The 70,179-nt window shown below is 50.1% G+C and overlaps 3 protein-coding genes across 5 annotated transcripts; 2 read left to right on the top strand and 1 right to left on the bottom strand.

Annotated features, from left to right (window-relative positions):
* Positions 1-27,573: 27,573 nt before the first annotated feature.
* Serpine1 (serpin family E member 1) lies at positions 27,574-37,092 on the top strand. The gene is made up of 9 exons (XM_085837337.1): positions 27,574-27,704; positions 28,694-28,965; positions 30,421-30,654; positions 30,923-31,117; positions 31,822-32,020; positions 33,878-33,978; positions 34,082-34,168; positions 35,059-35,142; positions 35,412-37,092. The coding sequence occupies exons 2-9, from the start codon at positions 28,695-28,697 to the stop codon at positions 35,447-35,449; spliced, it is 1,209 nt and encodes a 402-aa protein (XP_085693463.1). The 5' UTR covers positions 27,574-27,704; position 28,694; the 3' UTR covers positions 35,450-37,092.
* Positions 37,093-52,016: 14,924 nt separating this feature from the next.
* On the top strand, positions 52,017-63,232 carry Ap1s1 (adaptor related protein complex 1 subunit sigma 1). 2 transcript variants are annotated; one of them, XM_085837335.1, is made up of 5 exons: positions 52,017-52,109; positions 54,861-55,039; positions 56,226-56,334; positions 60,651-60,788; positions 62,412-63,232. In XM_085837335.1, the coding sequence occupies exons 1-5, from the start codon at positions 52,107-52,109 to the stop codon at positions 62,457-62,459; spliced, it is 477 nt and encodes a 158-aa protein (XP_085693461.1). In that variant the 5' UTR covers positions 52,017-52,106; the 3' UTR covers positions 62,460-63,232. The 2 variants fall into 2 exon arrangements, with proteins under 2 accessions (XP_085693461.1, XP_085693462.1); XM_085837336.1 differs by lacking the exon at positions 62,412-63,232 and having other exon boundaries at positions 60,651-62,387.
* Positions 63,233-64,915: 1,683 nt separating this feature from the next.
* Positions 64,916-67,973, bottom strand: Vgf (VGF nerve growth factor inducible). 2 transcript variants are annotated; one of them, XM_029477056.2, is made up of 2 exons: positions 67,785-67,973; positions 64,916-67,279 (listed from the first exon to the last, which is right to left on the bottom strand). In XM_029477056.2, exon 2 carries the CDS (start codon positions 67,257-67,259, stop codon positions 65,406-65,408), a length of 1,854 nt encoding a protein of 617 aa, XP_029332916.1. In that variant the 5' UTR covers positions 67,260-67,279; positions 67,785-67,973; the 3' UTR covers positions 64,916-65,405. The 2 variants fall into 2 exon arrangements, with proteins under 2 accessions (XP_029332916.1, XP_029332917.1); XM_029477057.2 differs by lacking the exon at positions 67,785-67,973 and adding an exon at positions 67,406-67,541.
* Between the last annotated feature and the right edge of the window lie 2,206 nt (positions 67,974-70,179).

Genomic DNA, 70,179 nt, shown 5'->3' with positions numbered 1-70,179 from the left:
CTTTGGTTTGTTGGGATGCTCTCTATCTGGGATGAATAGATACTTATGTCTACAAGAAAAAGTCATGCGACTTATATGGTTTATGTTGCTATAACAAAATGCCTGAAACTTGGCCACTATTTATAAATAATGAATTTGGCTGGGAGCGATGGTTCACACTTGTAATTCCAGCTCCTAGGAGGCTGAGGCCAAGGATTATAATGGATTTGAAGCTAATTTGGACTATATTCAGTGTTCCAGACAACCTGAGCTACAGACAGAGACCTCCATCTCAATAAACAGCAAAGACATGGTGAGTTTGCTTAGCTCACAGTTCCAGATGAGAGGAAGTCCAACAAACGACATAGTGCTACCATCAGATAAGCGTCTTCTTGCTATGTTAACATGACAGATGACGTCTTATGCTGAGGCAGAGACAGCCTGTGTCATGTCTCTTATCTTCTAAGAAGTTCTCAGTGGCCCTGCCCTCAGGAAACGTCTAATATTACCTTCCTAGGCCTCCCTTCCAGAAAACATCACTATATGAACCGAAAGGTTAAGGTTGCAATGCAGAACAGTGGGTGTGTCTCTTCAGCCCCCAATGAGCCCCCATTCACCTGTCAGCTCTTATTTCCTGAATAGGAAGAAAATAAATCTTTGCAGCCAAAGAAAAGCTGCTCATCAAGGCAGAGGGAAATTATTTTGCAAGTGATTTCAGATCATGAGTGAGAATTCCGAGGAAGGAAAATATTGACCATTCAGGCAGGTCCAGGCTTTAAGAGTCAGAGGCAGGAGAATAGCTGCAAATTCAAGACCTACCTAGTTTACATAGTGAACCTTGTTTCCAAAAAAGAAAGAAAGAAAGAAAGAAAGAAAGGAAGGAAGGAAGGAAGGAAGGAAGGAAGGAAGGAAGGAAGGAAGGAAGGAAGGAAAGAAGGAAGGAAGGAAGGGAAGGGAAGGGAAGGAAAGGTGAAAGAGAAAGAAAAAGACTAGAGAAGTGGCTCCATTGGCTAAAGTGCTTTGCACACAAACATGAAGACTTTGGTTCAAATCCTAGAACCCGTGTAAAAGCCAGGCAGGGCAGCGCACCCACCTGCATCAGCACTGTTCAGAAACAGACTTCTCCTTGAAGATCGCTAGCCAACATAACCTACTCAGTCAGTGAGCCCCAGGTGAGAGACCAACCTTGCTTCCAACCTGATGAACCAAGTTCAGTCCCAAGATGCCACATAATGAACTGACTCTACTAAGTTGCCCTCTGACCTCCACATATGTGCTGCACACATGCACCCCCACACGTATCATGTTCAACCATAAATTTTAAAAATAATTCTCGGGCTGGCGAGATGACTCAGCAGGTAAGAGCACTGACTGCTCTTCCTAAAGGTCCTGAGTTCAAATCCCACCCACATGGTGGCTCACAACCATCGGTAATGAGATCTGACTCCCTCTTCTGGTGCATCTGTAGCCAGCTGCAGTGTACTTACATATAATCAATCAATCAATCAATCTTTGGGCCAGAGCGAGCAGAGTTGACCAGAGTGAGCAGGGCAGAGGTCTTAAAAATTCAATTCCCAACAACCACATGAAGGCTCACAAACATCTGTACAGCTACAGTGTACTCACATACATAAAATAAATAAATAAATAAATCTTGAAAAAAATAATTCTCAAATATTTTTAAAAAGAAAAGGGAAAATACTGACCAAACTAAATTACTTGGGGCGTGTTTTCATGCAAACTTTAATCCTTAGCAGGACATAGGGGGAAATTTGATCCAATCTGGCTATGATGGACATTGGCCTCTGCCCAGATACTTGTTCCTGTGTGATCCTCGTGAAGAGGATGGGAGAGGCCATGTGTGCTGGTTCTTGTCTTTAATCCAAGCACATGAGAGGCAGAGCAGGTGGATCTCTGCGAGTTTGAGACCAGCCTGGTCTACAGAGAGAGTTCTTGGCGAGCCAGCGCTGCATAGTAAGGACCTTGTCTAAAATCAGACAAATGAGTGAGGCAAGACTTTGAAGGGAGACACAAAGCTGTGACACGTCATCCAGAAAAACTTGTGTCCATGTTAGAGGTAGTACTATAGACTCTGCATATCACCAAGGGTGGCTGCCCTCACCCATGGCTACTCGGGAGAAGAGATGTGATAGTTCACTGGTCACTTTGACACAACCTGGACACTCTTGGGATGAGATCGTCCATGTGGGATTGTCTAGATCAAGTTGGTATGTGGGCATGTCTGTGAGGGATTTTCCTGATTGCATTAATTGATGTAGGAAGACATAGCCCACCATGGGCGGCACCATTCCCTAGGCAGGAGATCCTGGGCTGTAAGCATACATGCGTTCATTTCTCTGCTCTTGGCTGTGGATGTGATTTTAGAGAAAACATCTTGTGTATTGCATGGATGCATCACTTGCCAATTAAAAAGCCTATGGCCAATGGCTGAGGCAGGAAATAGAAGGTGGGACATCCAGAAGGAGAAAGAATTCTGGGATAAAGCCAGGTGGAAGATTTCCCCTGGGAAGATGTGACCATGAATAGTGAGGTGAGGAGCTGGAATCAAGCCAAGTACAAGGAACCAGCCATGTGGCAGAACGTAGGTTAAAATAATTGGGTTATCTAAGTTTTGATGTAGTCAAAGTGGAGCCTAGCTATACGGCCAAGGTATTTGTAAAGATATTTTGAGTCTGAATCTTATTTCTGAGAGCATGGGGCTGGGAGGAAGATCCAGGCCTGACTACAACTGTGTGAAATCACCAGCTTTTTAAAGTTCTCTGTCCTTGGTTTGTCTTTTTTTCTGTATATTTTATCACAGCAACAGAAACGAAACTTGGACTGTCAGGGTGCTCCCAGGCACCATGCCAGATCTCGCCTCTTTAAATAATCAAGACTGGAATTTCCCCCTCTAAAGCTCATTTCCTACCATTTAATCCTTAGCTGAGGACCACAGCTGCCAAGTCTAGCTACTAAGGCTGAATACTGGGTATGGATACGGAGGAGCTAGGCCCCTCCAGAAGTGTCTTCCTGTCTTGTCTACTTGTAGAAGTTAGTGATCCTGTTGCCACAACAAAATACCTGACCATGGGCCAGCAAGAGGGCTGAGCAGGCAAAGGTGCTTGCCACCAAGCCTGATGACCCTGAGTTCAATCCCTGGTAGTCACATGGTAGAAAGTGGTCCTCTGACCTCCATATATGCATCAGGGCACAAATGGGCACACATATGTGAGTATACACACACACATACACACATAGTTCAAGTACACACACTCACACAAAAATAAAATGTAGTACAAAAATACAATACACACCTGGCTAAAATAACCTTTAAGAGGAAGCGATTAATTTTGGCTCATACTTCTAAGGTCTAGTCTGTTGAGTTAGGGAGCTTGACCCCTACCCTACGGAATGGCACCACACACACTTAAGGAGAGGTCTTCCCACCTCAGTCTCACCCAGACCATCCCTCACAGGCATGTTCAGAGGACTGCCTTCTAGGACATTCTAGATCCTGTGGGCATGATTATTGCAACTACCCCGCCATCCACAGGCATCCCTCTGTCCCAACATAGAAGGTATGTCTTCGGGGTGTTTTGACTGAGAAACTGTCTGTCCCCCGTGGGATCACGTGTTTAAACACTATGTCCTCAGATGCTAGCACTGTTTGGGACGGTTACGGAACCTTTAGGAGGTGGAACCTAGCTGGAGGAAGTACGTCACTGGGGGTGGGGTTTGTGGTTTTATAACCCAGGCCCACTTCCTGTCCCTTCGTTCTCTGCTTCCTGTAGTCAGAGGAGATGTGATTGGCTAGCCTCGGGCTCCTGCTGCCCCGCCTCCCCTACCATGATGGACCGAGATCTCTGCAGCTGTGGGTCTATGAAACTTTCATTCCCCTAAGTTGCTCTGGCCTGGCGTTTTGTCAGTGATGTGATGTGTTAATTAATATTGCCCTCTTCTCCTTGGAGGGACGGCATGGAGTGCAGAGCTGGAATGAATTCCAGCTCACTACTCAACTCACTATTCATGGTGGTGTGACCTCTGTATGGAGCATGGAATGGTTGAGTTCTGAACAACTTCAACAACAACTTTCTTCTTCTACTTCTTCTTCTTCTTCTTCTTCTTCTTCTTCTTCTTCTTCTTCTTCTTCTTCTTCTTCTTCTTCTTCTTCTTCTTCTTCTCCTTCTCCTCCTCCTCCTCCTCCTCCTCCTCCTCCTCCTTCTTTTCTCCTTCTCCTTTTCTCCTTCCTTCTTCTTCTTCTTCTTCTTCTTCTTCTTCTTCTTCTTCTTCTTCTTCTTCTTCTTCTTCTTCTTCTTCTTCTTCTTCCTCTTCCTCTTCTTCTTCTTCTTCCCCCTACCCCTTACATTCCCTCTCCCTCTTCATCTCCTCCTCCTCCTTCTTTTCCCCGTCCTCCTTTTCCCACCTCCTCCTCTTCTTCTCTTTTTGTTTTTAGTTTGTTTGTTTGTTTGTTTGTTTGTTTGTTTTGAGACAGGGTTTCCCTGTGTAGCTCTGGCTGTACAAGAACTCACTCTGTAGACCAGACTGACCTCGAACTCAGATCCACCTGCCTCTGCCTCCAAGTGCTGGGATTTAAAGGTGTCCACCACCTTCTCTGAAAATCTGTGCTACAGTTGGAAAATGAACACGGTTAGACATATCATGAGACTTCAGAGACATGTAAATGATAATAAGAATGTCAACCCGGGGAGCTGGCAAGAGAGCTTAGCAGATTTTAAAGTACTTGCCTTGCAAACCTGGTGACCTGAGTTCCATTCCTGGGACCCACAGTGGAAGGAGAGAACTGACTCCCTGAAGTTGCTCTCTGGTCTCCACATGCATGCAAGGCACATACATGTCCATGCCCATATATACAATGATCTGGGTGCTTTTGTAGCATGCAGGAAGCCTTATGTTTAATCACCAGTACTGCATCACCACCACAATATTATTTATTTTAAAAGAAATTCATCACATTTAAGGGATACTCTGTAATTAACACAGCACACACCTACAGCTGTAGTCTCAGCACTCAGGAGGCTGAGGCAAGAGATCATGAGCTATAGGCCCAGCCTGAGGTATGGAGTCAGATCCTGGCTCATAAAAACAAAAACAAAACAAAACCATAGCACCAGCAGCTGCTCATCACACACACACACACACACACACACACACACACACACACTCCTATCTGCACAGAACAGATACTGGGCCTAACTGTCTCTCCAGGATAGAAAAGCTTTGTCCAGCCAAACCCTACTGCCTTCCACCTGCTGCGAGGCCCCTGAATCAGTCCGGAAAAGCAGTCAGGCGTTCCAGACACAACATGACCTCTCACCTGCAAGCCCCCTGGGATTCTCAGAAAGAGTAATTGGGAGTTTCCAGAACCTTCCATCCCATCTGCACCCTCTCAAGCCCTGCTGCCCATCTCCATACTCATTTCCCTGAGTCCGTGAGCCACTTCTAACACCAGACAAGAGCAAAACAAATGTTGGCACGCCATTTCCTGACGAAATAACAGCTGGGAACTAACGTCCTTTGAGATCAGCTCCAGTAATTTAAGTTTGGAGATAATAGAAGCAGGGTAGTGTCTGTGTGTACTAGTCTAGAGTGGGACTCCTTACATCGACACAATGGAGTTTTATAAAGACATAAAGAGGGCCAGGGAAATGGTCCAGTGAGTAAAGGTGCTTGCTGCCAAGCCTTATGACCCAAGTTCAATCCCTGGGACAGACACGGCGAAAGGAAAGAACCAATTCCCAAAAGTTATACTCTGACCTCTGCAGGCATGCTCCCCCACAATACATACAATAGCTATACATAAAAAAGTATTTAAGAAAGAAAACTAAGTTGGGTGGAATGATACATACAGTCCTGTCATCCCAGCTTTTGGGAGACAAGGCAGGAGGATCATGAGTTCAAGGCCAGACTGTGCTATATAACAAGACTGTGTCTTAAAAAGATAAACAATAGGGGCTGGAGAGGTGGCTCAGTGGTTAAGAGCACTGGCTGCCCTTCCAGATGGACCCAGGTTCAATTCCCAGTGAGTGGCAGCTCACAACTGTCACACATGTAACTCCAGTTCCAAGGGCTCTGAAACCCTCTCACAGCCATGCAGGCAAAACACCAATGCACATAAAATACAAATAAATAAATTATAGAAAAGACAAGCAATACAGCAAAATTATATCATTTTCAGAAATATGGGTGGGACTGGAGGTCACAAAGTGAAGTAAGCCAGACTCATGAAGACAGAAGTTCTGTGATTTCTCACAGATGTGGAATCCAGATACCTTTTAAATCAGACAATAGAAGCAGAGCTGTTTGAGAAAGAAGGGGGTTCAGTGTGGGGGGAACAAGAGAGTGACATAGAGCATGACTGACCAAAGCACATGATACACATATGTGAAAAAGACACGCATGCACACACACATGCATGCACACTCACACACACACACAAGCATGCACACTCACACACACAAGCATGCACACTCACACACACACACACAAGCATGCACACTCACACACACACGCATGCACACACACACTCACACACACACGCATGCACACTCACATGCACGCACACATGCACATGTTCCACTAAGTCAGGGGTGCAGCTGGGACTGCTTAGTGGGTGGAGTGTTCGCCTAGCATGCATGAACAACTGGACTGCATCCCCCATCCTGCATAAACTGGATGTGTTGGTGTAAGTCTGAGACCTCAGCGCTGGGAGGGATGAGGTCAAGGCCATCCTCTGAGGCGTAATGAACTAAAGGCCGTTCTGAACTCTAAGGCTCTATTTCAAAAGCAACAACACCAGGGACGGGAGGGGTATCTCAGAGATCAAGGGCTTGGCTGCTCTTCCAGAGGACCTGCATTTGAGTCGCAGCATCCACGTGGAAGCTTACAACTGTCTGTAACTGTAGGCCCAGGGGATCTGGTGTCCTCTTCTGTAGGCATGGCACACACATAGAACAGAGGCGTGCACACAGGCAAACAATCCACACACCTAAAAATTAAATTAAAATTTAAAACAACAGCAATAAACAAATACATGTGGTATCTGCACTTGGGAAACTGAGGCAGGAGGATTGTGAGTTCAAGGCCATTCTTCAACACAAGGGAGACCCTGCCTTGAAATTTATCATTTTGTTTTTTTGTTTTTGTTTTTTTTTTATTTTAAAGATTTATTTATTATTATATGTAAGTACACTGATTTATCTATTATTATATGTAAGTACACTGTAGCTGTCTTCAAACGCACCAGAAGAGGGCATCAGATCTCATTACAGATGGTTGTGAGCCACCATGTGGTTGCTGGGATTTGAACTCAGGACCTACAGAAGAGCAGTCAGTGCTCTTAACCGCTCAGCCATCTCTCCAGCCCAAAATGTATCATTTTGTACACGGCACATACACTTAATAATGAATAAATCTTAAACATCTTTTTACAGGAGGGTTCAGACTGAGAAGGAAAAGCCCATGTTTTCTGAACCTCGAAGCCTGCTTCAGCTGGTTTCTCCAGTGCCCTGGGGATCCCTCTGAAGGAGCTAGGTAGGACTCGCTCTTCCTGAGACAGCCAGTTCCTTTCAGGACATTAGCTGTTGCAGGCTGAGGGTTCTACCTGCAGAGGCTGAGCTGCAGCTGACCTGGGCACACCCGGGGCTGTCTGGATCTGGGGCCAGATACAAGGGCATAGTGAGCTGGCAGGCCAGGCTGCACCCTGGGAGTCAAGGTTTAGGCTGTGAATAACAGGGCCCTCATCGGCTATCCTGGAAGAGCAAGAGGAAGCACCTGGAGCTGGCACTGACTCATTCAGCAGGTTGGGGCAGGCGAGTGACAGGGAGGCACCAGAGAGGCTCTGCCAGGCTCCCCAATGTGCCAGCCTCCATCAGGACTCCCCCATGTTCAAGCCCCCCTCCTCCATCTCTACCCTCCATGCTCCATATTCTTCCTACACAGAGGTCAAGTCTGTGGACTCTTTCTTGCTTGACCCAATCTCAATACCCTCCTTGCTGAGTTCCCTCTTGGAAGACATAACTGTCATAGACTTGTCTAGAAGCTTCTGGTTTTTAAATGCTGGTTTGGGAGCCGGCAGGCATAAGGAGTGGGGTGAACAGGGATAACATGCATGAGGGCCTGAGTTCAAATCCCAGCACCAACATAAAAGCCATGCACAGTAGTATATACAAGTCCATCACCCCAGCTCTGAGACTAGAGGATTCTGGGGCTTCCTAGCAGGCAGAGCTAAGTCAGGGAGCGCCAGGTTCAGGGAGAGCTCAGAGATCCTGTGTCAAAGATGATTGTGGAGAGGCATCAGGCAGAGAAACGTTTGCCACACAAACCTGAGGGCTAGAGGCCGGCTCCCCAGCCCCATCCTCAAGTGTGGGGGCTTGGCTGTAATCCCAGAGTTCTGGAGACGAGGATGTCTAATCTCTGCAGTGAACTGGCTAGCTAGATTAGTGACATCCGCGAGCTGAGAGCTCAAGTGAGAGACCGTGCTTCAAAATATAAGCTGAAGATTGAGAATTGAAGACTCCTGGTATCAGCCTCCAGCTTTAACACATACACATGGACACACATGCACACACACACACACACACACACTGAATAAAATGTAAAGTTTAATTTTTTTTTTCTTTTTCTAGACAGGGTTTCACTGTATAGCCTTGCCTGTCCTGGAACTCACTCTGTAGCCCAGACTAGCCTTGAATTCACAGAGATCTGCCTGCCTCTGTCTCCTGAGTGCTGGGATTAAAGTTGTGTGCCACCACTCCCCAGCTCATAAAATGTGATTTAAAAAACCATTTAAATATACCAAGCAAGGTGTTGAACGATAAAGGAAACACCCAGTGTCAACCCCTGGGCCTACACTTTTGTGTTTACACACATGTGCCAAGCACAAACATAAACAAATAAATGTTAAAAAGAAAAAGATTAACAGTTTTAAGAAATAAAACCAAAACATCTAACTGCTTATTCTCTCCCTCCATTGACGCAGAGTCTCTCTGGGGCCCACCCAGGACAAAGGAACACTTTTCAGATGAAATCATTTTAATGACCTATTTTAGTCCAGCCGTACCTCTCAGCGGATCTCCAGCTATGACCTTCCTAGGAAATTGACTGAATTCTTTCCGGTACCTGAGGTCTATACTGAATCCAGCCCTGGGGCTACCAGTGTGACAGAGGCCTCTGTCTTCAGCCTCTGCCTTGGGGCAGCAAGGACTTGAAATACCACACCGCTGCCGTCACCTCCATCCCAGATGTTCCTAGTCAGCTGAAAAACAAAGTCAAACCCTAAACACCCATGTCCTAGAATTCTGATGAGAATCATCAGATTTTTCTCCAGATATTTCTAAAGCTCCTGGAAAAGGCCCTAGGGAGATGGCTCAGTCCGTCATAAAGTGCTCACTTGCTATGCAAACCGGAGGACCCGGATTCGATCTTCTGCACCCACCTGAAAACCAGGCATGGTAACACACACCTGAAATCCCACCCCTGGGCAGGCAGACAGGTAGGTCCCAGAAGCAAACTGGCCAGTCAATCTGGCAGAATCAGTGAGTTCCAGGTTCAGTTGTTTAATTAGAGACCCTATCTCAAGCAGAAGGGGGAGGAGGAGGAGGAGGAGGAGGCTGGAGAACTGGCTCAGTGGGGAAGATCACTTCCTGTACAAGCTCAAGGAGCTGAGTTTGAACCCCTAGCATCTGGGGACAAAGACAAGTGGATTCTGGAAGCTTAAACGTTTTACCTACTAGTCACAGAGATGTTAAGTCAGATGAAGAGGTTGTCAAGAAATAGCTATAAAGTCAGGCAGTGGTGGAGCACGCCTTTGATCCCAGCACACAGGAGGCAGAGGTATGTGGATCTCTGAGTTTGAGGCCAGCCTGGTCTACAGAGTGAGTTCAAGGATAGCCAGGGCTACACAGAGAAACCCTGTCTCAAAAGAAACAAAAGAAAGAAGGAAGAGCTATGACTGTGACATCACCTCTTCACAATCCCCAACTTCCAGTAATTCTGAGGAAACTTCAAGATTCTGGCTTCTTCTTTTTTTTTTTTTTTTTTTGGTTTTTCGAGACAGGGTTTCTCTGTGTAGCCCTGGCTGTCCTGGCACTCACTTTGTAGACCAGGCTGGCCTCGAACTCAGAAATCCGCCTGCCTCTGCCTCCCGAGTGCTGGGATTAAAGGCGTGCGCCACCACGCCCGACTGATTCTGGCTTCTTCAAAGAGGTTTGGTCACAGCAAGATACCAATCCCTCTGTGTATCCATTTCTTTATACACGGAATGGGCAGCGAACCACGCCCACTCTGAGCACTGTGATGAAGAAGTGATGGGTATGAAGCACACTGACCCACATGGTTGGTGTCAAAATGTGGGGAAGGTGACCACCAAATCTTAAAAATCAGTGGATTTTGCATAGAGGAAAATGGCCACACTGACAAAACGACTAAACACCACTGCAGACTTCTAGACACAAGTTTACTCACTCTGGGTATCAGTCCTTCAGCCTGCATTTGTAAACCAGACCTCATTAATGTTAGGCAAATGCTCTACCACTGAGCCACGCCCCCAGTCCCTCCCTGGGGGATTCTAGGCAGGGGCTCTACCACTGAGCCACACCCCAACCCCTCACTGGGGAATTTTAGGCAGGAGCTCTACCACTGAGCCACACCCCTAACCCCTCACTGGGGGATTCTAAGCAGGGGCTCTACCACTGGGCAACACCCCCAGCCCCTCACTAGAGAATTCTAGGCAGGGGCTCTACCACTGGGCCACACCCCCAGCCCCTCACTAGAGGATTCTAGGCAGGGGCTCTACCACTGGGCCACACCCCCAGCCCCTCACTAGAGGATTCTAGGCAGGGGCTCTACCACTGGGCCACACCCCCAGACCCTCACTAGAGGATTCTAGGCAGGGGCTCTACCACTGGGCCACGCCCCCAGCCCCTCACTAGAGGATTCTAGGTAGGGACTCTACCAGTGAGCCACACCCCCAGCCCCTCACTGGGGATTCTAGTTAGGCCTCTTATGTTCCTTCTTTGGTTTTGAGGCTTTCCTCCTTCCTGAAAGCACACTGTGCCTGAAGCAAGCTATGCCTGAACCCTGAAGGAAGAAAGAGCTGGCATGGTGGCATATCTGTAGCCATGTAATGCCATGACTGGGGAGCCTGAAGCGTGAAGGTCAGGAAGAGTTCAGTGTCTACCTGGACTATAAGGCTAGAACTTTTCTACAAGAGAAGAGGCTGGAGAGTCAGTTACATGTCTTCTTTAGTTCCTCAGATAGTAACTGTGGGCTAGCCTCCTCTATCCATTATGCAGTTGTCTGGGTTTCCCTAAAATCTACAACCGTCTTCTTGGTCACTAGAAGCCACCTCACCATTGTTGTCTCTGGCTGTCCTGTCTTCCACGCTTGAAATTCTGTCCTCAGATGCTTCTTCAGTACACCGTGGAACTTACTCGGACCCTGTGACCCTAGCTCTTTCTTTAAAGTATATTTATTTATTTATTTCATTGTGGGGAAGGGGAAGCATGCTGGGAAGTTGGTTCTCTCCTTCCACCATGTGGGTCCCAGGGACTGAACTCAGACTGTGGAGGCTTGGCAGCAAGCTCCTTTGCTAGCTGAGCCATCTCGCAGGCCCTGATGGTCTTAACTCTCCTACTAGGAATTCATCTACCTTATGGCCAGAACATGATGTAACAGAGAACTTCTCTCCATGTGTCAAAACAGATGGCCCCTCCCAACAACTCCTCTTGGACAGCTCAGACTCCCATATGCACACCCGGAGGGTGGCATGTAGCCGGGGCTGCCCCAGTGGACTTGTTTATCCAGCTGAAGCAGGAAGGTCTGTCTCATGGATCTCTGCTCTCTGGAGAATGGTTTCCCTCAGCTTATTGTTCCCTTTCCGGTGGAATTTCTGCTCTTGAGGACCTTGTGTACTGCTCCTCAGATCTCCATTTCCTCCTGTCCAGACATGGGCTGGCCACCAGCCAGAGGCTCGACCGTTGGCGGAGAAGCCTGGTGTTGCAAACAGCGAAGGATGGAAGCAGGAAATGGAACTCTCCCATTACTGTATCTTCCTTGGCATCCACCATGGATGACGACGTGCTCCCACGGACAGATGGATGACGTGCTCCCATGGACAGATGGGTGACGTGCTCCCATGGACAGATGGATGACGTGCTCCCACGGACAGATGGGTGATGTGCTCCCACGGACAGATGGATGACATGCTCCCACGGACAGATGGGTGACGTGCTCCCATGGACAGATGGATGACATGCTCCAATGGACAGATGGGTGACGTGCTCCCATGGACAGATGGATGACGTGCTCCCACGGACAGATGGGTGACGTGCTCCAATGGACAGATGGGTGACATGCTCCAATGGACAGATGGATGATATGCTCTCACGGACAGATGGGTGACGTGCTCCCACGGACAGATGGGTGACGTGCTCCCAAGGACAGATGGGTGACATGCTCCCATGGACAGATGGGTGACATGCTCCCATGGACAGATGGATGACATGCTCTCACGGACAGATGGGTGACATTCTCCCATGGACAGATGGGTGATATGCTCTCACGGACAGATGGGTGACGTGCTCCCACGGACAGATGGGTGACGTGCTCCCATGGACAGATGGGTGACATGCTCCCATGGACAGAAAGCCATCCCATATGCAGTGGGCAAATGTGGTGTCAGGATGCCAGCCTGGAGTGGGCAGATGAGGAAACACAGGCAGACAGAGGGCAGACCCTTCCACTGTAGACTTCATTCTCCCTCTGGTTTGGTACTTAATTTAGTGAAGAACCCACCAGTTGAAGGAGATGACACCGTGCAGACAGATTGCAACCAGCAACCAAGAGCACCATTTGGCAGAAGTGAGTCTACCCAACACCTGGATCAAATCCCCTTCTATGGTACTTGCTGTTCCTGCGTGCTCTCTCCATCTCCCTTGCCCTCTCGCTACTCCCTCCCCCCTTCTCTCTCTCCTCCTCCTCTTTCTTGCTCTCTCTCACTCTTGTTTTCTCTCTCTACCTCTCTCCCTCCCTCCTTCCCTTCCACCATCCTTCCTTCTCCTCTTCTTTATTTAAGACAGAGTCTCATGTAGCCCAGGCTGACCTCTTTCTATGTAACCTTTGCTGGCATGGTGGTTTAAATATGCTTGGCCCAGGAAGTGGTACTATTAGGAGGTGTGGCTTGCTGGAGTAGGCATGGCCTTGTTGGAGAAAATGTGTCACTGAGAGGGTGGGCTTTGAGACCCTTCTCCTAGCTTCCTGGAAGTCAATCTTTTCCTGGCTGTCTTCCCATCAAGAGGCAGAACACTTAGCCCCTCCTCCAATACCATGTCTGCCTGGACATGCCTGCACCCTGCCGTGCTTCCTACTACGATGATAATGGACTGAGCCTCTTAACGTGTAAGCCAGCCCCAATTAAATGTTGTCCCTTATAAGAGCTGCCTTGGTCATGGCGTCTTCACAGCAATGGAAACCCTAACTAAGACATCTGGCCCCTAGCTCCCTACATCACTGAGTATGCCCTTGAACTTTTGTTCCCTCTGCCTCTACTATCCAAGTACAAGGAATACAGCATTCACCATGCCCAGTTGATGCAATGCTGAAGATTCAGTCCAAAGTTTTCACCCATTTTGTCTATATCTCCAGCCTCATAGTTTGTTGAGACTGTGTGGTCTTACTTTGTAGCCTAGACTAGCCTTGAATCTGAAATCTTCCTGCTTCAGCCTCTGGTGTGTTGGGATTATGGGTATGGGCCACCTTCCTGGAGCCAGTGGCAATTTCTCAGTGGTGAGGGAGGGAGACCAGATGTGGCTCAAACCTTGCTATCATTCACATGCTAATTTCCAAAGTACCAGTCTGATTCCTGGCATACAAAACACACCCCAGGTTAACCCACTCTTCCAGCCACTGAGCATAAGCTGCCTCATATCTGCCACCTCAGCTTCTCTTGCCAGCCCCTCCCCCGGGGCCCCCAGGAAGGCCGTGCTTCAAAGTGAATTGATATGAATAACGGTTAGGTTACTCGCCCGCCCGGCCTGCATCAGACCTTACTCATCCTGTCTGGTAGTTCCTGACCCAGATATGGGAGCACAGCAGGGGTGCAGCAGAGCCACCCCCAGGAAGGGAGGATAGTGAGTCTCTACACTGAGGAAGGGGGTTCTGGGAGTGGGTGAGGCCACAGCAAGTACCAGCCTGAGAGTTCTGCTTTGGGTCCAAGTTCCCTCCATATTAATGATGCTCTCATCCGAGGCCTTCATTTAATTAATTAATTAGCTAATTAATTAAGCAATATATATATAAATGTTTGTTTGTTTGTTTGTTTGTTTGTTTGTTTGTTTGTTTTGGAGACAGTCTTACTGTGTAGCCTCAGCTGCCCTGGAACTCTCTGTAGATCAGGCTGACAACAATGTCTCCCAAACTCTGGGATTAAAGGCATCATCTGCCCCTCCTAGCAAACATATGGGTGGGGCCTTTCCTACTGTGTTGGATGCCAGAACTCTTGGTGGTTCTCTGCTATCAAGCACCGACCACCTCCCTCCCTTTGCTTCTGAGGTCTCCTGGCTGAAGGACTTCATTCACACATCACATCCCCTGTAGTGCGGAAACCAGGCCTCTAGCACCAAGAGTCCCAGGGACGGAACTGGGGAGAGAATTCAGTGGGTAAGGCACCAACTGTGAAAGCATGAAGAGCTGAGCTGGATCCTCGGTGTCCATGTTAGTAAGGTGCAGGCTGTATGGGTAATGGAAAGCAGAGACAGGAGGATCCTCGGGTTGGCTAGACAGGCAGCCTGGCCGAATTGATGGGCTCCAGAGCAAGTGAAAAGACAATCTCAAAAAACAAGACAAAACAAAACAAAAACCAAAAAAGAGGGAGGGCTGGCAAAATGGATCAGCTGGCAAGGGTCTTTGCCACCTAGTCTGACAACCTGAGTTCAATCCCTAGGACCCCCATGGTGGAAGAAGGAAACAGACTCCTCTGACCTCCATACATACTCCATGCTGTGAATGTGCATGGGCATACACACACATCACACACATAACATACACATATAACACATACACACACCACACATATATACACCCATACCACACACATACACACACCACACACACACACACCACACATACCATACACATACATAACACACACACACACATACACACACCACACACATACACATACATAACACACACACACATACACACACCACATACACACACACCACACACATACACATACATAACACACACACACCACACACACACACACACACACAGCCCACACACATACCACACACATAGCCTGATGGAACTCCGAGGATGACCTTGAACTTCTTGATCCTGCATCCATTCCCCAAGGGCTGGGATTACTGGTGTGCACCATCATGCCCAGTTTAGTGATGCTGGGGATGGAACCAGGGCTTCAGATATGGCAGGCAAACACTTGCAACGTAGTCACATCCCCACCTCTTGAATGTCCTTATTCTGGGGGCTGCCTGAGACCGGAAAGCTAACGGGGACACTCAAACAGGCAAGACTCTGATGGGGATGGATATGGAACTGGAAACGGGAGGGACATAAGCTGTAATAGAGACTGCAGGAAGTGTGGCCTATGTCTGGAGGCTCAGAAGACAACTTACAGGAGTTGATTCTCTCCTTCCACCCTGTTGGTTCTGGGGACTGAACTCGGGTTATCAGACTTGGCAGCAAGCTCCTTTACCTACTGAGCCATCTTGTAGACCCCTTTGCTATGATTAGCTGTGTTAGAGGAAGAAGGAAGACACAAATCCAGGGGCTCCCTGTCTGGTCTAGTGTCCCTCATTCTCACCCTCTCACATCAGGTACCTACTCTCCTACTTTCTCACCCTGTGCACAGGACTTTGGGAAGAGCTTGGGGTGCAGGGCAAAGCAAGCAAGGTGGTAGCCTGGCTCCATTATGGTGGGAGAGCAGAGTGAGCCAGAGGTGACTCAGATGAGGACACATTCGAGAGTCTTTTTCTTACATGATGAAGCTAGGGAAAAAGGAATGGTGACTCGGGGCACCCCGGAGTCCCTGTGGTAAATTCCATTACAGCTTCATCACCTCATCTGCTCAGGCTCTGGGACCTCAGCTCCCCCACAAAACCCCTACTGACCCTGGTCACCATGCCTCTGGGTCTCGGCCTGGCTCAGTGGAAACTCAATAGGAAAGGCATGTCCAGGGCCTGGGAATGCAGCTTACCCACTGCTAGGGCTCTTGCCTAGCGTGCTGAGACCCTGGGTCTGTCCCCAGCGCCACATAAACCAGACATGGCGGTACATGCCCGTGATACCAGCCCTTGACAGATGGATGCAGGAGGGCCTTGCTCAGGGTTAGCTTGGGCTATGTAGAACGTTTGAAGCCAGCCTGGGATATAAGAGATACTATCTGAAAAAAACAGAAACAGCAGTGGAGGTGGGAGCTGGAGCGATGTCTCAGTCATTAAGAGAGCCCAAGAGTAATTCCCAGCACGATGGCAGGTGACTCACAATTACCTGGAACCCCAGCTCCAAGGCATCCACCTTCTTCAGGCCTCTGCTAGAACCTTCCATTATATATGCGCACACACAAACACACACACAGAGAGAGAGAGAGAGAGAGAGAGAGAGAGAGAGAGAGAGAAACATAGTCACACATAAGTAAATCATAAAAACAAACCTTTCTTTTTTTTTCTTTGTTTTTCTTTTCTTTCTTTCCTTTTAAGACTAAGTCTTACTATATGGCTCTGGCTACCACTGGAACTCATGATATAGACCAGGCTAGCCTTGAACTTACAGAATTTCATTTGTCTCTGCCTCCAGGGTCCTTGAGTTAAAGGCATGTACCACCATACCCAGACAAAAATAAATCTTTTTTTTTTTAAAGAGGTATGTCCGTGCCAGCCAGAATAGACCAAGAATATCTATTTCAATGAAATGGGTAGAATGTTCCAGAAAAAGCAGAGACCTTCAACATGAAAGCTCCTAAAGAGAATAGGACAGGGACCAAGATGTTACTCAATAGCAGAACACTTGTCTAACTATCTAGCAAATCTGTACCCTGTGTTCCATTCCCAGAGAAAGAGAGGATGGTTGTTCTCTCAAAATGAAAACATGCTGTTCTATTGCTGTGAAGAAACACCATGGCCAAGGCAACTCTCATTAAATAATAATAGTAATAATAATAATAATAATAATAATAATAATGTAATTGGACCTTGTTTACAGTTCCAGAGGCTTAGTCTATTATCATCATGGCAGGGAGCATGGCCCTGGAGCAATGGCTGACAGCTACACCCTGATCCATGGGCAGAGGAGAGAGACTGGGCTTGCAATGCACTTTTGAAACCTCAAAGCCCACCTGCAGTGGACACCTCCTCCAACAAGGCCACACCCCCTAGTCCTTCTAATCCTTTCAAACAGCTCCACTCCCTGGTGACTAAGCATTCAAGTATATGAGCCTATGGGGACCATTCTTTTTTTTTTTTTTTTGGTTTTTTCGAGACAGGGTTTCTCTGTATAGCCCTGGCTGTCCTGGAACTCACTTTGTAGACCAGGCTGGCCTCGAACTCAGAAATCCGCCTGCCTCTGCCTCCCAAGTGCTGGGATTAAAGGCGTGCGCCACCACGCCCGGCTATGGGGACCATTCTTATTCAAACCAAGTCACACAGCACACACACACACACACACACACACACACCCCACAGGACTTCTCTTGGAGCGTTTAGTGTCTCCCTGACCTACCCCATCCACAATTCTCCTCCCTGTCTTTCTCCCAAGGGCAGAGAGCCTCCCTCACAACCAGGTACCAGCTTCACCTCCTCCATGAAATCTTCCCTCCTCACACACCTTCAGCATATTTTTTAATCCTATACCCCAACCGTTACAGTATAGCTTGCATGGGCCTAGGGAGACAGCTCAGTCAGTAGCATGCGGTCAAACAAATGTGAGGACCTGAGTTTGGCTCCCTGTCACCCATGGCTGGGTTCCAGTACTGAGTGGTACCTCACTGCTCAGACAACTTAGCTGAATCGGTGAGTTCCAGGTTGTGAGACACCCTCTCCTCCTAAATAAGGAGGAAAATACAGCCTTGCATTGTTTGTTTGTTTTCTTTTTCTTGGAGAGATGGCAGGGAGAGTCCTGGGGGGAGGAGGGTGTTGTTTGTTAAGACAAGCCCCCCCCTTCTCAATCTCTCTCTTTCTCTCTTCCTCTCCTCTCCTCTCCTCTCCTCTCCTCTCCTCTCCTCTCCTCTCCTCTCCTCTCCTCGCCTGTCCCCTCCTCCCCCCATAGCCCTGGCTGTCCTGTAACCGACTGTATAGACCAGGCTGACGGAATGTACAGTTGATACCGTCTAGGGGGCTTGACTAGGCTTGTTTTCTCTACCACTTAAAGAATTAACAGGCAGGAAAAACTGAAGCATAACAGGTAGCAGCTGAGAATTCTCAAGCTCCGCAGACAGAATCAACAGTTAAAGGGGGGAGAAAAAGCATACGTGGCAGACACACAGAGAGGAAGACCCTCTGCCCACAGCGTCGGCCTCGGGAGTGGAAAGTCCAGCCGCTTCTTGAGGCCCAGCGGTTTGCAGCTTCTGAAGAGCCCTTGCCGACTTTAGGGCTGGCCAGTTTGAAGGCTGGTATGGTGATGGATCCGTGTGCAACTGTGGTGTGACGTGCCCTGGCCAAGGCCTGGAACTTGCTGAGCCAGGCCATCAGCAGGAAGCCTGCTGCTGGAAGACAAAAGCTGTCAGGCTTTTGTGTCAAGTCAGGAGGTCGAGGAAGAAGACGGCCATCTTGGAAATGTGCCACCTTTGTGACTATCCACCACCCCTCTCCCTGTCGGCTGCTATCTAACTCTGGTCTCTTAAGACTGCCCTTGAACTCACAGATACTCACCTGCCTCTGCCTCCCTAGTGTTGGGAGTAAAGGTGTGTGCCATTATGCTGGGCTGTACTTGATTCCTCTCTTCCTCTTCTTCTCTTCTCTTCTCTTCTCTTCTCTTCTCTTCTCTTCTCTTCTCTTCTCTTCTCTTCTCTTCTCTTCTCTTCTCTTCTTTCTCCCCTCCCTCCCTCCCTCCCTCCCTCCCTCCCTCCCTCCCTCCTTATTTTAGTAGCATCTCACACCCAGCTCAGGTTGGCCTTGAACTCACTACATAGCCAAGAATGGCCCTGAACTCATCCTCCTGCTTCTACCTCCTGAGAGCTAGGATTCCAGACATGTATGGATGTACTACCATTTGTGGTTTGTGTGCAGTGCTGGGAAGTGAACCGAGAGCTTGGTGCATGAGGAAAGCATGCTGCCCACCTAGCCACACACACACACACACACACACACACACACCAGCCTCTTTATGCTCTTTTCTAGTCACCTGTGCCAGTCACTCTCTGGTCCCCAGCATGTGTGTGACATTTCTGTGAGAGGGAGCTGTTTCTCTTTTCTTGGTGTTATGCCACTGAGCGTGAGTGGCACTGATGTTTGGTCATGCCTGGGGAAGCCAAGACTCCTCCTTCTGCCAGGCAGAATGCAAGCAGCCTGTGTCCAGAGAAGGACCCAAGGGGAAACTTGGGAATGCAGAGAATGCAGAATAGGGGCCAGCCAGGAGGAAGGAGTGTGAGTCAGAGACAGGCCATCCAGACTCTTGGGAAAGCAGAACTAGATGAAGGGACAGGATGCCGTCAGAGCCCTTCAGGTCCTACGTCTCCTTATTGGCTGACAGAGTCAGCCTCTCTGATCACATCTCCATACACTGTGAGCACCACTCTTGCCTGCTGCAGCCAGACTTCCTCCAGGCGGTTCATTCTTGCCTCAGATGCTAGAGGGTCATTCATGCTTGTTGTACACAGCTCATAAGAGACCCTCCAAAAACAGTAGAAACCAGACAGGGCAATTTATATCTGGGATTCCAGTATTCCAGGAGTGGAAGCAGGAAGATTATAAAATCAATGCCTTCTTGGGATACACAGCAAGGCCATATTGAAAGAAAGAAAGAAAGAAAGAAAGAAAGAAAGAAAGAAAGAAAGAAAGAAAGAAAGAAAGAAAGAAAGAGAGAGAGAGAGAGAGAGAGAGAGAGAGAGAGAGAGAGGGAGAGAGGGAGGGAGGGAGGGAGGGAGGGAGGGAGGGAGGGAGGGGGAGGGAGGGAGGATGGAAGAAAGGGAGAGGAAGAGGAGGAGGGGATGGGGATGAGAGGGAGAGGAGGAAGAGGAGAAACATGAAGAAGAGAAAGGAATCTAGCTCTGTTGGTAGACCGCTTGCCTGTACAAAGGTCCTGAGCTTGATTCCCAGCACCTCATAAAGCAGGGAGCACTTCTGTAATTGCAGAACACGAGAGGTAGAGACAGGAGGATCCGAAGAGTGCCAAGGTCAACCTGAGAGAGGGAGAGAGAGGGAGGGAGAGAGAGAGACAGAGAGACAAAGAGAGACCTTTAATCTAGGACCTAGGAGACAGAGGCTGGCAGTCCTTGTGAGTTTGAGACCAGCCTGTGGGACCATGAGGGCAGGAGTTATGGATAGTAGAAATAATGTCCTGCAGGGCCTCTCTGGAAAGGTAGCTCAGCACCCTCTTCCTTGCATGCTTAAAGGAGGGAGATGCATCTGGACTCCACTGATTCTGGCACTAAGGAGCCTGAGATTGGAGACTTTTGAGTTCAATGCCAGCCTGGACTCCAGTGAGATCAAAGTGACTTTAACAGGGACCTGTAACAAAACACAAGAGTCACGCGGACTGTCAGAAGGGCCCATATAGGATCCCGGACTCCCAAGCAGCAACATCAACCAGTGGGGAACCGTCAGGATGGGCATGAAGACAGGAAGATCTGGCCTGGGACAAACTAATGAGTGGCTGGTAGCTGTGCCCTCGGGAAGTATCCAGTCCACCGTCCCGATATCTGAAGCAAATTCCACTGAACACAGGAAGTCCAAAAGACGGCCTCCAGCATTCCTCCTAAGGGAGCTTGCATTCTTTGAGAATTAACATGTCGGCTGTCTGCCACTCAAAAATAGCTACTACTCACTGAATGTCCAGAAGGCGCCCCAACACTGGCTAAACGCTAGCTCAAATGTTTGCAACACCCCCAGACATGGAATCTCTAACTGTCTCAGATAAGAAGCTGGGTCAGTGAGGTGGCTCTGTTTGGGGGTAGGGGGTGGGTAAAGGCTCTCAAAGCCAAGCCTGATGACCTGAGTTTGGTCCCCAGAATTCCCATGGTCAGAGGGAGAACCGGCTGTAACAGCCACGCTCATACAACGCCCATACCCATACGCACTGACACCCACACACTTAGTAAATAAATGTGATTTTTAACTTTATAAGAGAGAAGAAGAAGGCTGGAGAGATAGCTCAACAGGTAATGAACGTGTTTGGCACGTAAGCATGAGGTCCTGAGCCTGAACACATATTTTGAAACACTTGGCCATAGTACTGCAAGACGGAGACAGCTGATCCTTGAGGGTTGCCGGCCAACTAGTCTTGCAGAATTGGCGAGGGCCAGGCTCATCGAGAAACTCTGACTCTAAAATAAATAAAAGAATGAATGGATAAATAAATACTGTGAAGAGCAGTGCATGGGTGCACACATGTAAGTACAAGCAGCCGCTCGAATGCACGCACGCATGGTTAATAATTAGCAGGCAAGAGAGATGAGATCTGGCAGAGGGCGTGACTTTGCCAGGTAGAGCCCTCGGTTCAATTCCCAAAACAACAAGCAACAATTAAAATGAATAAACAAACAAACCAAGCTCTAGCCCCACAAACCTCAGAGTTGAAAAGAAAACTAACTCCCACTGGTATCCTCTGACCTCCCCTCCCCAACACTATGGTGTGCACAAACCCCATCCCCTTCAGCAATCAGTCAGTCAGTCAGTCAGTCACCAACCAATTTTTATTTATTTATTTTGGTGTTTCAAGACAGGATTTCTCTGTGTAGCCCTGGCCGTCCCGGAACTTGCTCTATAGACCAACTGACTTCCAACTGACTTCCAACTCAGAGATCTGCCTGCCTTCATTAAAAATAATTTAAACCAAGGCTCAAAAGGATTAAGTTATGCTGGATGGGGGACCACACAGCTGCAATCCCAACATCTGGAAGGCTGAGGCAGATAGATGGAGAGTTCTAGACCAGCCTGAGCTACCTAGTAAGGTCCAGGTCAGCCTAAAGTACATAGAAAAACCTGTCCTTAGAACAAACAGACAAGTCCCCACACAAAAAGGTTAACTTTTGCTGTCATACATATCGTCACCAAGCCCAGGTCCCTGCCCGGAGGCCAGCTGATCTCATTGCTAATACCCCCCATTTATGGAACAGTTGCTGTGTGACCATAGCTCATCTCTCAGCCTCTCTGAATTACGCAATCCTTACAGTCCTTAGTCAAGCAACATCAGGTCCCTGGAGAGAGGCTCTATTTGATCATGACTACCATCCTTCCATTTATAGAACAGTTGCTGTGTGGCCATAATTCATACCTTGCCCTCTCTGAATCAAATAACTTTTACAGCCCTCAATTTTGAAACACTGTGGTGCGCACATGTGCATGCGTGCGTGCATGCGTGCGTGCGTGGGTGCGTGCGTGCGTGCGTGGGTGCGTGCGTGGGTGCGTGCGTGCGTGGGTGCGTGCGTGGGTGCGTGGGTGCGTGCGTGCGTGCGTGGGTGCGTGCGTGCATGGGTGTGTGGGTGTTGATTCCCAAGCTGAATGAGAGAATCAACTCTGGATTGTTCTCTGATCTCCACACATGTGCCATGACACACATGCCCACGCATACATATCACACACACGCACACGCACACGCACACACACACACACATACACACACACACACAATTTTTTTAAGTCAGTCCCAACAGCCACAGGCTGCATTATAGGGACCAGGGGCAAGTTTGAATTCAACCTGAAAGTTTAGGGACGGGCAGGAGGGACTCGGGGGCTGGGTCAACAAAGGTAGAAGAAGAGAAAATCAAGTATGGAAGCCCTAAACAGGCTGAGACCAGACTGGCTGAAGCGGGCTGTCCCAGAGCCATGATTTCAAATGAACAAAAGCCAAGGCCCTGACCACTCCACCCAGCTCACTCCTAGAAAGGGCAGAGACAGCCTGGCCCAAACACGAGCTATTTTCAGATCTGTGTTGTTTGGAGAGCCACCAGGCCAGAAATAGTGCTGTGCGTTAGAGTTAGCGGGGGATCTTGTCTTCTCCCACCCCCAGCTCTCCCAGTGAAATCACCAGGCAGGGTGGGGGGGGGGGGTGGTAGTGGGGCAGACCCAGCATTCCAAGGAGCCTGTGTAACTGGAAGGAGGCTGACCGTCCTTCCCAGAGGAAGAGCCTGGGAGCCCGAGATTGACTGTAAAAGGGATTCTAGGATGCAAACAAGAAGGAAAGAGGGATTGAGTCAGAACAGATGAGAGGGAGTGGGCGCACAACCTCCTTTGAGGGAGACAGGACCAAAAAAACTCAAGAGAGCAACTAGAAGAGGAAGTGAGAGACGGCATTATCTTGAGTGACAGGGGCAGTGAGCAAGACGTCTCAGGGGGAGAACCAGAGACACACAAAGAGGAAGGGCAAGATGAGAGAACACGCGGGCAAGAGGTCAAGTGGGCAAGAGGTCAAGCGGGAGGGGCAGGGGGCGAGAGACAGCTCAGCGGGTAAAAGCGCTTGCCACCAAGGCTGATACTATGGGTTCAGTTCCTGGACCCACACTGTGGAAGACGAGAGCTGACTACTAAACATTGTCGTCTGACACGCACACGCACACACGCACTCACGCACACACGCACACATGCACACGCACTAAAGGGAGTGTTGGGGCCTAGGTAGGCCCCAGTGGAGCCAGTGCTCTATGGAAGAGGGCAAGGGTGGGAGTTGGGGGCAGGGGACAGTCATGGAAAATATGAGCTTGCTCCAATTACAAACCACCTGCAGAGGGACCAGATGGAGCCATCTTCCTGGGCAGCCAATCCTGGAACTTTCCCAGAAATTCCCGGCCCCACGTACCTCACGCTCTTATCTCTGATCCTGGGGAAATCAAGGGTTATTTCAACAGCAAGGACTTTTCTCATTCTGGCCATTTGATCCCTGCCCCTCCCCCCACCTACCAAAGGGTCAGAAGTTAACGAAGAGGATGAGGTCAAAGTGGTTTTGGGGTTCTACAGGGGAAGAAAAAGAGAAAGTGACACAAGCCTGTGACTCAGGTTAGATTCTGAGAAGGGTGTCCCGAAGAAGACTTGGGGAGTAAGACACTCTCCATCTCCTCCAGGAAGCCTCCGGAAGCTGCATCCTGTGTATGCAAGGCTAGCTGTCCCCCATGTCCAACAAAAAACAAGGTCATGGGGGCTGGGAGGAGATGCAGGGGCCAAGTTAAGTCTGGATTTCAGATCATCTAGGCAGCCCTGATTCATAAAGAAACAGAGGCCTTGTTCGGCTAGGCTGTGCCCAGTTTATATATATTTTATTTATTTGTTTGTATATATGTGTGTTCGGGTATACACGTGTGATATAGAGTATGTATGGAAGCTGGAAGACAACTTGTGGGAGTCAGCTTGGCCTGTCCATCATGTGAGTCCCAAGGATTGAAGTCATGTCGTCAGATGTGGCCACAAACACTTTCACCTCTTGAGCCATAACATAGGCCCATTGCCTGGTTTCAAAAACCCACTCGCCAGATGCCTATATGTCCCTCCAGTTTGGAGGCTCTTTTAGGACTCTGGCCATGGTGGCACACCTGCCGTCCCAGCACTTGGGACACTAAGGCAGGGGGATAGCGATTTCCCTGGGCTACATAGTAAGAACTGTCTCAAAACCAAACCAAACCAAACCAAACTGGATATGCCTATTATTTCAGCGCTAGGGAGGCAGAGGCAGGAGGACTGCTATGAGTTTGAGGCCAGCCTGGGACATATAACAAGTTCCACAGTAGTTAGACTTATGTAGTGTGACTTTATTTGTAGTGTCTTCCCCATCAAAGAAAGAGGGGAAGAAAAATGAGGGAGACACAAAGTTTTCCATTTTGAAAGAAAAACATGTCCCCCACCCCCACAGAGCCACTAGCCAGCTCTCCTGAGGCCCAGAACAGAATATCAGACCCAGGTCAGGATGAGGCTGCTGGCACCCTGGCGAAGCCCCGCCCCGCCCCAAAAAACCATGGTCTTGGTGGAGATCTAGAAACTGTGGGAATGGCAGTCAGAGAAAAAGAAGGGAACTTAGCTTCCATGCTGGAACACCCAAGAGCCCCCACCTCCAGCTAATCTCCAGCCACCTCTCTTCTGAATGCTTGGGACACTGAGGTCCTAAGTCCCTCTGGCTGCTAGCATAGAGGGCAAGCCATGTGGAGACATGCCTAGCAGGGTAAGAGCTGAGCTGTGTCTTCTTCCTCAGTGACAGCCAAGAAAGCCAAAAACATCTGCCTCTCCCTCCTGGCTCCACAGCCTCCTTCTGGGCTTCCAAGCCACAGATGAGAACAGAGGGAAACACAAACAAACGGCGGCTGGGCCTGTGGGGGCTGGAGGGGGGGGGGCTGTGAACCTAAGTTTCCAACTGAGGTTTCCCTCTTTCCTCAACCTCCCCACCCCCACCTGACTCGGGAGGCAGGGTCGCTGATAGAAAACTCTGCAGGGCTGGTTGCCTTGGTATCTGTTTACTGGAAATGGAAAACAAACAGGGCTGCTGTACCGCCCACCTAAACTTCCCATGACTCGCCTGGCAGCTGTCTCCATGGATACCGCCAAGCGAACCCACATCACCTATACAAAAAAAGATGACAATATGTGAACCCCAAGATCAAGAGTACCCTCTCCTCAGCCCCCACCACTGGACCACCTTGGCCTTTTCCAGTCGTCCCTCTCTCTAGTCACAAAGCCTAGGGTTACAAAAGGGCTTTTGAGTCTGTCCAACCTTCAAAGGCACCAGCCTGGCCCTCATAAGCGCTGTGCAAATGTTTATGCTCTAAAGAAACCATGGAGACGCGGATGCAGTTCGGTGGGTCGTTTGCCTAGCATGTTGGAAGGCCTGGGTTCGAGCACCTGTGCTTGCATAAACCGGGTGTGGTGCTGCGTACCTAAAATCTCAATAACTGGGAGGCGGAGGGAGGTGGGTCAGAATCCCCAGGCTATCCTCAGCTATATAATGAGTTTGAGGCTAGCCTGGGCTGCCTACCCATGAGATTGTCCAAAAACCACAAAAGACACTTCCGTCACTCTTCCTTCACAGGTCTAAGGACAGAATCCCATCATAACACACACATACATGCATACATACATACACGCATACATGCATACATACATGCATACATATATATTCACTACCATTCTATCCCTGGCCCTGTGGCTCCAGCCCACCAGTGTCGATATCCAGAGAGAAAGAAAGCCTCAAAAACCCGCTCTGGGGCCTAGAGAGACGTCTCAGCCCTTAAAAGCACACACTGTCCTAGTAGAGGACCTGACTTCCATTCCCAGCACCCACGACGAATGACATACAAGTCCCTGTCACTCCAACTCCAGGGAATCTGACACTTCCCAGCTTTCACATGCGCACACCCACAAACGGACACACACACACCGCACGCACATAATTTAAACAGAAGAGGAAAGCTGGGCATGGCGGCACACACCTCTAATCCCAGCACTCGGGAGGCAGAAGCAAGCAGAGCTCTGTGAGGTGGAAGTCAGGCCAAAGCTGCAGATTGAGTTCCAGGCTAGCCAGGACTACATAAAATGATACTCTGCCTAAACAAACAAGCAAACAAACAACCAAGAATGAATGATAAAAACAAAATCTTAAGAAAACACCTCTTTCTCTCTCTCAGTCATCTCAGGCTGCTGTATACTGGTTCTTGCTCCTTGACAGAGCTTTCTGTGGTAACCTCTGTTCTCATTAGTGGAAAAGGCTGGTCCAATCCAGCCATCAGCACCCCACCCAGTACACCTCAAAACCCAGCCGCACAAGGCTATTGACACAAAGAGCAAGCCCTCAGGGCACCAGGAGAGTCTGGCCCCGTGTGGGGAGTCAGAGATGCTTCACGGCAGGCCTGGCGGGCACATGGAGGGTGGAGGAAAGGACTTGAAGTTCTCTATTGGGCTTAAGTCCAAGAGGAACAAGAACCCAGACAATCTCAGGGCACATTTCATGCCCTCTGGTCACTGGGCAGTAACCCAAGAGAAAGTCAGGCCAACTCTTCCTGGATGTAGGCCCAGGGTGCACAAGGGGCAGACAGCACTGTCAGGGTCCATAGCTTCTCTGTGATGGCCGTCTCCAAAGAAAAGGGGGTCATGTTGCAGCAGGCCAAGGCTCGAGGAAGGGAGTCCCAAACACCAGGCTTTGTAGGCTCTGTGGTACTTCCAAGAGTCTAGACGACCGACCAGCCAAAGTCACAGGGATGTTCCAGTCAAGGGAACCAGGGTTTGCTCAATTATCCCCCATGCCCTTTCACACACGTACACACACGTGTCCCAGCAAGTCACTGGGAGGGGGAGGGGGCAGGGCCGGCGGGCAGCCCAGACATTTCCAGAGTTAGAAAGTGGGTGGGGCTGGAACATGAGTTCATCTATTTCCGGCCCACATCTGGTATAAAGGGAGGCAGCCGCCAGGGAACAGAGCACAGCTGGATCAGGCTGCAGCAGAGCCCCGAGAGCTTTGTGAAGGAGGACCGCCGCACACCCGCCTCCCGCAGCACACAGCCAACCACAGCTGAGCGACAGCCAACAAGAGCCAATCACAAGGCACCTTTGAATATTCAGGTAGGAGAAAGGCAAGCTTACTCTCTCACCTTAGGCTTTAAATGAAGAAGAACATCCCGTCTCCGTCTGTCACCCTCGTTTTCCCTCCGTTCCCTTCCACTCTTTTCTGGAACTCTGCAGCCTTTAGTCCACCCTAGCCCAGCCAGGACCACAGGTGGTCAGGAAAGATGGTCAAACCGCACTTCCAACCCTGTATCCCAGAGGCCAGCACATAGTCTTCGGGTCCTTCCCCAGCAAACCTCCCCTTTCTCAGTTTAGCAAAGGGACTTTACGTTTAAAAGGAAAGATGCATGTATATGTGTATGTGTGTGTGTGTGCTCATGTGTTCAAGTGTGGAAATCAGGGAACAACTTTCAGGAATCAGCTCTTACTTTAAGCTAAAAGCTATCTTTGTCTAAAGGTCTCTCAGCCCCACAGAAAGGATCAGAGATGCACAGGGGCTGTTTTTCTAAGATTCACCCAGGTTTTAAAAAAAAAAGTGAGGACAGCCTATGTTAAAAATCAAGTAGCATCTATTGATGCCTGTAATCCCAGCACTTGGGAGAAGTGAAGCAGGAGTGTCCTGAGTTCAAGTCCAGCCTGGGTTACATAGCAAGCAAGATTGGGGGGGGAGGATGAAAAGAATTGATTGGAGGCAGCAGGGGATGAGCTCATCATCCAATTGCATTGTGGGGTCTTAATGAATGTGAACTTGCCGGGCGTGGTGGCGCACGCCTTTAATCCCAGCACTCGGGAGGCAGAGGCAGGCGGATTTCTGAGTTCGAGGCCAGCCTGGTCTACAAAGTGAGTTCCAGGACAGCCAGGGCTATACAGAAAAACCCTGTCTCGAAAAACCAAAAAAAAAAAAAAAAAAGAATGAATGAATGTGAACTTACCGCACTGATGGCTTACAGGCTAGAGGCGAGCACTCTGAGGAGGCAACATGCATGCCCCCTCTGGGCAGTCTTCCCGGCACATCTCCTTATCAGATTCCCTTCTATTCTTCCTAGGATGCAGATGTCTTCAGCCCTTGCTTGCCTCATCCTGGGCCTGGTTCTGGTCTCTGGGAAAGGGTTCACTTTACCCCTCCGAGAATCCCACACAGCCCATCAGGCCACCGACTTCGGAGTAAAAGTGTTTCAGCAGGTGGTCCAGGCCTCCAAAGACCATAATGTGGTCTTCTCTCCCTATGGCGTGTCCTCGGTGCTGGCTATGCTGCAGATGACCACAGCGGGGAAAACCCAGCAGCAGATCCAAGATGCTATGGGATTCAAAATCGATGGTGAGAGTCAGGGCGGAGTGAGAGCTGGAGGAAAAGGTAGGGAGGAGCTCACAGACCAGGGTCCAGAGCAAACAGAGAAGGCAGGGAAGGCTGACTGCAGCATCACTGAGTCTAGTCATGTCCAGCCGCAGCCCAGAGACCACCCGTTTTCTCTCCCACTGTTGGGTCAGTTGACCTTGTCTTGTACCAGCCAGTGGAATCAGCACACAGGAACTGTGTGGCACTGGTGCTGTGATATAGCTTGCCTAGCATACACAAAGCCCTGGGCTCCATCCCCAAATCAAAGGGAACTGAAGGTGGTGGTGTAGAACTGTGGCCATGTTACTCGGGAAGTGGAGACAGAAGGATCAGGAGTTCAAACTCAAGCTGGCTAAGTATAGAGTTCAGTGACAGCCTGGATTACGTGAGACCTTTAAACACAAGAGCAAAACAGAACATGGGACCTTAACTCTTGTAAACCTTGGTTTTATGATCTATGAAATAGGGAACAACTAAAGAATGTCTCCCACACAGAGTTGAGTAAATATGTAATAGGATTACGAACATGAATTCCTCAATAATGCCATTTAATATAAGAACAACCTAGCTAGGCATGGTGCCTGTAATTGCAGCACTTGGGAGGCTGAGGGAGGAGGACGATTGTGAATTTGAGGCCAACCTATGCTACACAGTAAACCCCATTCCAGGCTGGGATATAGAGCAAGATCCTGTCACAAAACCGAACAGAAGAGGAAGCCAGGCAGGGTGACTTGTGCCGGGATTCCCAGCATTTGCAAGGCTGTTAGAGGAGTTGTTGCAAGGGTAAAAGGGTGGGGGGGTGCAGGGAGATTTAAGAACAGAATATTCTTACACAAAGAAAAGAAAAGATTGGGAACTGAGATTTTGGGAAAGCAAGCACAAAAATGTTATGATTTGAGGGCTGACTGTAGTAGTCCGTGCCCCTAATCCCAGCACTGGAGGTGCTACAGGCAGGAGAATGTCTGTTAGCTTCCAAGTCATGTGAGACCCTCCTCAGGGAGGGGTGAGGAGAGGAAAGAATGGGAGAGGGAGACAGTTGGGCACGGTAGTGCACACCTTTAGTCCCAGCACCCAGGAGGCAGACGCAGGCAGATCTCTGTGAGTTCAAGGCCAGCCTGGGCTACCTAGTGTCAGGCCACCCAGAGGTGCATGGTGAGACCCAGTCTCAAAAAATGGGGATGGGAGGGAAGCAGGGAGGTAAGGGAAGAGAAAGAGATGGAGAGAGGGGGAGGGAAGAGGGAGAGGGAGAAAGAAAGGGAGAAGGGGAGGGAGAGAGAAAGGTTAGTTTGGAAAAAGACCTCCCTCCACTGACTCCTGAAGGATTGGAAGAGCCTCATCTGCCTGGACAGGGATAGGGCCATCCTTGGGAAACCTGGCCCAGCTGAAAGCCCTTGGCTCAACATGAGCCTAATGGATCCTGTCCTGGTACCTCTGCAGAGAAGGGCACAGCTCATGCCCTCCGCCAGCTCTCCAAGGAGCTCATGGGGCCGTGGAACAAGAATGAGATCAGTACTGCGGACGCCATCTTTGTCCAGCGGGACCTAGAGCTGGTCCAGGGCTTCATGCCCCACTTCTTCAAGCTTTTCCGGACTACGGTGAAACAGGTGGACTTCTCAGAGGTGGAAAGAGCCAGATTCATCATCAATGACTGGGTGGAAAGGCATACCAAAGGTAAGCCCCTGGGAAAGCAGGTCAGGCCCAAGGGAAAGGAGCAGAGAAAGGGAATTCGGTGTCAAATTCACACATCCCCAGCTCTCCCTTTCAGCTTTTGTCTTTGGGGATAAAAGGCAAATGCTTCAAGAAGCAAAGCAAAATTGCTGATGTTTGTGCTTTTCCTTCCTGCTGTGGTGCTGAGGACTGGAGCCAGGAACTCATGCAAGGGAGACACCTAAGATGCTTACGGTCCATTTCACTCCTTGGTCTCCTTGCCCCCCCTTAGGTATGATCAGTGACTTACTGGCCAAGGGGGCTGTAGACGAGCTGACTCGCCTGGTGCTGGTGAATGCCCTCTACTTCAGTGGCCAATGGAAGACCCCTTTCTTAGAGGCCAGCACCCATCAGCGCCTCTTCCACAAGTCTGATGGCAGCACCGTCTCTGTGCCCATGATGGCTCAGAACAACAAGTTCAACTACAGTGAGTCCAAATATCCCCGGGTACCATGTCTCATAACTACAGACCCTGGGCAATATTCACAGTGTCCCCCTCAGAGGGAGGATGGTGGCAGTGGAGGTGGACACACCCAAGTTATTACAAAGACTTACCAAGTAGTATCGGGAGATACTGAGATCGTTCAAGTCAGGGGTCAGAGAGGAATCAGTTTCTCTCGTGCTACATGAAGCTGAAATTTAGATAATCTCCCAGACCCACATCTGCCTGATGGACCCTTGAGCCCATCTCTTCTCTGAAGATCTTCTATAGTGTGGTTACCTGGGGCCAAGGAGCCCAGCTAGGGGGAAGGCTGCGTGGGAGTTGGGTGAGCATGGGAATAAGATAGTGGCTGGAGTCAGAAAATAACAAAGATGGAGAGGGAGAAAATAGGCAGGAAGGGTGGGGGTGTGGCTTAGGGACAATACTCACCCAGCATTAATAAAGCCTTGGGGTCCATGCTCAGCTCGTAAACCAGGTATGGTGGAGGATGAGTTCAAGGTCACCCTCAGTGACATAGCTAGCTTAAAAAAGAGGAGAGGAAAACGTTGGAATGGGAAGTGGAATGGGTGAAGGACCTCCAAAACTCCAATGGAGAGCATGGCCTTCCGGAAGGAGAAAAGGGGAGAGAAGCAGGGAAGGAACCTGTGGGCGTTGGAGCCTTTTCCAAGTCTCCATCTTGGTCTTCCCAGCTGAGTTCACCACCCCAGATGGGATTGAGTATGACGTCGTGGAACTGCCCTACCAGGGTGAAACTCTCAGCATGTTCATCGCTGCACCCTTTGAGAAAGATGTGCACCTCTCCGCCCTCACCAACATCTTGGATGCTGAACTCATCAGACAATGGAAGGGCAACATGACCAGGCTGCCCCGCCTCCTCATCCTGCCTAAGTAAGCCATCCCATTCGCCAACGCCCCAATCCCGATATCCACCACCCCTCCTCCTAAAGCCACTGTTCCCTTGCGGAGTTTCCCAGATGGGTAATGCCCACAGGGAAGGGACATGTGTGGGTGGCTGATGGGAATCCTCCTAGTCTGGATTTGATTATGGTTTCTGATTCCATCATCTTTCTGCCTGTTTATACTGCTGGAGAGGAGAGAGGTTTTTTAAATAAAATATGTCCCCATATAGACCATGCACAGAATGCTCAGTAAGAGTCAACCAAAGTGAATCATAGTGGCACAAGCCTGTCACCCCAGTGTTAGACAGGCTGAGACAGAATAGTGAGTTCAAGACCAGCTTTGGCTATGGGGGCAAAATTGCTGGCTTAGTTTGTAGAGTGCTCGGCTAGCATGCATGAAGCCCCAGGTTCAAACCCAATGCTACATAGACCAATCGTGGTGGTTACAAACTTGTAATCCTAACACTTGAAAGGCTAGCACAAAGGATAATGAGTTCAAGGCCAACCTGGGCTATATACAGCAAGACCCTATCTCATAAGGGGAGGGGGCTGTCAGGGAAAGCGGTGGAGATATAGTCCAGTTGGCAGGGTTATTACTTCACGTGCACAAAGAGCTAAACTGAATCCCCAGCACCTCAGAAATGGTGGTGCACAGCTACAGTCCCTGATCCCATCCCTAGGGGGCGGATCGGGAGTTCAAGGTCATCCTTGTTCTCCTGGATCGCACAAGACCCCATCTTTAAATAAACAAAAGAGATAAGACCAAAGAAGAGCTAGAGAAAGAAGTGGCTGTCAGGCCCGAATCGTTCCACACCCATTTGTAAAAGCCTCCCATGTCACCCCCCCCATCTCCCCTCACCCACAAACAATGAAAGGCATCGATTCCCAGAGGCAGAGGAGACTTCCAAACACAGATTTCATTTTCTTTTTTTTTTTTTTCTTTTGCCCTAATCCTTCTGCAGAATCAAAAGGGATGGAGAGGGCTGTGGTTGGGTAATTCCAGAATTACAGGGAAGCTTCCAGCCCAGGTTTCCCCCTAAACTCCCAGATGCTAAGATGCCAGGCTTGGAGACAGAGGGGGATTGGGTTGCTTTAGATGCTGGCCTTCTGCTGCTGTCTTTCTCCCTCATCAAGATGGAGATAATGAGTCATGCCCTGGTGGGAAGCAGAGGGGGAGCCCAAAGTCTCATTCTATGTGCGCTCAAAAACAGCCTGCAGACCACAGTTAGCTCCAACACCCTCGAGAGGGAGAATGTGAACCTGTCCCCCTCCTGCCGTCAAACCGAATACAATTATGTTAAAACTACTGTCTTATTTGAGGAAAGCCATTAGTCACGGATTTGAGGGGGTGGAAAGATTGAACAATGTTCATTAATATTAGAAGTTTCTGGCAAGGAGGAAAAATAGGCCAGACCTTCTAGCCAAATGAGGTTTCAAAGACTTCTACTGCCGTACTAGATGATGGAGGCAGGAGGATCAGAGGCTCAAGGTCAGGGCTGGGGATATAGTTGCGCTGGTGGAATGCTTGCCCAACTTGTTCAAAGCTCTGGGTTTTAACCCCAGCGCTACATAAACCACACGTGGTGGCGCACACCTCTAAATTCTAGCACTCAGGAGGTAGAGGCAGGAGGATCAGGCGTTCAGGATCAGCTTTGGATACATAATGAGTTTGGGGCCAGCCTAGACTACCTGAGATCCAATGTCAAGACAAAACAAAAAGCCAGACTCTTTCCTCCATGCTCGTGTCAGTGTCTACCCTGTCCCACTGTCCTAGAAGATGTCCTAAAGGTCCTGGAAGAGCAGCATACGGGGACCAGACTAACCCTGTGCCTGTTCCTGCCCACAGGTTCTCTCTGGAGACTGAAGTGGACCTCAGAGGGCCCCTGGAGAAGTTGGGCATGCCTGACATGTTTAGTGCAACCCAGGCCGACTTCACAAGTCTTTCCGGTGAGAAACGATCACCCTCATTTTCTTGCTTCCGTGGGTCGGAGTTTCCGCACGGAGGATAGAGTGGAGGCTAATCTGTCTTTTGGGTCCTGCTCTGTTGCAGACCAAGAGCAGCTCTCTGTAGCACAGGCGCTGCAAAAGGTCAGGATCGAGGTGAACGAGAGCGGCACAGTGGCGTCTTCCTCCACAGGTGAGTGTGGCTCTCTGCCTGTGTTCGCCCACCTCCTGGGATGGCAATCACCCCCACAGGAAAGCTAGTGTGAGCCCAGTAGTCACCCATTCCCAAACCCGTTCCTCAGTGTGAAAAACGGATTCACTTCCCCTGGGGACCCTGCTGCCTCATCTATGGCTCCTGAAGTGCCAGTGCATGACAAGGACCCCCCCCCCAGACAAGCCTGAGGTGTAATCACAGTGGGAGTGAACTTAAAGGATGTGCCATGAGCCCTGAATGTTTGTGACTGATAGGATACTGGGGCTCAGAGGAAGTCTGGAAACTTTAGGGCCAATATTCAGAGAACAAAGAAAGGAAGCCAAACATAGTGGCACATGCCTCAGGAGGCTGAGGCAGAAGGATGCAGGTTCAAAAAAGCAAGGCCCTGTCCTGAAAAACCAAGGACTGGGAAATATAGCTTGATGGTAGAACCTTTATCTAAAATACCCCAGAGAGGGGCTGTGGGTGTGGCTCAGTGGTAGAGCCCCTGCCTAGACTCCCCCAGTGAGGGGCTGGGGGCGTGGCTCAGTGGTAGAGCCCCTGCCTAGAATCCCCCAGGGAGGGGCTGGGGGCGTGGCTCAGTGGTAGAGCCCCTGCCTAGAATCCCCCAGAGAGGGGCTGGGGGCGTGGCTCAGTGGTAGAGCCCCTGCCTAGAATCCCCCAGTGAGGGGCTGGGGGCTCAGCCATAGCACTCTTGCTCTGGCATACAGGAGGTTCTGGGTTCCATACCCCACTACTAGTTTCTTTTAAGCCACCTAAAAAATCATTCCCCAGTGCTGATATCAGATAGACTGGTGTCACTAGATCTCTTGGGAATCACTCCAATGATAACATCCCCCAAACCTAACATATTGTCCCTTTTCTTTCAGCCTTTGTCATCTCAGCCCGCATGGCCCCCACGGAGATGGTTATAGACCGATCTTTTCTCTTTGTGGTTCGGCACAATCCGACAGGTGAGCGGACCCCTATAACATTCTCCTGTTCTCAAACTGTTTTTCAAAAATCATTATGTACCTGCCCACCACGTAGACGTTTCCTTGAGCCCCTAGGGTCTCTGCAAAAATTCTGGGACTCAGTTCCATTCCTTCCCTAGCACTCTGTCACAGCCCACGCAGTGCCAGGACCCCAGTCCTAACTTAGTCCCTGGGCAGCTGTGACTCCTGGTAGCTCACTCCCTTCCTTAGATCTCCATTCTCAACTGGCACAATCCTTCTGTCCGCAGAGACAATCCTCTTCATGGGCCAGGTGATGGAGCCTTGAGAGTGGGAAGAGAAGCCTTCATTTGGGACGAAACTGGAGATGTTATGAAGCAGAAACTCTGAAGAAAAGGATTATTTAAAGGACTCTATGGGGAGAGAGAGAAGGCATCTTCTCCTTAACTCCCACACTGGTAATCTTTCCAACCTCGGACTCTCGAAGGGAAAAGAGTCTAACTCCCTCCAACCTAGGGATTCCTACCCCACAGAGGTCTCATAGACCATAGATCTCACAATACCTGGATCTGCCCAGCATGCCCTCTGGACCCAGTTCCCACCGAGGCCCCAGCAGAGTATGGAGGGCACAACACTTTCATTCCGCAAAATCGTTTGTGTTCCAGTCACACTGTGGGCACCTCTTGCATCTCCTGCCATTGCTGTGGAGGGTGGCCATGGGCCAAAGGAAAAAGCACTGTCCTATCTCAAGGTCCACTGTGGAAATGTCCACCTTGCCCACCTCCAAGGGGCAACAGATAGACAGATCAAATGGTCGCCCAATAGCGAGCCTTCTCCCTGCTCCCTCCCTTGACACAGCTTGCTTATGTTATTTCAGAGTGTAGGTGACTTGTTTACACAGCTTTTTTCGACTCACAAACTTTTTTCATTTGGGAAGAGTGAAAGAAAAGTCAGACTGTGTGTGCCTGGCTCTTCATCCCCAGTCTCCCAGTGGGGGGCCCTGGGGAGATTCCAGGGGTGTGATTGAATATTTATCTCTTGCTCTTGTATGTTTGTTGGGGAGAAGAAGCACTCTTAAGGAAAATGCTTCTTATTTAAACCGTGGCATACGGCATCCCATTTGGGGTCTGTATCCCTGTATGTCAGGGGTGCATCACTCCACAAACCTGCCCCTCTGGGTAGCCTCGTGATGGGGCTCACACTGCCGCCTAGTGGCAGCCAAACACACCCTTACCCCGTCCCTCCCTCCCCCCACCACCACCCCCGTGGCTCTTTTCCTTAGGGACCTTGCCAAGGTGATGCTTGGCAACCCACGTTAAAGGAAGGGGGGAAAAAGATTAGATGGAAGAGAGAGAGATTTGAGAGAGGGCAAAGTGGTTTCAAATTTTTCCAAGGCATTCAGAAGCAGAGAGGGAAAAGGGGCTGTGTGACCTAACAGGACAGAACCTTCTCCAATTACTGGGTGAGTCAGAGCTGCACTGGTGACTCACGTCAATGTGTCATTTCCGGCTGCTGTATGTGAGCAGTGGACACGTGGGGGGGCGGGGGGGGGGCGATGAAAGAGACAGCAGCTCCTGGTCAACCACCTTAGTTAGATAATCTTTTTTGAAAGCTTCCTAGCTGGGGGTATGATCAGAAAACCAATTTACTGAAAAACTGCACAAGAAGGTACCGTGAATGTAATTTCCTAGCAGGCCACTCTGCATCCGTTATGTCTCCACCGGAAAAAAAAAATAACAATCATGTTGGTGTTTTTGCTTTTCTCTCTCTCTCCCTCTTTCTCTCTCTGTTTTTTTTTCTCTCTCTCTCTTTTCATTATGCACTGGACAGCCACACACCCTGTACCCATAGGGCCCCAAACGTGGGGTCACATGGTCTTGAATTTTGTTGGTTACATATACCTTTTTGTTGTTGTTTGTTTTCACTTTTGATATATAAACAGGTAAATATGTTTTTTAAAAAATACTAAATATAGAGAATATGCAAACAAAGTTGCTTGCTTGTTGCCTTCTGTGTCTTCTTACCCAGTGCAAGGAACTAAGACAGGAGTGTGGGCTGGTAAAGTGGCTCAGTGGGTAGAACAGGTGCCACCAGAAACCAATGACCTGAGCTCAAACACTCTGAATCCCACATGATGGGAGGAGAGGACCGGTCCCTGAAAGCTGTCCTCTGACCTCCACACACAAAACATGGCACATGCTCCCACACTCCCACACACAGATAATAATGATGAAATCAAGGTGAGGGGCAGGCAAGATGGCTCAGATGGAAAAAAGCACTTACCGAGAAAGTCTAGCGACGACCTTAGTTTGGTTCCCAGGAACCACACAATGGAAGGGAAGAACCAATGGGGTGGTCCTCTGACTTGCACACATACATGATGGGCACACACACACAATGTAAGTAAGCTGGAGGTGGTAGCCTTGCCTTTAATCCCAGCACTTGGGAGGCAGAGGCAGGCAGGTCTCTGAGTTTGAGGCCAGCCTCGCCTACAAACTGTATTCCAAGATAGCCAGGGCTACACAGAGAAACCCTGTCTCAGAAAAACAGGCAAACCAAAATAAATGTAAATTTAAAAACATTACTGAACAACGGGTGTGGTGGGGACACACCTGTATGCTAGCTAGCACTTGGGAGGCAGAGGCAGGAGGGTCACCAGTTCTAGGTCAGTTTGGCCTCAGGTATAAACTGGTCTCCAGAACAAACAAAAGCAAGAACAACAGATTTCTGGAGGTGGTGGGGATTCTGGCGAGCCACACCCACAGGTCCAAGCCTGTGGGAAAATCCATAAGACAGTCACCACGGCACTGTAATCTGTCTCCAGGACAAGTTGTACAGGGCTTGATTCTCTCCCAGAAGCCATTCTATAAAGGGAAAAGGATGGGATGCGGACATGGCTTGGCTGGAGGGAGGTGCCCAGCAGTCAGGAAGCTCTATAAGTAATCCTTGACACTTCGTCAAACCGGGCATGGTGACACATGCCTGTCATTCCAGCTCTTGGGAGATAGAGGCAAAGAGTAGGAAATGCAAGACCATCTTGGGCCAACCTGGGCTACACATGACCTTGTCTCCAGGAAGACAGAAGGAGAAAAAGGAAAAAAGAGAGATTGGGGTGGGAGGTAGGTTTGGGGGTACTCAACCGTAATCCCAGCACTTGAGAAACAGAGGCAGATGGATATCTATCTGTGAGTTCAAAGCTAGCCGGGTTTATACAGCGTGCTTCAGGCCAGCTAGAGAGACAGACCCTGGCAAGAAAAAAGGAGACAGTGGGTGGTTGACAGGGAGAAGGGGAAGGAAGAAAGTGTGGAATGTGCCTGTACCCAGAATGCGTTGAAGGTTGGGAGTTGGATACCAGAATGACCTTCTCGGTGAGATTGTGTCTTATAAGCAGGAGAGCCAGGCTTGGTGGTGCACACCTATAAGCCCAGTATTTGGGACAGAGGCAGGAAGATCAAAGAGCTCAAACTCATTCTCTGCTACATAGTGAGTTCAAGATGAGACCGGGATGTGTAAAAACAAGGAGGAAGAGGAGGAGGAAGAGGCCAGGGATGGGGGTGGGGGAGAGACAGATCCAGATCCAGCAAACACCTCCCACCCACACACACCCGAGGGCCTAATTAATTGCTGTCTGTCTCTGGATTCTCACATCTATTCCTCTATCATCTCCTTCCTCCATCGGGTTCCCTTACCCACCCCTCTTTACCCCTGGTCTCCATTTCTCCAGCTCCAGGCCAGGTTGCACCTTCCTTCTCTTGGGATGGCCCAGTGAAACTGGCTGATGGGATCACTTTCTACGCGACTCCAGTTAGGCTGTGCTTTTCAGGCCTGTAACAATGGTTGCTTTCATGTGCTCAGCTCCATCTAGACATGGATGGTGCCCAGGAAATGAGGCTCTTTTGTTACATATACACTTTCTATAGCTACCTTTAAAGGCCTTCCTGGAAAGTCTTTTTTTTTTTTTTTTCCCAAACCTCTAGTTTGGGGCTTGGGAGATTACTTAAGAGCATCAAGCACTCTAAACAAGAGTTCTCTAGGCAGAATAGAATCAGCCAGTAAGGGGCTATAGGAGTGGCTTGGTGGTAGAAAGAATATGGCCAGTGAGGGGGCTGGGGGCGTGGCTCAGTGGTAGAGCCCCTGCCTAGAATCCCCCAGTGAGGGGCTGGGGGCGTGGCTCAGTGGTAGAGCCCCTGCCTAGAATCCCCCAGTGAGGGGCTGGGGGCGTGGCTCAGTGGTAGAATATTTGCATAACATGGTTAAGGCCCTGGGCTCAATCCCTTCCCAGCACACAATAGAAAAAACAAACAAATGATAAAATAAAAAGGGCAAAAGGTAAAAGCATAGACACCATTGGGTTAGCCTAGCCTAGAGATTCAAGCAAGAGAGGTCTATAGTGAGGTTGCAGCCCAAAGTTCAGCTGAGGGCAGGCAAGAGGGCTCAGCAGGGAAAGGCATTTATGGCCAAACATGAGTTCCATTTCCATGACTGGCACGGGTGGAGAGAATACTAATTCCTGAAAATCATCTTCTGACCTCCATATGTGAACCATAGCACATTCGTATCTGCATGCATGAACACACATCACACATCACACACACACACACACACACACACGCATGCACACAAAGTAAATAAAATGTAGAAGAGGAAGTGAACAACTGTCACCTGGCACTGGTTTCCATCCTGCGTCACTCTCTTGTACAAATTCCCTTTGGGCTCACTAGTGGGTAGCTGGGGTAGTGAAGACAACCATCAAAGAATTCAAGGACACTCAGACCCGGATACAATCTTCTGCCCTGAAAATGTGAGCATTTCTAGGCCTCGGGCTGATGGCTGAATAGTGACCCATTTATAATAAGAGATTTTTCTTTTAAAAACTTACAAGGAACTCTACACACACACACACACAGCTCAAAAAAGCAAGACTCGTGAGCCCTAATTCTCCAATATACAGTTCAAAAATGGCCTTACATGCTGAGAAAGCTCAAGAAAAAAGGATTCTTCAAACGGTCCGCTCACTGCAGAGGAGAATCAAGCAAGGCGCTGCCCCACTTAGCGGGTTCTTGGTTATTCTCAGATACAGTCAAGATAAAGACAGTGAGGGACCTCAGTGACCCGCAGCGACCCCCCAGCAGGCAGCCTACCTGCCCTCTTTGACTTCTACATGGCCTCCTTTCCTTGGCTTTTCAAACTTTTCCTTCTTTTCTCTATTTCTTTAGAGATGAAAAACTAATGAGGTCTATCCCTGCTGTCACTCCCACCATTTTTTATTATTTTTTTTATGAATTTCACACAGTGGGATTGTTTATCTACCCATGGACAGGCAATGAACATGAATGTGGGAAAGCCCTCCGTGATAAAAATATTCTCTAAAGACCGCATCCATCAAGGAGACCTGACCTGTTTCCAAACTTTTCTTTTTAACAGGTTACCATTAAATACCCTGGGCTATCCTTGGACTCATGATCCTCCTGCCTCACACTCCTGAGTGCTGGGATTGTGTGCCACGTGCCTAACTTAATGATCGTGGGGTTTTGGTTGGGTTTGTTTGTTTGTTTGTTTTGAGATGGGGGCTGGAGAGATGGCTCAGAGGTTAAGAGCACTGACTGCCCTTCCAGAGGTCCTGAGTTCAATTCCCAGCAACCACATGGTGACTCAAACCATCTGTAATAGGATCTGATGCCTTCTTCTGGTGTGTCTGAAGAGAGCAATGGTGTACTCATATACATTAAATAAATAAATAAATAAATTGAGAGAGAGAGAGAGAGAGAGAGAGAAGGGGATGTCAATATGTAAATCAAGCTAGCTTCAAACTCATAGAGACACATCTGCCTTCACCTCTCGAGTGCTGGAATGAAAAGACTTATTAATCTTAGGGAGGTTTTGTTTGGTTTATTTTAAGGCTAGGGTTGTTGATATATAGCCCAGGCTGTCATCCTGACGCAGCATCCTGAGTGCTGGGGTGACAGGGCAGGCTTGTAATATCTCACCCGGCTCAGTTAAACTTTTTTTAATCATTATTTTCAGATTTATTTATCTCTATCTTATTAGTATGGGTGTTTTGTCTGCCTGTGTGTCTGTGCACCACGTCCATCATCCTTGCAGCCTGAAGAGCCCGGAGAGAGCTCTGGGTCTCCTGGAGGTAGAGTTATAAGTTATAGAAGCTTATTAGCGGCCGTGGAGGTGCTGGGAACTGAACTCCGGACCTCTGCAAGGACAGTCGGTGTTCGTAACTGCTGAGCCATCTCTCCAGCCTCAAAACCATTTTTTAAAGATGAAAGGTCCATCGAGGAAGTTAATCGTGATAACACTGGTAAACATTTATGTAGAGCCCTGCAACAGTGTCCTCCAGACGGCTCAGCGGAGAAAGGCGCTTGCCCTCAGAATGGGCTGAGTTCATGCCCAGAACCCTGGAGGAAGGAACATTCCTCCTGCAAGTTGTCCTCTGCCATCTGTCCTCCATACATGTGGCACATGCACACCCACACGATAAATAAATGTTAAAAAAGAAAGTTTTAAAAAGCTTTTAAAGGAGTTTGTGTTAACTTTTTTTTTTTTTTTAGAAAAAATTAAAAAAACAGAGAGAGATTGAAAAGTTGGAGGGTTCTATCAATGATAGTACTTTGAAGACAATATCTGGTTACATAGCCCAGATGGCCTCACGCTCTTGGGTTTAAGCAACCCACTTGCCTCAGCTTGCTAAATAGCTGGGACTATACACAGTCACCAAGGCATCCTAATTCTTACTAATATTTTCGTAATCACCCAACAGCACCACAGAGTACAACAGCTGCCCTTCTGTTGATATATGTATCAACTCTTTGTGGAGTTTATGAATGAGAATAAGTCTCTCCAGACACCAAAAAATGCTTAGAAGCACTTGCTGCCAACCCTGAGGAACTGAGTTCGACTCCTGGGTCCCACATAATAGGAGAGAACGGATTCCTGGAAGATGTCCTCTAATCTCCATATCAATGCCTTGGTCTGTGCATCTCCCCACAACCCCCCACCATAATCAATCACTTGATTGTTGCTGTTTGTGTATGTGGTTTTTAGAAAAGATATATTTATTTATTTAATGTATATGAGTACACTATAGCTGTCTTCTCACACACCAGAAGAGGGCGTCAGATCCCATTACAGATGGTCATGAGCCACCATGTGGTTGCTGGGAATTGAACTCAGGACCTCTGGAAGAGCAGTCAGTGCTCTTAACCACTGAGCCATCTCTCCAGCCCCTGTGTATGTGCTTTAAGAGTTTATGTACATTTAGGCAAACTGTGTTGGCCTCACGGTCCAGTCTCTAGCACTTGGATTTATATATACCACTTTTCAACCTGGCAAAAGCTTCCTGGGTGAAGTATGTGTGCGTGTGTGTATGTGTGTGTGTGTGATCCCCCACCTCCAACCTCTACTCCCCATCTCCCATCCCTGTCACCAGATATCACATTTACTCTAACAGAATGCTAGATGAAAACAGCCGTTTTCAAACAGATCCTTGCCAAGTTTGAATTCTACTGTTTCACTCAGATTCATTTAAAAGAAAAACTCGGGGCTGGGAGTGTAGCTCAGTTGGCAGAATATTTGCCTAGTGTGCATAAAACGCTGAGTTCCATTCCCCAGGACATGAACTAGGCATAGTGACACAGACCAGTAATCCCAGCACTCCCATAGTACATCAGAAGTTGTAGGTCATCCACCCCTATGTGGCAATTCTGAGGCCAGCCTATGATGCAAGAAACTCTGTCTCAAAAAAGAGAGGGCAGGGGGAGTACCAAACTTTATCTTTGGTACTGTGAAACCTAAAAAAATAAAGTCTAAGTCTTTCATTGAGACAGCTCAGTTGGTAAGGCACTTGCCAGCAAGCCTGACAACCTGAGTTCAATCACCAGGACCCATATTGGAATGAAAGAACCAACTTGGACACGTGTTCTCTGACCTCTACATGTGCACCACGGGGATGTACACACACACACACACAGAGAGAGAGAGAGAGAGAGAGAGAGAGAGAGAGAGAGAGAGAGAGAGAGAGGTCTTGTTTTTTTGAGGTTGGTTTGTTTTGTCTTAGGAAACTATGCCTCAACCTTATAGCCCAGCATGACCCTGGACTTGACATTCATCTGCCTCAGCCTCTCAAATAAGGGGATGGCAGGTGTGAGCCAGCACTCCCAGCTAAGGCTGAGTAATTTATAAAAAGGATCATGATGGCCATGGTTCCGGAGGCTGGGCAGGAGCACGGGGCTGGCCTCTATCCAACCTCTGCCAAGGGCCTGGTGCTGCTTCCCAGTCGGAGTGGGGTCAGGGGAGAAGGGCAAATGGATGTGTGCAGGGGACAGAAAACAGGGAGGGTGGATTCCATTTATAACTATGCTCGTTCAATGACTAATGCAGCCGAAAGGAATGAGACATCATGATTATTCTCTAATGGCTCTGTCAGGTACTTCTGTGTTGTTGTGATAAAATGCCTGAGGAGAGCAGCTCCCAGAGGGGTTTACTGTGGCTCACAGTCTGAGAGTGCACAGTCCATCGTGGTGGGACAGGGATGACAGCAGAAGGGTGGGATGGTTGGGCACGCAGCATCTGAAGTCAGGAAGCAGAGAGGTGGCTCAGCTCACTGTCTCCTTGTCTTTGAGTCTGGAGTCCCAGGCAATGGGAAGATGCCACTCACACTCGGGGTGGACCTTTCCATCTTAGTTAAACTCTCTGGAAATTCTTGGCAGTAACAGGCAGATTCCAAGGGAGATTCATGTCTCCTAGGCGATTCCAAACGCAGTCAGGTTGACAATGAAAATTAAGCATCTCCGAATGTGGCTCATGATTCCAGGAGGTTGCAGTCCATCGCGCTGGGGAGACATGGTGGAATGGCTCCATCCAAAGTGGTGAGAACATGATGCGGTGGTTTTTCACAAGGCAAGAGACCAGGCAACAGAAAGCTATGGGAACAGGGGAGGGTATCACCTTCAAGACCTAGTGATGCACTCCTGTTAATCATGTCCCATATATTAGTCCATTTTCTCACTGCTGTGATAAAACACTGACAAAAGCAACTTAACAAAGAAAGAGTGTAGCTCACAGGTCAAGGGCACAGTCCATCATGACGAGGAACTCAAGGCAGCAGGAGCTGGAAGCAGCTGGTCACATCGCATCCACAACCAAAAACAGAGTGATGAACACTGGGGCTAGGTTCCCTTTCTCTACTCACATGGTCCAGGATCCCAGCCAGGGGAATGGTGCTGCCCACAGTGGAAGGGTCTTCCCACTTCGTTTTATGAGATGAAGATCATCCCTCAGGGCACACCTCAAGGGATTCTAGGCTGTGTCAGATTGTCAGCTGACACTAACCTATCACATCCCACCTTCTCACAGGCTCTATAGCTTGGGGAGAGAGTACTTAAAACACAACCCTAGAGGGCACATTTCAGCTTCAGAGTATAACTATCCCCTGATTGCTTTTTTTCTTGCAAATGTCTTTGAGTTTTTTAATCTCTCTGACTGTCTGTGTAGCACATGTGTGTTTGGTTTCTGTTGAGTTCAGAAGAGAACAAAAAAATTTCCTGGAACTGGAGTTACAGATGATTGAGGTACCATGTGGTATTGGGAACCAAACCTGGGTCCTCTGCAAGAACAAGTTCTTAACCACTGAGCCGTCTCCCTAACCCTAATCTCACCTCTTAAAAGCCCTGCTTTCCAATAGTGTCACATTGAGAATTTAAGGTGGGAATTTTAGGGAACTCACACTTAATCTATATCAAAGCTCAGCTACGTGGGTCACAACTGGAGGTAGTTGATAAACACTATTCTGGGGACTGCAAACAGGGCTCAGTAGTTAAGTACTTGCTGGGCAAATGTGAGGGATCCCCCTCCAACTATGTATAAAGCTGGGTGCAGCAGTATCTATCTGGAATCCCAGTGCTAGGGAGGCAGAGGCAGGGTATGCTCTTAGTTTGTTGAGACGCTGTCTCAAAAATTAAGCTAGAAATTCAGCAAAAAGGAGGCGTTGCCAACAAGCCCGAGTTCAGTGCCTGAGACCACACAATGGAAGGAGAGGTTCCTAAGAGTCTCCTCTGGTCTTCATCTAGCATGTGTGTATTAGCGTGTGCACACACACACACACACACACGTAATAAAAATGAATAAACAAGGTGGAGATCAACTGAAGACACCAGATATCCATCTTCAGCCTGCACATTCATGTGCACACGTGTTCATGCAGACAACTCACATGGACACACCCATTAGAACACATACGCACACTATGTAAACATGTGTGTGTCTATACATATATGTATACACACAGAAACACCTCTACCGTGGGTGATGGGGAGAAAGGAAAACGCACACGACAGCCGCCCACAGGAGCCTGGAACCCAGCTGAAGCAATGGGCTGACTCATGCAGCCCGTGGAGAAGGTTCGCACGGTGAGGAAATTTACCAGGCAGCTCTCTGTGACATGAACAGAAATCAGCTCTGACTAACTAAGGCACAGCAGGAAAACAGGGTGCTCAGAGAACTTCCAGGACAGCAGAGGAACAAATTACAGATGAATAACAATCCCCCCCCCACACCCCCACCAGTACACCTGTGCCTGCCCACTCTCCTCACTGAACACCATTATCAGCACCTCTGCACTGCCACATGACTAATCTCCTCCCATCATGTCCCTCTCTCTTAGACCAAAGTCCAGGCAGGCAAGTGTGCATGTGAATACAAACAGCGGGACAGAAGGCTGGGCTGAGGGTTGTGGTGGCATCTGCAATCCCAGGACTGAAGGGATTTAAGATCCCAAGATCCAGGCCAGCCTGGATTGTGTAGCCGCTTGGAAGCCAGCCCTGGGCTGGCTTTTATATTTTATTTTATTATTTTTTTGGTTTTTCAAGACAGGGTTTCTCTGTGTAGCCCTGGCTGTTCTGGAACTCACTCTGTAGACCAAGCTGGCCTTGAACTCAGAAATCCTCCTGCCTCTCCCTTTTAAGTGCTGGGATTAAAGGCGTGTGCCACCACTGCCCAGCAGTCTTTGGGCTGGCTTTTTGAGACCTGGTCTCAAAAACAAAACAAAACAACAACAACAACAAAAAAAAAAAAAAAAAACAAGAGTTGGGCATGGTAGTGTACACTTTAATCCCAGCCCTGGGGAGGTAGAGGCAGGAGGATCAGAAGTTCAAAGTCATGCTCAGCTATATAACAAGTTGGAGATCAGCCTGGGCTACATGAGACCGCAGCTCAACAAATAAATAATAAGATAAACGTAGAATTACGTCATCAGAGAGAACCCTGACGACTGCTCTGTCTGAGAAAGAGGTGTCTCTCAGCGCTGTCTCCCATTGTCTTCATCTAAACAAAAGGAGTCACTAATCCAGTCTCAACTTTGACCCTTCTCCCTTCTTTGCCTGTAGATAATTTACCAGCTTAAGCTGACTAGCTCATCATAGTCAGCTCTGCTGGTCTCTCTCTCTTTCACCCTGGTGCCTGGATACACAAAACCTGTCTCCTTCGTGATCCTCTGGCCCTCCTTCTATGCTTTCCAATTACCCCACACACTGACAGATGACTAACACTTTAACCACTGAGCCGTCTCCCCAGCTTCTTACCAGTACTTTCATTATGTGGTTCACCGGCCTAAATAGCCATAATTACTCCCAGCTGCCCACTGGATCAAACCCTAACACATCCCCAGGTACCGGCAGTAAAGGACCCTCTTGGGTAGTCTCTGCCTTCATTATTCACAGGCAATTTAGAAGTCCAGCCTATATCTGTCATCCTGCATGAGCAGAAGCCTTGCTGGTTTGTCTTTTTGTTTGTTTTTAAGATTCATTATACGCTCCTGGGTCTGTGTGAGAGTGTGTGCAGGTATCTGAAGGTGTCCAAGGACATAAGGAGTGAGCGTCAGAATCCCAGGAGCTGTGGTTACAGGTGATTGTGAGCCACCATGCACGGGGGCTGGGGAACAAACTCAGGTCCTCGGCAAGTGCTCCGGACCACTGAGCTATCTCTCTAGTCCTGGCTTCTTCTTGTGTTGTTTGTTTTGTTTTGGATACAAGATCTCATGTAGGGCTGGAGAGATGGCTCAGCGGTTAAGAGCACTGACTGCTCTTCCAGAGGTCCTGAGTTCAACTCTCAGAAACCACATGGTGGCTCACAACCATTTGTAATGAGATCTGATGCCCTCTTCTGGAGTGTCTGAAGACAGCTACAGTGGACTTACATATACTAAATAAATAAATCTTTAAAAAAACAAAACAAAACAAAACATCTTCTGTAGTCCAAGCTCGCCTTGAACTCACTATGTAGAGGCTAAATACCTACTGAACCTCCTGCCTCTGCCTCCCGAGGGCTAGGGTTATAGGTGTATATCATCATAGTTGTTTATATAAGGCATCAAACCCAGGGTTTCGTTCCTATTGGCCAAGCTCTCTACCGAGCTGCATGCTGGCTAGGGAGAGGAACAGTTGATAGGACTGTCAGCCTCACCTGCCATTACCCACTTCAGCATTTTCCTGCTCTTTCCCCGCCTGCCAAGTGGAAAGGCAGAATAGGCAACCACACAGGGGCAATGCCCAGCCCCCACACTGAGTATGCTCGGCCTGCAAACCCCATCTTCCCAACAGATTCTCTTGGGAATCATCACCTCTTTTCCACAGTTAGGCAAACTGGGATGAGGACTTATAGAAGTTCTCAACTTTCCAGGGGTGTGGGGCTACATCTCTGGAGCCTTCAAACTTGGCAGGCGGATGGCTAGCTCTCCACACCCACCCACCACCATGTTTATTTGTATGTGCAAGAGAGAGAGCGTGTGTGCGCGCGTGCACTCACCATACTATGAATGGAGGGCTGAGAAAAACTCATGGGAACTCTAGGTGGGGATTGTGAGTGTCCATACCTCTTTAATAGAGAGAGGGGAAGAAAGGGAGATGGAAAGAGTACACACTCAAAGCTTATTAGTATATATTCTTCCACTATGTGGGTGGGGGTCAAACTCAGATTGTCAGGTATGATTGGCAGCAGGTATTTTTACTCACTGAACCACCCTGACAATCCATTTAGTGTGTGTGTGTGTGTGTGTGTGATCCAGTTAGTGTGTGTATGTGTGTGTGTGTGAGATCCATTTAGAGTGTGTGTGTGTGCGTGTGAGTGTGCGTGTGTGTGTGTGCATGAGTGTATGTGTACTATGTGCATACATGGTGCTCGAAGAGGCCAGAGGGTTTTGGATCTTGTAAAACTGAAGTTACAAATGGTTGTGAGCCACCCACTGTGGGTACTGAGACCCACACCTGGATCCTCTGAAACAGCAGTTAGCACTCTAACCACTGAACCATTTTTCAGCCCAACCCCCCTCCTCCTCCTCCTCTTCCTCCTCCTCCTCCTCCTCCTCCTCCTCTTCTTCTTCTTCTTCTTCTTCTTCTTCTTCTTCTTCTTCTTCTTCTTCTTCTTCTTCTTCTTCTTCTTCTTCTTCTTCCAAGAGAGAGAGAGAGAGAGAGAGAGAGAGAGAGAGAGTTGAATGGATCACCTATGACTAAGCATCTTAGGATACCCTGCCACAGGAACTGGGTTCCCTTCTGACCAATCCATACCAAAAAAAAAAAAAAAAAAGGGAAAGAAAGAAAGAAATGGCCACAATACCTAAGACTTGGTCAGAGGACAACTTGTGGGCATGAGTTTTCTCCTTTCACTTTGTGGGTGCCAGGAGATAAACTCGGCAGGCATGGTGGCAAGTGCCTTTACCTGCTGAGCCATCTCATTGGTCTTTTATTTTTGTGTGACAGGGTCTCATGCACCCTGTTAGCATTTTCTCTAGGCTCTGCCCTGCAGTTACCTAGCAACAGCCAGGTATGAGGCTCACATATAAGAACTTATATACACATATATACGGCTCTCCACCTACTTCCTTCCACCCTCCGTGTCTCCCTCCCTTCCTCCCTCCTTCCCTCCCTCCCTCCCTCCTCCTCCTCCTCCTTCTTCTTCATCTTCTTCTCTCTCTCTCTCTCTTTCTCTCTCTCTCTCTCTCTCCCCTGCCTCCCTCCCCTCTCTCTCCCCCTCCAGTGTTCCTCTTCCCCACTTCCTCTCTCTTTCTGTCCTTCTCTACTGCTACCCCCTCCTCCAGGTCCCAAATAAATTCCCTTTTATATTAGGCCTGTCCTATGGCTTGAGTGTTCACGGAGACACCTTGGCAGGGTCTGCTAAGGTCCTCCCTCCCTCATGCTTCCATTTCATAAACCACAACACCCTAGGCTGACTTCAACCTAGCTATATAGAGAGGAATGGTTTTCAACTCCTGATCATCCTGCCTCTAAGGGCTGGGATTGCTGGTGTTTGCCACCACACCCAATTTATGCTGGGCTGGGAGCAGAACCTAGGGTTTCACTCAGGGTATGCAAGCAAGTGGTCCATCAACTAAGCCACATCCCCAGCCCTAGTGAGCTTTAAATTGCATGCCATTCTTAAGGAGTCCCCCGCTGTCCCAAATCATCTCTTTGTCTAATCCTCACACGTTAATTACTTAGGAGGAACCCATCCTGCTTGCCAGGTTGAGCAGTCTTGCTTTCAAACACCCATTCATCTGCTGAATGATTCTTTTTTTTTTTTTTTTTTTTTTTGAGACAGGGTTTCTCTGTGTAGCCCTGGCTGTCCTGGCACTCACTTTGTAGACCAGGCTGGCCTCGAACTCAGAAATCCGCCTGCCTCTGCCTCCCGAGTGCTGGGATTAAAGGCGTGCGCCACCACGCCCGGCTCTGCTGAATGATTCTAACGTGCGAAAATAATAACAGAGGCAGCTCCGTTACTATACATTGTTAAAATCATTTGGGTTTTTAAGTTTTTATCATTTTTATTTATGTGTGTGTGTATGCATGCACATGCATGCAGATGTACAGGTGCCGCTGAGGCCAGAAGAGGGGGTTGGATTCCTGGAGCTGGGATTACAGGCACTTGTGAGCCACCCATGGGGACGGGGGTGGGGGGGGTGCTGGGAACTAGACTAGGGTCCTCATCTGCTCCTGGTCACTAAGCCATCTCTCCAGCTCCTAGTCTTGGTTTTGTTCCTTAGGTCCATTCTCTGCATACGTTATAAATGGAACTTTATTATACGTAGAGGGAAGCTTCAGTTTCACACAGTCAGAGGCTTCAGGAGTCGACTGGGAGTCTTGGGATACCATCTCTAGACGGTAAAAAGAGGACTGTGGTGTTAATCCTTCGGCCCAACAAAACCCGAGTTCCTTAAATCCAAACCTCTTCACTAAAGACAGAAGGACAAACAGGGGAGTAGAGAAATGGAGAGAGAGAAAGCTCTAAAACTCCTGCTACAGTTTAAATTCTTTTTACAGTCACATTTACGTGTGCTTTAAACTGTTGGGTTTCAATTTCAACACACACTGGTTTTTTGTTTTTTTTTGTTTTTTGTTTTTGTTTTTGGCTTTTCAAGACAGGATTTCTCTGTACAGCCCTGGCTGTCCTAGAACTCACTTTGTAGACGAGGTTGGCCTCAAACTCAGAAATCCGCCTGCCTCTGCCTCCTCCTTCTTGGGATTAAAGGAGTGCCCTTCACCACTGCCCGGCTCCCACTGCTCTCTTTACATAGCCTAGTCTGGCCTTGAACCCTCTTGACCAGTCCTCTTGCCTCTGCCTCCCCAGGGATCAGATTACGGGCATGCGAAGAGTCATTTTGAACTCTTGATCTTAATACATCTGCTTGTACCTTCCAAATAATCACATAAGACGTATATACCAGCACATCCAGTTTGGTACACACACACATTCCTCCATAGCCCCAAAGCTGGTCATGACCTCTTGCTCTTCCTGCCTCAGCCTCCGCAGGGCTGGGATTGTGGCTTGCCTCACCACACCCAGTTCTGGAATCCCACTCTTGCTTGCTTGACAGAGCCACACTGTGTAGTCTAGGCTGGCTGTAGCCTTCTGACTATAGGGATTACACCACACCCCTTTAATACTTTAAGATTCTCTTCATTTCTCCCCCTTTCTCCTTAATTTACAATTTCCTCCCGTTCTTTATATTCCTGTTACAGTATTCCCATTTTCAACAATTTTTTTATCCCTGAATTTTATCCCTGATTTAGTTTTTTTAAGATTACATTTTACAAGTGTATTTTGTGTTGCCTGTGACCGTGTGTGTGTGTGTGTGTGTGTGTGTGTGTGTGTGTGGTGTATACAAGGAAGGGTGCTTGCTTATACAGAGGTCAGAGGACAATTTGCAGGAGTCAGTTCTTTCTTTCCACCTTGTGGGTTTGGAAACATCTTTACAATCCGAACCATCATATCTGCACTGTTTTGTGTCACTTTTGTTGTTGTTGTTGTTGTTGTTGGAGACAGGCTCTCTGTGGCCTTGGGTGGTCTCGACCATGCCATGTAGCTGCAGCTGAACTCCTATCTCTGCCTTCCAAGTGTAGAGCTCACAGGATGCACCACCACACCTGGCTTGTTTGCTTTTGGGGACAGGATCTTGCTCTGGAACCCTGAGCTGTCCTTGAACTCTTTATTCTCCTAGCCTCCCGTTCTGTATTTCCCTCATCCTGCCCATCACCACCCTCTGACTGATGTTTTCCACATCATTCCTCCCAACTTCTTCATCAACTCCAAAGATCGTGCATACACCTCTCACCCTTTTCCCGCCTTTTTCCCCCCACAAATGCTCCAAAGCTCGAAGTCCTCATTGTCCTCTACCCCCTCCCTTCCCATCCTCCAATCAACCCACCAAGACAGCCTTGTTACCATGACGACCAGGCTTTTGCAAAGCTGAAGTCAAGGACCTGGTTGCCATGGTTTCCGCTTCTCCGCCTCCAGCCCCGCCTGCGCGCCGGATGAGATGGGGGTGGGTCGCTGCAGCGTTGGCGCCTGCGCAATGCGTCCGTGCTTGGAGCCGGCGAGGCCTTGGGGCGGGGCTTCAAGCGGAGAGGGAGGGAAAAGAAAAGAATCCGACTGGGAGTGGAGCTGGCTTCTACGGTGGCCGGAGAGGGACGCACCGGGCTGGAGGCTGCAGGATGGTAGGCTGTGAGGAGAGGGAGGGGACGGGGACCCGAGGGGCGTGGGCTGTACCTGCAGGGGTCCGGAGGGGGGCTGCCCTTTGTGGGAGTCGCCCTGTCTTCCCTGTGGTCCGCAAAGGATCCACTTCCTGGAGCTGCTAGAGAGAGCTGACCTCGGAAGCTGGAAATGGCACTAGGGACAGGGGTGGGGAGGAGTCTTGCTGGTTAGGAGAGAGGGGACTAGGCTGAATGGTGGCGGGACTGTCCCGAGCCTGGAGAAGCACTCGGGACTCTGGGACTCTTTTAAGACCCTCCCAGGCACTGCCGCAGGGAAGGCACGAGGTTGGGGCGCCCGGGTCACTCGGGATGGTTGCAGGTCGCCGAATCCCTTTCCCTTGAGGCCCACACTGGAGCATGGCCCATGGAGAGCTCGGTGTGGGAGGGAACAGTTTCCGGGTCTCTGGAGTGAACCTCCTGTCTCGCTTCCTTGACAGCTCGCTCGGAGTTCTGGCTCAGGTGGGCTCTAGGGTTTGCCGTCGGGGACCTAGGCTCTGGTAGACTCCCTGACTTTGGCAATCCCAGCTCTCCACCCTCTCCAGGGCATTTTCTTTTCCGGAACCCAGGCCTTTCTGCTGTAGCTGTCACCTCCTTTGCTTAACTACACAGGACTCCCTCAGTTCTTCACCTTCCCTAACCCCCCACCAACAGTACTTACTTCCTAGCTTCTGGGGTGTTGTTTTCTTTTAACTTAACCTGCTAAACTGGAAGTGTGGGGCACCACAGATATCCCAACCCCGGCCATGTTCTCAGAGCTGTTTGCTGAGAATTGAGTTCAGGATATGGAATCAGAAACCTCTGCAACTGGTAATAAAACTAGGGCCATGTGGGAAGCAGTGAGGGCTCTGCTTGCTAGTTATTCCACAGACATTCCCAAGGAGAGCCCTCCAGGGTGACTGTGCCCCTGTCTGAGGGACCCAGTGATCAGTCACCTGATGTCTCAGAAGAAAGGTCAGGCCTTATAGTGCACACCTGTAACCTGTTACTCAGGAGGTAGAAAAAAGGGGGATCTAGGGAATTGAGATCAGCCTGTGCTACATGAAACATTGTCTCAAAAAAGAAAGGCAGAAAAGAGGGACAGAGAGCTGGCTCAGCTTGTCCAGGTGGCTGTTAACTTGAGGTCATTCCCAGGATCCATGTGGTGGAAGGAGAAAACTGACTTCTCCTCTGACCTCCGTATTAGGTGATGGCACGTGGGTGCCCCACACATACATGTAAAAGAATATAAAAGAACACTTTAAAAAAACTGGAAGCCGGGCATGGTGGTGCACACCTTTAATCCCAGGACTAGGAAGGCAGAGGCAGGCAGATCTCTGAGTTTGAGGCCAGCCTGGTCTACAAAGTGAGTTCCAGGACAGCCAGGGCTACGCAGAGAAACCCTGTCTCGAAAAAAACCAAAAAAAAAAAAAAAAAAAAAAAAGCTGGGAAGAGAGGCAGTATGTGGAACTAAATGTGTGGATGGCAGAGGAAAATGGAGGGTAAGATCTGAACATCCCTGCCAAGCACAGTTCTATGCATGTACACTACTCAGGGAAGAGTATCAACAGGCATGGGACTGACGAGAGGCCATATTGAGTCAGAGGCATCTGAAGGTTTATGGCAGGATCAGGTAGAGACCCAACATCTATGAGACATGGCGTCTAGAAGAACACACAGAGAACTGTTGTCTGTTGGCCTCAGCTTATCATGAGGCTAGGCATCTTCTCCGTGGAAGACAAGGTTAGGAAACAAGGTCAGGGGAAAATAGCAGCACCTAGCATGTTACAGGTCCTACTGTGTGTCAGGCACCCTCATAAATGAACAATCCCACTATGTAGACACATGCACACTTACACAGAATTAAAACTAATAAAAATGTGCTGGAGAGATGGCTCAGTAGTTAAGAGCATGCGTTGCTCTTGCAAAGGTCCTGAGCCTGATTCCCATCACCCACACGGTGTGGCTCACAACCATCTGTAACTCCGGTTCCGGAGGACTCAACAGGCGTGCATGTGTCACACATACATCTGTGCACATAAATATCATACACATAGCGTAAATCTTTAATGATAATAACAAATCTTAAAAGACCTCCAGTAGAAAGTATTATTTCTATCCTGCGGATAAAGAAATGGAGCTTTAAAGACTTGCTTAATCTTTTTCAAAGCCAATCAGACTGCTCAGTGGGTAAAGGCCCCTGCGGCCGAGCCTGACGAGCTGAATTTGATCCCCGGAGCTCACACAGTAGAAACAGAGAACCAGCTCCCCAAAGTTGTCCTCTGACCTATATACACACACACAAATAAGTGTAATAAAATGTTTTTACATTTAGTTTGCCATATGTGTGTGGGTGGGTGCTTGCTACATTATGATCCTAGAGACAGGACAGCTCGTGGGAGTCAGTTCTCTCCTGTAATGTGGGTCATGGGTAGTACGCTTGGGTCATCGGGCTTGGTAACTGATTTAGCTATCTTGCTAGCCTAGTATAAATTAATTTGCCTGAGGCTGTACTCGAGCTAGTAGAGCCAGTATTTGAACCCAAATCACAGGCATAAGACTTTCCCCCAGGAAAAAAACGATCCTCCTTGTGGGGACACCCAGCATCGACAGCGAGGACAGGGGTTTTCAAGAAGGTATCAAGGAACAGTGGGGGAGTCTGGGGCTGTATGTTTGTGGAGGAAAAGAGGCTCCAACCCCCTTTTCTGCCCTTCATCCCTTGTCCTTCCTCCCTTGCAGATGCGATTCATGCTACTGTTCAGCCGGCAGGGAAAACTTCGGCTACAAAAATGGTACCTGGCCACCTCAGACAAGGAGAGGAAGAAGATGGTCCGAGAGCTCATGCAAGTCGTCCTGGCTCGAAAGCCCAAAATGTGCAGCTTCCTGGAGTGGAGGGACCTCAAAGTTGTCTATAAGAGGTGATACTCTGTCCCTTTATTTATAGATGTTCAGGAATTGCCCTGGAGTTGCACTGTGGGTTCAAATGGCTGAGAAATAACTCTGAAATCAGAGAGGGTGAAGAACCGAGGCATCTATTGGTTGGTCATGAATACCCGCTTCCTTCACTTCCCTAGTTCATCTTGAAATTGTTGTTCCATCCGGGGATGGACCTCTGTTCATAGAGTGCTTACCTGGCATGCACAAGGCCCTGGGTTCGACCACAAGCACAACATAAACCAGGTGTGAAGGCGCATGCCTGTACTCCCGGCAGCACTTGGGAAGTAGAGGTAGGAGCACGGAGTTGGCTACATAGTAAGTCTGAAGCTAGTCCAGGCTTAGTCACTCAAAAACAAAAACAAAACAAAACAAACAAACAAACAAACAAACAAAAAAAAAAAAAACAGGCCAGGCAGTGGTGGCACACGCCTTTAATCCCAGCACTTGGGAGACAGAGGCAGGTGGATTTCTGAGTTCGAGGCCAGCCTGATCCACAGAGTGAGTTCCAGGACAGCCAGAGCTACACAGAGAAACCCTGTCTCGAAAAACCAAATAAATAAATAAATAAATAAATAAATAAATAAATAAATAAATTTATAAAAGCCAGAAAAAAAAAAGAAAAGAATGAAAGAAGAGAAAGAAAAAGAAAGAAAGTTAAAAACCAAGAGGAAGAAGCAGGTAGATCTCTGTGTTTTGCAGTCAAACTAGCCTGGCCTACAATGTAACAAGTTCCAGGCCAGGGTTGCCCAGTGAGACCATGTCTCAAAAATAAAAAGGAAGAAATTACTGCTTCCTGCTTGGTTCTCTGACATGGCGTCTTGCATACACCCTGAAGACTCACCTGCCCACAAATACGACCCTCCCAGTCTCCTCTGCCATTCTGAGCACCACACCCACTTCCCCAAACACGCCCCTTCTGGTTCCTTGGGTTCTGAGCATATAAACTGGCTCAGATTTATACTGAAGCCAACCAGGTGGGTCAAAAGAGCAGAAAGGCATCTGGCATGTTTCTGAAGTGTGCTCATGGAAAGAGTGTTAGCCCTTTGTACCCTCTGGGGCCACAGGGTCGGTGTACAGTCAGAGGACCTCCTGCTAGTGGGCTGCTTGAGCCTAGAGCTCCAGGGTCCTGAAGTGGGCACCTAACTATCTCACTGGCTCCCTCCTCAGATACGCCAGTCTCTATTTCTGCTGCGCCATCGAAGGCCAAGACAACGAGCTGATCACACTGGAGCTGATCCACCGATACGTAGAGCTCTTGGACAAGTACTTCGGCAGCGTGAGTTTCCCCATGAGCCCCACATTCTCATGGCCAAGCCATTCCATCTTCCTGCCCTGGAAGTCTCAGTGGGAAGGTGGTGTCAGGGCACAGGAACCGTAATTAATCTTCCCTTGTAAGCTCTAAGCCTATTAGCTATGGCCCTTAATCAGCTTTCAGGTGTGCCTCAGTCAGTAGAGCTCTGGCATGAGATGGAACGAGAGGGAGAAGAGGAAAACTGGCATTGAGTAGAGGGAGAGACCAAGTGAGTGTATCCATATGTGCACTGAGAGGCCAGAGGACAAACTCGTGTGCTGGTCTGCAGGGGCCCTCCATGCGGTGGAGTTTCCTTCCTTCTCTCTCTCTCTTTCTCTCTTTCTTTCTCTCTCTCTCTCTCTCTCTCTCTCTCTCTTTCTTTCTTCCTTCCTTCCTTTCTTTCTTTCTTTTTTCTTTCTTTCTCTCTCTCCCTCTTTCTCGCTCTTCCTCTCTCTTTCTTCCTTTCTCTCTCTCTCTTTCTTCCTTTCTTTCCTTCTTCCTTCCTTTCTTTCCTTTTTATTGATTTATTTATTGATTTATTGATTTTTGGAGCCCCACTATGGGATTGTAGAGATGGCTTAGTGGTTAAGAGCTCTGACTGCTCTTCCACCAGAGGATGAGGACTTGGGTTCAATTCCCAGCACCCACAAAACAGCTTCCAGCTGCCTGTAACTCCAGTTCCAGGAGATCCAACCCCTCACACAGACCTATATATATACAGACACATCACCAATGCACATAAAAGAAAAACAGATAAGCCGGGCGTGGTGGTGCACACCTTTAATCCCAGCACTTGGGAGGCAGAGGCAGGCAGATTTCTGAGTTCCAGGCCAGCTTGGTCTACAAAGTGAGTTCCAGGACAGCCAGGGCTATACAGAGAAACCCTGTCTCAAAAAAAAAAAAAAGAAAGAAAAGAAAAGAAAACAGATAAATTACTATCTCATAGGCTCTCATTATGTAGCTCTGACTGGCCTAGAACTTGCTATGTAAATCAGGCTGGGCTCCAGCTCCCAGTAGGTCTGCCTGCCTCTGCCTTCTGAGTGATAGGATGGAAGGCGTGTGTGAAAGGTTCATTTTATTTACTTTGTATTTATATGTGCATGTGTCTGTCAAGGTACATACATATGAGTGCAGGTGCCTGACAAAAGAGAAGAGGCTTGACTGGGGCTGGAGTCATGGGTGCGTGTGTGCCTCCCCACCAAGGTGTGTGGAATTGGACTCGGGTCCTCAAGGACGATATGTCCTCATAACTCCTGAGTCGTCCCTCCAACTCCCACCTTGGTCTGGGTTTTTGCTTGTTTGTTTTGTGAGATCTTTGCTTGTTTTAGTGCTTTCTGTTTTGTTAGTTGAGGCAGGGTCTGGCACTGGCCTGAGGACCCCCACGTCTCCCCTCCCCCGTGCTGGGATTACAAATGAGCCTCAACATATCTAGGTTTTTTTTTTTAACTTGGGTCCTGGGGATCCAACTTCGCAGGCATGAGGCAAGCACATGGTACACACGCACACATGCAGGCAGAACACTCATGCCCATAACAATAGATGAATCAATCTAAAAGATTGGTTTTTTAAAAGGTGATAACCCAGAGCCCCACCTTCCCAGAGATTCAGGAGTAACTTGGCTGGTGGGTAGCCTGGGTTTGATAGATGGTGCAGACATTAGGTGCAGAGTAGCCATGCCTTCATAATGTGTAGCACCGTTAATGATGTACAGAGCCCAATTGGGTTCTACTTAAAACTAATTAATTAGTTTTGTTGGTACTGAGGGCTGAATACAGGCCACCCTCCTGTTGTCGCTCTTTCCTCTGCCACAGACAGTATCCCCGCTGTTCTTCTTGTCCATTTTTTATTTATTTGTTTTTCAAGACAAGGGTTTCTCTGTGTAGCTCTGGCTGTCCTGGAACACACTTTGTAGACCAGGCTGGCCTCGAACTCACAGCGATCTGCCAGCCTCCCCCCCCCCCACACTGAGTGCTGGGATTAAAGATGTGCGTCACCACTACCCAGCTCCTTTTGTGTTTTTTAAAACAAGAGCTCATGCACATCCTAGCTGGTCTCCAGCTCCCGCTTGGAGCAGCTGAGGATGACCTTGCACTCCCAGGTGTGGCCACCACACCCAGTTTATATGATGCTGGGGACTGACCCATAGTAAGTGTCTTAGTCACTGATCCACAACTGTGAAAGACACCATGACCAAGGCTACTGTTGTAAGAGAAGCATTTAATTGGGGCTTGCTTTACAGTTTCAGAGGTTCCGTCCATTATTGTCATGGGGGGACATAGTGGCGTGTAGACAGGAGCTAGAGCTGAGAGCTGCATCCTGATCCCTGAATAGGGGGGGAGGGAAGGGGGGGGAGAGAAGGAAGGGGGGAGGGAGGGAGGGAGGGAGAGGGAGGAAGAGAGAGAGAGAGAGAGAGAGAGAGAGAGAGAGAGAGAGAGAGAGAACTGACATAGACTGACTCTGGGTTTGACATGAGCTTTTGAAACCTCAAAGCCCACCCCTAGTGACACACCTCCTCCAAAAAGGTCACACCTCTTAGTCCTGCTAATCCTTTCAGACTGTCCACTTCCTGGTGACTAAGCATTCAAATAAATGAGCCTATGGGGGCCATTCTTCGTATGTATGCATGCATGTATGTATGTATGTAATTGTTTACAGCCCAAATGTTTCCCTGATCCAGAGTCCCTCCTCCCATCCCTCCTCCCCTTCTTCTTTGAGATGGGGGGCCCTCTTGGTCATTCCCCCACCCTAGCACATCAGGTCTCTACAGGATTAGGTATATCCTCTCCCGCTGAGGCCAGACAAGGCAGCCCTATTGAGGAGCAGATCACACAGCCAGGCTACAGCTTTAGGGGAGCCCCTGCTGCAGTTGTTGGGGACCCACACTGAGACTGAGTTGCACATTTGCTATACGTATGCCTCCATCCAGCTTGAGGAAGCCCTTCGGTTGGTGGCTCAGTCTCTGAGCTTCCAGGGATCCAGGTTGGTTGACTCTGTTGGTCTGCCTGTGGGCTTGCTTTCACGTCCAGGGCCTTCAGGCCTTCCCAACTCTTTCATAAGAGTCCTGACCTCGCCGGGCAATGGTGGCCTCTAATCCTAGCACTCGGGAGGCAGAGGCAGGCAGATTTCTGAGTTCGAGGCCGGCCTGGTCTACAGGATGAATTCCAGGACAGCCAGGGCTATACAGACACCCCCCTCCCCCTGCCGCTGCCGCCGTATCGAAAATAGGCAAACAAAAAAAAAAGAGTCCTGACTTCCGTCCAGTGTTGGGCTGTGGGTATCTGCATGTGTTTCAGTCAGCTGCTGTGAGGGCCATTCTTAGACCAGCCAAGCCAGCAGGCAGCCAACTAAGGTACCTTCCGGGCCCGCATTAATTGGTGGGTTTTTGATACTACAGTTGCACCTGGGCCTCACACGTCGTTACCCTGTGCTGACCACTGAGCTGTTTCCCCCCCCATTTTTTTTTTTTTTTTTTACTTTTTACTTTGAGACAGGATCTCCCTAAGTTGTCCAAGCTGACCTTGAACTCACACCAGAGCTTAGGATCCATTTGCTGCAGCACCTTACAGGACTGAGATAAGAAACCCCACATGCCTTATGGTTCTCTGGTTTGCTCATTGTCAATCTGAGGAGTTGACGCTACCACCTCCTTTCCTGGGTGGGGAAACTGAGATTCAGACATTCCATGATGTGCACAACAAATTGCATATTAATGGAGGTCGCCTTGGGTCTCCTAAAGCAAAGTCGTGGTGTTCTCCTCTGCCCCAGAGTGTCTAGGTTAGAGGCTAACCCGGGTCTGGCAGAAACCATATTGGATATTTGAAGAGGAAAACAACAGCAACCACAGACTTGTAACTCCTGATCCCGAAGCTGAGACAGTGAAAGCAGGAGCAGGCATGGTGGCCTGGGCCTATAATCCCAGCACTCAGGCTGAGACAGGAGGATTGGGACCTCAAGGCCAGCCTGTGGGAAAAGGCCAAAGCTCTGAAGACTGAGGCCTGGGAGGGGAAGGTCTAAGACTCACGATGGAACTCACTGTGGGGCTGAGGACGAGCTTCAGAGAGTAGAATGCTTGCCTTGTGTGCCCAAGGCCCTGCACCACATAAAAATGGTGTGGAGGCACATGCTATAATCCCAGCATTTGAGAGGTGGAGGCAGGGGGGGGTCGGTTCAAGGACAGCTTCAGCCATATAGGGGATTTAGTGGCGATATGGAGTACACAAGGCTGTCTAGGGGCATGAAGCAGACGGGCGGAGGTTGGGGTGTCCTTGGTGCTCAGCTCTGCCTTCTCCCCCTTCTCCCAGGTATGTGAGTTGGACATCATCTTCAACTTTGAGAAAGCCTACTTTATCCTGGATGAGTTTCTGATGGGCGGGGATGTCCAGGACACCTCCAAGAAGAGTGTGCTCAAAGCCATTGAACAGGCTGACCTGCTGCAGGAGGTACGAGCCAGGGACAGTGAGGAGGAGGAGGAGGAGGAGTTCTGTGGCCGAGGGGACTCCCCGCCCCTCGGACACCCTGCCCGGCGACGAGTGGGCCCCCCTCCCTGTGGCGTCTGGCCCCCATCACGCCCTGCTGTCTAAATTTGTCCTGAGTCCTGAACCGGTGGAGCAGGTGATGGGTGGACCGATCGCCCACTACGGTTGTCCCCTCTTTCATTCCAAGCTCAGGCTCTTCCCAAGACCTAAGATGTCTGTCTTATTCTGGCCTAGTCTTCTTTGACTTAATGACTTTCATGACAGTGAGGGTTGTTAGGAGAGTCGGAGACTGATTCATAGTAGATAAGCCTATCATCTATCTATGTGTCTGTCTGTCTGTCTGCCTATGTGTCTGTCTATCATCTATGTGTCTGTCTATCTACCTGTCTATATGTCTGTCTGTATATATTTCTCCCTCTGTCTGTCACTGTCTGTCTCTGACATGAAGGGTCTGTGTGTGTACATGTGGATAGAGACCAATGGCTGAAATTGGCTATCTTCCTCAGCCATTCTCTATTTTTTCAGAGTCTCCCACTTAACCTGGAGCTCATCCATTCAGCCAGGCTGGTTGGCCATTGAGCTTCAGGGATCTACCTGTCTCAGCTCCCTCCCCACAAGTACTTGAATTAAAGACCCAAACCTCCACTCCAGGCTTCTCTGGGGTTGCTGGGGATTTGAACTCAGGTCTTCATGCTTTCATGACAGATGCGTGTCATATAATGACTGAGCATTCTGTCCAACCCTGCCTAGTCCTCCCGCTTAACAGCGTGTAAACACACATACACACACCCCTTTTGCTCCTGAACTAACATCTGTGGGGACGCGGGGCTGGCCCAGAGGCCTTCTGTCAGTTCTCCCTGCTGTCTGGCATCTCTACCCTCTTCCCATCCCCGCTTGTCCCCTCTGCTGTGCTACTGCTGAGCCTTGGTGCAGGGAGATGAGTCACCAGGACTCTGCAGTGACAAGCAAGCCAGCTTGAGCCGGCTCTGAGGAGGGAGAGAGATGGGGTCCACCCATGACGGAGGTCAGCTGTATAGGGGGAGAAATGGCAGAATGAAACTCGAGGTCACCCCAGTGGTCCAGCTTCCCTTCATCCCGTCACACACATATGCACACAGACAGACGCGTGTGTGTCCCCTGGTCACCAGGCACTAGTGACTCATCACTCTGAATTCTACCTTTCCTTCCCTTAGGAGTCTGGTACCAGTGGCCTACTGCCGTTCCCACTCTTGAGAGGCACACTACCTACCCCTGGAGATTAGGGTTCTTCCTGCCCCAACTTCGTGTGCCTCTTACCCATGGGTTCTGAAGCTGCTTCCCTGCTCCCCCAGTTTCTAGCTTTAGATTTTGGGTGATGACTTGGCCTCTTCTCCCCTCCTTGCCACTGTGGGTGCTGGGAATGGTGTCATGAGGCCCGTGAGCCCCCCCAACCCCCCCGAGGGCTTACGGCGCTCCAGCCTTGGGCTCATACCAGCTTCTCTTTCCCCACCCCCATGTGTGTCTGCTTCCCCCCCCCCACTCTGATTCCTTCATCTCGCCCACCCTGTCTACCCTTCCTGGTATCTGTGTCACCCCTGTGTGTCTCAGGAGGATGAGTCGCCGCGCAGTGTCCTGGAGGAGATGGGCCTGGCATAGCCCCGTCAGCCAGCGGGGGGCCCTGTGGACCGGGGGAAGCCAAGACAAGAGACAGCACTCGGGGGCTGTTTCTCTCACCTCTCCCCTAGACCCCTTCTCTTGGAGGGACTCGGCTGCTTTTCCTCGGCCACCTTACCTACTTTAGAAGGAGCTGTGGCTCCAGCCCTTCGGCCCTTCGTACAAACATTCCCTCCTTCCAAATCTCCCTTCCCTCCACCCTCTACCTTTCCCAGCGAAGGCTTTAGGATCTAGAAGGGAGGAAAAGCGTGACCTGGATGGGGGTGCACAGTGGCTTCCATTTCCCTTCCTTTGAAGAAGCAATGTTGACCCCAGCCATCCCTCGCTCTCCCTGTGTCCTGTGTGGCTGTAAATATATAAATACGTCAGGTTAAAGGGAAAAGGTTTCCAGGGCTCTTTTCTCTCCTCTGCCCCAAAACCTACCTCCACGCCTCCCCGTAATCAGCCAGGGCAGCTTCTCTGCCTGGGACCAGGGCAGCTTCTCTGCCTGGGAGGGGCTTTGTCCTCTCCAGCCCCCACTTCCTCCTGGGCTCCAGTGTCCAGCCAGAGCCAGGGAAGGAGTCAGAGAGTTCATGTTTTTCTAACCTTGCTACTTGGAGGGAAGGGGAGGTTGGGGGAGAGGCCTGCCTTCTGGGACACTGACCCTGTCCCCTTTCCTCCACTCCACGGTGATGGTGCGGCAGGAGCCAAGCAGGTGGCATGGGCCAAGTGGCTGCCTTTATCTCCTTTCTTCTGAAATAAAAGGAAAAAGTGTTTCTGGACTTGGCTTTGCCTTGGCTTTGTTGGAGAAGACGGACGTCCACTCTGAGGTCAAGGGCAGCTTCCTGCTAATGTCTTCCTGGGAGCTGGGCCATTGGGAAGAAATACTAAACATAGAAGACGCCCAGCTGGATGTCAGATAGACAACAAGATTTGTTGTTTTGTTTTTTGGGGGGTGTTGTTATTGTTTTATATGCTGGAATAATGAAGCCTGCGGCTTATGCATTCGAGGCAGACACTACCAACTGAGCTATCAGCCCTCTATTGTCCAGTCTTGCTTTTTGAGGCAGGGTTTTGCTTGCATAGCTCTGAGGACCTGGAACTCAGGGATGTTCCTGGTATCCACCTTCTGGCTGCTGGGATGACAAGCGTGTGCTAAGCACATCCCAACTCAGCAGATACAGGGTCTCCTGTGGTCTACGCCGGCCTTAAACTCAGCATGGATGGAGGATAAACTTGACTTTTCTGATCTTCCTGCCTCTGCCTCCAGGGCTGCTGAGATCACAGGTGTGCAGCACCACGCCCCAACAGAGGAAAGGCTGCATCCACGCAGTATTTTGTCATACTAGGGATCAGAACCCAGCCCCAACAGATAGATCGGTTAGCAAGTGTACCCCACACACTATGGAAAGGTCATTCTGGAAGGAGGAAAGCATCCACTGCTTAATGGGAATTGGGAGTTTAAATGAGTGTCTCTTGCTCCGTCTAGTGGCCCCACCCCAAAGAATTTTACACACCGCTTGTAACTACACAAACCCCAGAAAGGACAAGTCCTGATGGCATTGGCTCTCTTCTCAGAAGTCCTTGTGGAAGGTAGCCATACGCCTCGTTTAATTTTGTTTGGGCAGGTAATTGAGAAGAAATGGCTAAAAGCAAGGTGTAGGGGCTAGCCCCTTCTCCTGAAATTCCCAAGAAGTCGGGGAACTTTGAAGGGAAGGCTGGATGAGTGGGGGAAGGGGGAGCCTCCTAGATTTCCCTAGAATTCCCATAGCGGAATTTGTATGTTGCCATTTTTCTTTGGAGTTCCCTGGAAGTTTGCTTCTCTCCGCCAACTGGCTCTTTTCTTGTTTGTTTTATCTTTTTGTCCGACCCTGAACCCACTTTATGGGACCAGACCTAGGGGCCAGTGCACATGAGGCTGGCACTCTTACCAACTGAGCCATGTCCCCACTCCCAACAACTGGCTCTGGTTGGCCTCCATTCTTTGCTGAGTCAAACACTGAGAACAATGACTCAACCTCTGGTCAAAAGGCAGAAGTGGACAAAAGTGGGGCTTCTGTTTTGTTTTGCTTGTTTTGCTTTTATCACGTTTATTTGTTTTGTGGGTGGGTGAGCGTACCAAGGTGGGCATGTGGAAGTCAGAAAGAGAACTTGCAGTAGGCAGTCCTCTCCTGTCATGTGGAAGGAACCCAGGTATTACACTCATGTCTTGCTTGGCACCGTGTGCCTTTACCCACCGGACCATCTCACCCCAAAGTTGTGTCTTACGAGGCATTACTAGAGCATTCCATTTCCAGGTTCACCTTCACACCTTTCTCCCACCCAGTCTGGCTTTAGTCAGAGAGTAGGGAGCCTGTGCTGACTGGCGCTTCCCTCACCGCCCCTTGGAGAGGACCAGGCAGGCCCAAGGGGACGGGTGAATAACGGAAAACAAAGTCCTAATAAAATAGTCACTTTTATTTCTTAGCAAAACTATTTCCTCCGTGAGGGGTATTTACAACAGAGAAGGAGAAGTGGGTAAGTTCACAGCAATTTGGAGAAGAGGGGAGGCTCCGGGGGCCCCAAGGCTGGGAGACAGACACTTCACACGATTAAATAGAACAGCCTTTCCCGTCTGGGACTGGGAAGTCGCTAGAGAAACTAGATGGGGACGAGGCCCCTGGAGGAAGTGGGGATATAAGGGGACTCGCACAAACCACACACCCGCCTGGGCTGGCCCCGGGATTGCCTGCGAGTTTTGCGTGTTCTAGACTGCAGACCCCAGGGAAGTCTGGCAGGTCCGGTGCCGACAGAACCCGGGGCGGGGCCTTGTGGGGCGGGGCCGGGCGGCAGCCGAGGGGCGGAGCCAGGGCGCATGCAAACACTGAGGGGGGAGGAGGAGCGACACGGAGGGGGGCGTGGTGGCGCGCGCAGCTGGGAGCGAGCGCGCGGAGGCGGGGCCGGGGCGGGTCACGGGCGGTGCAGCAGCACGTGCTCAATGTAATTCTCCAGCTCCTCCTGCTCCTGCAGCCGGCGCTCCTCCGCGTCCGCTTCCTCCTGCGCGCGCCTGGCCTGGGCCTCCAGATCCGGATGGTGGCGCGCAGGTGGCAACGCGTGATGGAAGTGACGGCGGCGGGAGGATGCGGGCGGCTGCAGTGTCCGCGGCCGAATGTAGTTTGGGAAGGGGTGATAGGGCCCCGGGGGAAACACCTCATCCTCCTCCCGATCCCAGGGTGGGAGCACTTCGTTCCAGTCCGGCAACTCATCCCGGGCCGGGGCGGGAGGTGGGGGCTGCGGAGAGCGGACACGGGTCGGGGCTGGGGCAGCCCTGGGGGGCGGCACCGGCTCGGGAGGGGCGTTCTTCTTCCGCTTCCGTTTCTCCTCCACCTCTTCGATGATGCTGACCACATCGTCTGCTGGCAGGTGGAGTTTGGTGGACAGTTCAATGAGACTATCGATCGTCTGCGGATCCATCTCCTCGTCGTCGTCATCCTCCTCCCCGCCCTCCTCTGCCCCCTCAGCATCCTTCCGCCGATGGCCTGGCGCCTCCTCCTGGGAGCGTTTGTCCTCGGCTCCGGCTTCCCCGTCCTCCTCCTCGGCGAACAGGAGTGCGTTCTGCCGCGCCCTCTCCGCCTCCTCCGCCTCCGCCTCCGCCTCCGCCGCCTCCTCATCCTCTTCCCCCACATCGTCCTCCCCACCACCTCGTCTCTCCTGCTCCGCCTCCTCCTCCCTCTCGTTCTCCCGCTCTTGCTGCGTCTCCTGCAGCTCGCGACCCCCGAGATCGCGCTGTCGGGCTCCGCCCTGCAACAGATACTGGAGCAGCAGGTCGGAGGCGAGATCGGCCAGCCGCTCTTCTTGCGCCGCGGCCTGCCGGGTGGCCTCTGCCTGTCTCCTCCCTGCCTCTACCTGAGCTAACCCTTGCTGAAGCAGGCGCTCTCCTGCCTCGGAGCCGCCCAGGAATGAGCCCTCGAGCCGGCGCACCTTAGGGAAAGGGCCACCTAGACTTTGATACGCCTTGGATAAGGGTGTCAAAGTCTCACCTAAATGTGTTTTAGGGGAGGACACTCCTTCCCCGAACTGATGAGTTTCTGGAAGGGGAGCGCTTTCGGACATTCGAGCCTGGAATTGGGAAGGGACCGGGGGCGGCAGAGGAGCGCGCTCCGGAACGCGCGCCTGGAACTCTCCCCAGGAAGCGCGCCACACGCGCTCTGGCCCAGGGCTCTCCAGATTGACTCGGGTCAGCGTGTGCGTGCGGGTTTCAGTCTCTGCTGCCGCCGTCTCTTGTTGGCGCTTAGCATTGCTCGGGCTGAAATCTCGAAGTTCTTGGAGCAAGGATGCTAGCGCCTCCAGCTCTTCTGAGCGGTCGTCCTCCTCGGGATCGCGGTCTTGAGTCTGAGAGCGAGGGGGGGCCACAGCGGGCGCTTGGATTTCTGGTGCTGGGAGGCTATGGGTCTGACTGCGCACGGACTCGGTCAGCAGAGCTTCTGCTGCTTCTTCGGGTGTTCCCTGCTGGGAACCTCCCGGGACCGACGGGGGCGAGGCCGGACGGTCCAGTGCCTGCAACAGTACCGAGGCCAGCGCCCGGGGATCCACGCCCTGGAAGAGCTCTCCCTGGTCCTGAGGCTCGGGATTCCGAGCAGCTCGGACCTCTGGGACGCTGTCATCCTTTGGCCGGGACACTGCGTCCTCAGCTACCTGCCCATTATGCTCAGAGCCGAGGGGAGGAGGAAAAACATCGGGGCGCCCGGGGGGCGCTGCTCCCAACCCCTGGATCAGTAGAAGGAAGCAGAAGAGGACGGATGCCGGCAACGTGAAGGTTTTCATGACCAACGGGCTGCCAGAGACTGAAAAATAGAAGAAATCAAAGAAATAGAGGATTTCTATAAGAATTCCCCGCTTTCTATTTCTGCATTCCCTCCCCCCACCTTTAAGCAGGAAATCCGGGGTTTCCCTCATTTCTCTAACCTTACCCGAAAAGAAACGTTTAGCAGAGAACAAGAAAGATGTGGCGATCTCTGGGGTCGTGCAAATGGGCAGAGAACGCCCGCAATCCTCCTTCTGGGTACCCAGTACCTCCTGTCGCCCCCTTCCCTAAGTCATCTCTCAGCCAGCGCCCGCGTACTAAGCAGCAATGATAAGCGGGAGGGGGGATCTGTTCCCTCCCCACAGGACTCCCCGGATGGTGCGTGGGTGACTTCATCAGCGACAGAAAAGCAGAGACTCCCCTTTTACCAAAGACCCTTCCCAGGGGCACACCACTATGCTCTCAATACCCCATATGGAAAGAAAAATCCTCCTTTCACGCCCACGAGTGAAGAGGGTTGGAGGGATGGACAGCGGAGTATTTACCAGCCGGTGTCACGACGGCGGGAGGTGGAGAGGAGGGTCGGGGCAGGGGGAAAATCGGGACCGGTCCGCCTTGGCTCCGTTCCGTGGCTGGAGTATGAGCGATGGTCGAGGGCTGGCGTCCTAGAAGCTGGGCTCAGCTGGGTCAGCAACAGCGCTCTCGCTCCGGCTTCAGCACGCTGGACAGCGCCCGCGCCGCCGCTGCCTTATAAAGGGGAGCGCGCGGGGTCACGTGGGCTAGCCCCGCCCCATTGACGTCAATGTTCATTCATGGGGAAGCGGGCGGGTGTCTGGTGGACGGTGAAAGTCCAATGATTGGAGGATAATCGTCGCTCCCGGCCTGCACCTGCGCAGTAGGGCCCTCGGCTAGAGGGGCGTGCGCTAGCCGAGCTCCGGGAAATGAATGAATGAATGAATGAATGAAATGTCGAGGCGGGCGGGGCAGGGGGCTATGAATGAATGAAGGAGGGACGAGGAGAAAAGGATGAATGAATGAATGTAAAAATGAATGGAAGGGTGGGTACAGAGGAACCACAAGGCGGGAGGGTGGGTTACAAAGCACTTGCGGCGCGGAGCCTGCGTTGCTGAGCAGAATAGGAAGAGGGCACCGCCAGCATCTAATTGGGCGCCAGTAAAAGATCAGTACTGGATGGGGGGACGGTAAGGGTTTGAAAGGGGAAGGGGCCTGGCTCCCTACTCCGCCACAGTATGGTCTATAGGGAGCACGCCCAAGGACAACTTGAACCTGAGAGGAGGGGGTGGATTTGCGGTGCGGGATGCCCGCCCAGGGTCAGCGCAGATGGGTGGATCTTGCGGTTTGGATAATCACCTTGGAAAGGGTCCTAGTCGAGAGAGGAAAGGGAAAGATTGATGATGTGTGTGCCTCTGGGTCGTGTCTGTTCAAACCAGTTCGTGTCTGAAGGGGTTGGGGAAAAAAAGGTGTGTCTGTCCTTCTGGTCAGCGGGCTCTGCTGTGGCTGTTAGGGGGTTCCTGTTGTGCCCCCTTTTAATCCAATTCTCCCACACTCTTCAGCCTGTCTCCCTCTCCCCCACAGCCCCCACCCAAGGACATTTGGAGGGCGAGAGCAGACCAGGTGGGGAGGGGGTTGAGCAGGTGGAGAGGGTGACTCAACTCCATTTCTCTCTATCGCTTAAAGGGGAGGTCTGAACGCGACCGAGGGGGGGGGGTGAACTGCAACGTCAGAGATGGACCCTCTCAGCCATCAGACCCTTCGACCGTATCTCCTGCCCAGAGGGGTTGGGGCTGGGGGCTTGGACAGTTAGAGGTTCCGGGAGTGGGGGGCGATGACGCAGAGATTGCGCAGAAAATCTATCAGCCAGCCGGGTCCAGTGAAGGGAGACCAGGGCGGGGGTGGGATGGGAGGACGGAAATGGGGAGGGGGTAGAGGAGAGGGAAAGGTGGCCCCGGGAGCTGCTACTGCAGGAATGAAGGGGAGGGAGGAAGGCTGGAGGGGGCTGCGGTGCAGGCGGAGAGCAGTGCGGGGGCGTGGGCAGGGAAAGGGGGGGGGACAATGACACACACCAGACACACAAGGACTGCGGACACAGGGGTGCTTATAGACACACGCAAAGCCCCCCCACACCCTGACACTTTGGAAACCAGAATGGGGAGGGCATCTGGAGGGTCTCAGAGCCTCTTTCAGAGTCAACCCCCTCATACCATCCTGTTACTGACCCTCATTTTAAGCCCCTAGCTCGTGCATGAGCGGGGGCGCGCGCGCGGGCACACACACACACACACACACACACTCACGTGCTTTCTCTCTATAACCAGCAGTGGCTTCTCCCTTCCATCAGTGGCTTGACTTTCCCAGAAGAAACCCCATCAGCTCTGCGGAGAAAAGGTGGGGTGAGAGAGGAAAGAGAAGAGAGATGGGGACAGGGGGATGGAAGGAAAAGAACCTGAAGCAGGTTGAAGGAGCAGGCTAAAGGAGAGAGAAAGAAAAATAAATAAACAAACTTGAGAACCAAGGTGACAGTAGATATTCCAAAGGATGGAGGGAGGGGTGCCTAAAGACACACCACCAACAACAACAACCACAACAACAATAACACAGCAGTATCTGACACCCCTCCACACAACAACTGTGACTAGACCCTCCTTCCCTTTTCCCTCCCCATCCTTCTTCATCTTCTCAGCCTGGTTCCCTGGAGCCGTGGGCTGGGGGGGGGGGGGTCACGTTATCCTCCTTATGGAAGGTGAATCAGAAAGCTGGTGGTTCAGAGAGGGGGAGGGGAAACCTTTAGAGAGAGAAGGGAGGGGGAGAGAGCTCGACAAAGGGACTGCCTGATGGGAATGAGAATCTTAAGTTTGAGTTCCAGGGAAAGGAGACAGACACGTAAAGGAACCCTATACCTGTGTGCTCGCATGCATACAC

The sequence above is a fragment of the Mus caroli genome, unplaced genomic scaffold (assembly GCF_978045245.1).
Source record: "Mus caroli unplaced genomic scaffold, Mus_caroli_1 scaffold_4, whole genome shotgun sequence".
Lineage (NCBI taxonomy): Eukaryota > Metazoa > Chordata > Mammalia > Rodentia > Muridae > Mus > Mus caroli.
This window is presented reverse-complemented; position numbering and strand designations above follow the sequence as displayed.

Bases quoted from the DNA above. Each gene is read 5' to 3' on its own strand.
- Vgf (XM_029477056.2), bottom strand. From the start codon at position 67,259: ATGAAAACCTTCACGTTGCCGGCATCCGTCCTCTTCTGCTTCCTTCTA.
- Ap1s1 (XM_085837336.1), top strand. The intron at 55,040-56,225 runs GTGATACTCTGT...CTCCCTCCTCAG, and splicing joins CTCAAAGTTGTCTATAAGAG to ATACGCCAGTCTCTATTTCT. The intron at 56,335-60,650 runs GTGAGTTTCCCC...CCCTTCTCCCAG, and splicing joins TGGACAAGTACTTCGGCAGC to GTATGTGAGTTGGACATCAT.
- Serpine1 (XM_085837337.1), top strand. From the start codon at position 28,695: ATGCAGATGTCTTCAGCCCTTGCTTGCCTCATCCTGGGCCTGGTTCTG. The intron at 32,021-33,877 runs GTAAGCCATCCC...TCCTGCCCACAG, and splicing joins CGCCTCCTCATCCTGCCTAA to GTTCTCTCTGGAGACTGAAG. The intron at 34,169-35,058 runs GTGAGTGTGGCT...CTTTTCTTTCAG, and splicing joins AGTGGCGTCTTCCTCCACAG to CCTTTGTCATCTCAGCCCGC.